Source organism: Gopherus evgoodei, chromosome 1, assembly GCF_007399415.2.
Source record: "Gopherus evgoodei ecotype Sinaloan lineage chromosome 1, rGopEvg1_v1.p, whole genome shotgun sequence".
NCBI lineage: Eukaryota > Metazoa > Chordata > Testudines > Testudinidae > Gopherus > Gopherus evgoodei.
Genome location: NC_044322.1, coordinates 189,859,471 through 189,920,418, shown reverse-complemented (window position 1 = coordinate 189,920,418; position 60,948 = coordinate 189,859,471). Strand labels below are relative to the sequence as shown.

The window sequence follows — 60,948 nt, the reverse complement described above, 5'->3', positions numbered from 1 at the left end:
ATTGCTATTTACACCACTGAAATCCTAACTGGCAGCCCAATAATTCCCTAGTTTAGAAGCAGACGCCCTTTGGCTCCAAAACCAAACAAACCAGCACTTTTTCATTTTTGACCGTTGTCTCCAAATTTTCACTTGAGTGAGTTCTCGTACATTAGGGATATGAAAAATATTATTTTCTGCTGTGAAATGGCTTGTGTTGTGCACACTTCTAAGCAGCTGCAATCCTGTGGACAATATGCAAGTTTATTAGCGTGCATGTATGTAACAGGTTTGGAATCTGTCTGATAGAATGATGAAAGCCACAAGGTATCTATTTCAGTAGATCCACCGTCCCTATGTGAGAGCTTTATTGTGAGTCATTGAGGAAATGATCAGAGAGACTCTAAGCATTGTTTCTGAATGTTCACTATCTTCAAGAGACATCAAACAGGAGTCTGGAAAGCTATTGGGATGTAGAGGGTTCCTGATAAAAAGTCCATAAACTTATGTGTATATATAATATCTGAGCAAAAATCAATTCTGACATGTCATCTAGTTTTGCCTTCCAGTTTACGCTGTGTGCACTTATTATTCTCCAAGGTAAGAGTTATTTACTTGTAGACTTCTTTTTTTTTTTTTAATTTCTCAGTAAATCACTAGCACTGCAATGTGTTTCTATTAAACTCAGAGGAAACATCTGATCCTGCTCCAGCTGAAATTAGCAGGAGTTTTGTCATGGAATTCAAAGTGTGCAGGATCAGCCCATATTGATACATAGTTTAGAATGAAGTAAAATGAAATTGTATTTCTGGCTATACTAACTTTTGGCTTATGGTGATCTTGTTTTTGAAAAAGATAGACAACCTCATTACAAAATGGTTTTAATGTGTTTTTAAGCGTGTCAGAGACTATGCTGACTTGAAATACAATAACAATAAAATGCATGATTTATTTATTACAGTAAATAGATAGCATTGCTTTCATGCTGAAAAGAGGGCTGCACTGAATAGTGTTCAGATAATGGTAAGAAATTGTAGATACTTCAAGAATCAATAGAGGATTTGTATTTTTTTGCATGTTTGCAAAAAGTAACTTGATTAGAATTAGCTACTGAAACTTCCCCACCTTCTGTCTGAGGATATATTGGTTAGTGACATCCTACACCAATGGTTTCCAACCTTTTTTTCATTTGTGAACCCCTAAAATTTCAAATGAAGGTGCAGACCCTTTTGGAAATCTTAGATATAGTCTGCAGATTCCCAGGGGTCCACAAAACACAGGTTGAAAACCACTGTCCTATACTTTAAATGTCATCCTTCATCTGGGGATTTCAAAAAAATTAGAAAAATTACTACTTTGAGCCTCATAAATATGAAGAGGTAGATATTGACAATATTAGCCGATTTACAAATGGGGAAACTGATGAAGAGAGAAATTAAATAATTTGCCCAAGTTAGTAGCAGAGCTGAAATAGGACTCAGGAATCCTACCTTCTAGTCTCCTGATCTAGCCATTAGGATACTTGGTGCACATTTCTTAATTTTAACACATCTGTCTGTTTGAATAGCATGCCCAGGAATATACTGTGCTGTTTTGTAACTAAAATTATTTTGCATGTGTTGTATTTCCAGTGCACAGTGATGTGACAACTGTAAATGAGATCCTGGGTGGTTTTGTTACATTTCACCTCGATTATCCTGACTTCGAATACCCTGCTCACATCACCTGGAAGAAGGGGAATACATTGTTACATAACAGGACATATCATAGGTTAACTATCTCTTCTAATGGAACCTTGGCACTTAAGAATATAGAGAAAAAGGATGAAGGACAATACACAGCGAGTGTATATAACATAACTGGAAATCTTGTCTACCAAAGAATTTTTCAACTATACATACGTGGTAGGTGTAAAAGTATAATCTCAGTGTCTCGCTTTGTAGGTGTGTGTGGAACAGACCTCCCTCCCCCAAAGTTTTTAATAGCAGGTTATGGTTTCTCTACTTATTATCATATGCTCCTCATTTTATTTTCTGATAGTTTAGAGTTTGTTTGGTTCCTTATTGAGTGATCTAAAATTCTAAGATGCACTTTATTATTGTATTATTTGTCAATCATAGCACCTACCCTTGGGCAAAGATTTCCAAATATAAGAACGTGAAATTAGGCTCCTAAAACCTTATTTAGGCTCTGAAGTAAGCAATCTCAGGAGGACAGGTGGGGTCCCAGAAGACTGGAAGGGGCAAACATAGTACCTATATTTAAAATAGGAAACAAAAAGAACGTAGGGAATTACAGACCCATCAGCTTAACTTCAATACCTGGAAAGATACTAGAAAAATTTATTAAACAAAACATTTGTAAGCATCTAGAAGATAATAGGGTAATAAGTAATAGCCAACATGGACAATAGGGTAATAAGTAATAGCTGACAAATCATGCCAAACCAACTAAATTTCCTTCTTAGGGTTACTGGCCTGGTGGATAGGGGGAAGTTGTAGATGCGATATATCTTGATGTTAGTAACCTTTGAGATGACCAGGAGAACTGCATGGTAAATTGCCTGCCAGGTGTGAAGGTAGCAGATCTCATGAGACATCTAGATGGTCTAATAGATAGCGCTGACGAGGAGCTGGTGGTCATGGCAATGTAGGTACCAGTGACATAGGGAAAGGTAGGAGAGAAGTCCCGAAGGCCAAATTTAGGCTGCTAGATAAGAGATTGAAGTCCAGGACCTCCATGGTAGCATTCTATGAAGTGCTTCCAGTTCCACATGCAGGGTCAGAAAGACAGGCAGAACAGCAGGGTGTCAATGTTTGGATCAAGGATAGTGTAAGGAGGAGGGATTTAGGTTTATTAAGGACTCAGGAATCTTTAGTGGAAGGAGTGGTCTCTACAGGAGGGCTACGATCCATCTAAAACAAAATGAAACTGGACTGCTAGTACATAAAATCAAAAAGGTTATAGTGGATTTTTTAAATTGGAGGGGGGGAGCCAAGGGGGCAGAGGATTGCGCAGTTCAGGCAGATACCTCCCTTAGCAATGAATTTATTAAAGGGGGAACTCTGTATCCTAGTAAAGAGGATAAGGAAGAAGTTGGCAAAGGACAGGTAGGAGCCAGTGAGAAACACTCAAAAGTAAAAGAATCCCACTTAAAAATAACACATAAAGGGAAGCAACTGGATATTGACAAAAGATACCACTGTTTATATACAAATGCTAGAAGTCTAAATAGTAAGATGGGTGGACTAGAGTACCTGGCATTAAATGAGAACATAAGTACAATATGCATCACAGAAACTTGGTGGAATGAGGATAATCAATGGGACATGGTAATACTAGGATACAAAATGTATAGGAATGACAGAGCAGGTCAGCCTGATGGGGGAAAGGCATATGTGAAAGAAAGCATAGAGTCAAAGTAAAAATCTTAAATGAACCAAACCATACCATAGAATCTCTATGGCTAGAAATTCCATGCTTGAATAAGAAGAATACAGCAGTAGGAATATATTACCGACCACCTGACCAGGCTGGTGACAGTGATTGTGAAATGCTAAGGGAGGTTAGAGAGACTACAAAAGCAGAAAGCACAGTAATAATGGATGATTTCAGATGTCACTTCAGGGCGTGATGCAGAGATAAAATTTCTAGACACCGTAGAAGACTGCTTTTTGGAGCCACTAGTCCTGGAACCCACAAGGAGAGAAGCAATTCTTGATTTAGTCCTAAGTGAGCATAGGATCTGGTCCGAGAAGTAACTGTAGCTGAACCACTCAGTAATAGTGAGCATAATGTCATTAAATTTAATATCCTTGTAGGGTGGTTAAGACCAGAAAAACCTACTGTGGTAACATTTAAAAAGGGGAACTACACAAAAATGGGAACACTTGTTAGACAGACGTTAAAAGGAGCTGTCACAAGGGTTAAATGCCTGCAAGCAGCATGAGGACTGTTTAAAAACACCATAATAGAGGCTCAGATGCAAATGGAAAGACACAATAAGAGGACCAAGAGAATGCCACCCTGGCTAAACAGCAGAGTAAAGGAGGCAGTCAGAAGCAAAAAACTTCCTGCAAAATTTGGAAGTTAAATCCTAGTGAGGATAATAGTTAAGTGCAAAAGTACAGTAAGGCATGCCAGGAAAGAATCTGAGAAGCAACTTGCTTAAGATGCAAAAACTAACAGTAAGAATGTTTTTAAGTACAGCAGAAGCAGGATGCCTGCCAAAGAGGCAATGGGGCCACTAGATGATACAAGTGTTACTCAGAGAAGACAAAGCCATTGCAGGGAAGCTAAATTAATTTTCTGCATCGGTCTTTACAGTAGAGGATGTGGAGGAGATACCCACATGAAAGCTATTCTTTTGAATGACAGATCTGAAGTACTGTACCACACTGTGTCAATAGAAGAGGCTTCAGAACAATTTAATAAATTAAACAGAAATAAGTCACCAGGACTAGATGGTATTCACCCAAGAGTTCTGAAGGAATTCAAATATTAAATTGAAGAACTACTAACTGTAGTATGTAACCTATTGCTGAAACAAAACTCGGTACGAGATGACTGGAAGGTAGCTATCATAACGCTGATTTTTAAAAAGGGTTCCAGAGGTGATCCTGGAAATTTCAGTACTGGGCAGATTAGTAGAAACTATAGTAAAAAAACAGAATTATCAGACACATAGATGAACACAGTTTGTTGGGAAAGAGTCAACAAGGCTTTTATAAAGGGAAGTCATGTCTCACCAATGTATTAGAATTTTTTGAGTGTACTAACAAGTATGTGGACAAGGGTGATTCAGTGGATATAGTGTAATGGGGTTTCCAGAAAGCCTTTGACAAGGTCCTTCACCAAAGGCTCTTAAGGAAACTAAGTAAACATGGGATAAAAGGGAAGATCCTCTTCTGAATCAGTAACTGGTTAAAAAATAGGAAATGAAAAGTAGAAATAAATGGTCAGTTTTCACAATGGAGAGAGGTAAACAGTGGGGTCCCCCAGGTTTCTATACTGGCAGCTGTGCTGGTCAACATATTCATTAATGACATGGAAAAGGGGGTGAACAGTTAAACAGCAGAGTTTCCAGATTATACAAAGTTATTCAAGATAGTTAAGTCCAAAGTTGAGAGCAAAGAATTACAGGGGGATCTCACAAAACTGGGTGACTGGGCAAGAAAATAGCAGATGAAATTCAACATTGATAAGTGCAAAGTAACGCACACTGGAGAAAATAATCCCAACTACATATACATAATGATGGGTTCTAAATTAGCTGTTAACTCCAAGAGCTCTTTCTAGAGCGTTAGCATGGAAAGTTCTCTGAAAACTTCATCTCAATGCACAGCCTCGGTCAAAAAGGCTAACAGAATGTTAAGAACTATTAAGAAAGGGATAGAAAGTAAGACAAAATATCATAACACCACTGTGTAAATCCATGGTTTGCCCACACCTTGAATACTCTGTCCGGTTTTGTTTGCCCCCATATGAAAAATGATATAGTGGAATTGTAAAAAGTTCAGAGAAAAGTAACAAAAATGACCAAGGGTATGCAACACCTTCCATACAAGGAGAGACTAAAAAAATTAGGGCTTTTCATCTTAGAAAAGAGATGATTAAGGGGGGATATGTTAGAGGTCTATAAAATCATGAATGGTGTGGGAAAAGTGAATAGAGAAGTGTTATTTACCCTGTCCTACAAAATAAACCCCTGGGGTCACCTGCTGAAATTAATAGGCAGCAGGTTTAATACAAACAAGAGGAAATACTTTTTCACACAAAGCACAATTAACCTGTGCAGCTCCTTGTTATGGGATGTTGTGATGGTCTAAAGTATAACTGGGTTCAAAAAAGAATTAGATAAGTTTATGGAGCATACGTCCACCAAAGGCTACTAGCCAAGATGGACAGGGATATAACCCCATGCTCAGGGTAACCCAAAACTCTGACTGCGAGAAGCTGGGATGGGAGTATGGGGTGGATCACTCCAGAATTTCCCTGTTCTATACACTCCCCCTGAAGCTCAAGCCATTGCCAGAGATAGGATACTGGGATAGATGGACCATTGGTCTAACCCTAACCCAGTGTGGCAGTTCTTATGTTCTTATGACATGATATTCTCATAAGTAAACTAGGAATATACACCTCTACCCTGATATAACGCTGCCCTCGGGAGCCAAAAAATCTTACCGTGTTATAGGTGAAACTGCACTATATTGAACTTGCTTTGATCTGCTGGAGTGCACAGCTCCATCCCACCCCAGAGCAGTGCTTTACCATGTTGTATCTGGATTTGTGTTATATCAGGTCGTGTTATATCAGGGTAGAGGTGTATATGGTCTAGCAGAAATTACTATAAAGTGGGGGCATAACTGCTTGAAAAACCATGTCCAAAGAGTAGCTGACAATGGTTCATTGTCAAACTGGGAGGACATATCTAGTGGGGTTCCACAGGCATCCACCCTGGGTCCAGTACTATTCAATATTTTCATTAATGATGTGGATATGAAGTGAAGAATATGCTTATAAAATTGTGGGTGACACCAAGCTGGGTTGCAAGCACTTCAGAGAGTAGGATTGGAGTTCAAAGTGACCTTAACAAATTGGAGAATTTGTCTGAATTCAATAAGATAAAATGCAATGAAGATAAGTGCAAAGTACTATACAGAGGAAGGAAAAATCAAATGCACAGCTATAAAATAGGAAATAAGTGGCTAGGCAGTAATGTTGCTGGAAAGGATTACAGTGGGTCACAAATTGAATCCGAGCCAACAATGTGATGCTGTTGCAAAAAAGCAAATCTCATTCTGGGGTGTATTAACAGGTCTGTCATATATGACACCAGAGGTAATTGTCCTGTACTACTTGACACTGTTGAGGCCTGAGCTGGAGTATTGTGTTCGTTTGGGGCACTATACTTGAAGAAAGATGTGGACAAATAGCAAAGAGTCCAGAGGAGAGCAACAAAAATGATGATAGGCTTAGAAAATTTAACTATGAGGAAAGGTGACACAAATGGGCATATTTAGTCTTAAACGAAGACTGAGGGGGGACCTTCAGACTGAGGACTGTCTTCAGATATGATAAGGGCTGTTGTAAAGTGGATGATGATCAATTGTTCTTCAAGTCCACTGAAGGCAGGACAAGAATTAATGGGATTAATCTGCAGCAAAAGAAATTTAGGTTACATATTAGGAAAAACTTTCTAACTACACCTCTACCTCGATATAACATTGTCCTTGGGAGACAAAAAATCTTACCTCATTATAGGTGAAACCGTGTTATATTGAACTTGCTTTGCTCCACCGGAGTGCACAGCCTCCCCTTCCCAGAGCACTGCTTTATCGCGTTATATCCGAATTTGTGTTATATCAAGTGGCGTTATATTGAGGTAGCGGTGTACAAGGATAGTTAAGCACTGCAATAGGCTTCAAAAAGAGGTTGTGGAATCCCCATCATGGAGGTTTTTAAGAACAGGTTAAACCAAGGATCAGCAACCTTTGGCATACCTTTCCCACCAGGGAAAGCCCCCTGGTGGGCTGGGACGGTTGGTTACTTGCCGCGTCTGCAGGTTTGGCCGATCATGGCTCCCACTGGCCACGGTTCGCCACTCCAGGCTAATGGGGGCTGCGGGAAGCCACGGCCAGCATATCCCTCAGCCTGCGCTGCTTTCTGCAGCCCCCATTGGCCTGGAATGGCGAACTGCAGCCAGGGCCCGCCAGGGTGCTTACCCTGGTGGGCTGTATGTCAAAGATTGCCAGTCCCTGGGTTAAACAAACACCTGGTCTAGGTATACTTGGTCCTGCCTCAGCCAGGGGGCTGGCATAGATGACTTCTTGAGATCCCTTCCAACTGTACAAAGCTTTGATTCTATGATTTGCAAACCAAGTCATGTAAGAGTTCTAGAAATATATATTGGAATTGCAAAAGGCTTGATTCCTCACTCAGACGACATAGACTCATAGACTCATAGGTCAGAAGGGACCAATATGACATCTAGTCTGACCTCCTGCACAAGGCAGGCCACAGAACCCCACCCATCCAATTTTATGACAACCCCTAACCCAGGACCGAGTTATTGAAATCCTCAAAATTGGTTTGAAGACCTCAAACTGCAGAGAATCCACCAGCAAGTGACCCGTGCCCCACGCTGCAGGGGAAGGCGAAAAACCTCCAGGGCCCCTGCCAATCCGCCCTGGAGGAAAATTCCTTCCCGACCCCAAATATGGCGATCAGCTAAACCCTGAGCATGTGGGCAAGACTCACCAGCCAGCACCCAAGAAGGAATTCTCTGCAGTAACTCAGTTCCCATCCCATCCAACATCTCCCCGCAGACCATTGAGCAGACCTATCTGGTGGTAATCCAAAATCAATTGCCCAAATTAACGATCCTATCATAACCTTCCCTCCATATACTTATCAAGCTTTGTCTTAAAGCCAGAAAAGTCTTTTGCCCCTACTACTTCCCTTGGAAGGCTGTTCCAGAACTTCACTCCCCTAATGGTTAGAAACCTTCGTCTAATTTCAAGTCTAAACTTCCTAATATCCAGTTTATACCCATTCGTCCTCGTGCCTACATTAGTACTAAACTTAAATAATTCCTCTCCCTCCCTAACATTAACCCCCCTGATATATTTATATAGAGCAAGCATATCCCCCCGCAGCCTTCTTTTGGCCAGGCTAAACAAGCCAAGCTCTTTGAGTCTCCTTTCATAAAGCAGTTTTTCCATTCCTCGGATCATCCTAGTAGCCCGTCTCTGAACCTGTTCCAGTTTGAATTCATCCTTCTTGAACATGGGACACCAGAACTGCACACAGTATTCCAGATGGAGTCTCACCAACGCCTTATATAACGGTACTAACACCTCCTTATCCTTGCTGGAAATACCCCGCCTGATGCATCCCAAAGTCGCATTTGCTTTTTTAACAGCCATATCACATTGGCGACTCATAGTCATCCTGCTATCAACCAATACCCCAAGGTCCTTCTCCTCCTCCGTCGCTTCCAACTGATGCGCCCCCAACATATATCTAAAATTCTTATTATTAATTCCTAAGTGCATGACCTTGCACTTTTCACTATTGTATTTCATCCTATTTCTATTACTCTAGTTTACAAGGTGGTTCAGATCTTCCTGAATAGTATCCCTGTCCTTCTCCGTGTTAGCAATACCCCCCAGCTTTGTGTCATCCGCAAACTTTATTAGCACATTCCCGCTCTTTGTGCCAAGGTCAGTAATAAAAAGGTTAAATAAGATCGGTCCCAAAACCGATCCTTGAGGGACTCCGCTAGTGACCTCCTTCCAGCCTGACAGTTCACCTTTCAATACGACCCACTGGAGTCTCCCCTTTAACCAGTTCCTTATCCACCTTACAATTTTCATATTCATCCCCATCTTTTCCAATTTAACTAGCAGTTCCCCATGCGGAACCGTGTCAAACGCCTTACTGAAATCTAGGTAAATTATATCTACCGCATTTCCTTTATCTAAGTAATCCGTCACCTTCTCAAAGAAGGAGATCAGATTGGTTTGACACGATCTACCTTTAGTAAATCCGTGTTGCAATTCGTCCCAATTACCATTGACCTCTATGTCCTTAACTACTTTCTCCATTAAAATTTTTTCCAAGACCTTACATACTACAGACGTCAAGCTAACAGGCCTATAATTACCCGGATCACTTTTATTCCCTTTCTTAAAAATAGGAACCACATTAGCAATCCTCCAGTCATACGGCACAACCCCCGAGTTTATCGATTGCTTAAAAATTCTCGCTAAGGGCTCGCAATTTCACGCGCCAGTTCCTTTAATATCCTCGGATGGAGATTGTCCGGGCCCTCCGACTTCAACCCATTGAGCTGTTCAAGTACGGCCTCTACCTCAGTTGCGGTAATATCCACTTCCATATCCACATTCCCGTTTATCATCCCTCCATCATCGCTAGACTCCTCACTAGTCTTATTAAAAACTGAGGCAAAGTACTTGTTTAGATGTTGGGCCATGCCTAGGTTATCCTTAACCTCTATTCCATCCTCAGTGTATAGCGGCCCCACTTCTTCTTTCTTTGTTTTCTTCTTATTTATGTGGCTGTAGAACCTTTTACTATTGGTTTTGATTCCCTTTGCAAGGTCCAGTTCAATGCGGCTTTTAGCCTTCCTCACTTTATCCCTACATGTTCTGACCTCACCAAGGTAGATTTCCTTACTGATCCTGCCTTTCTTCCACTCCCTGTAAGCTTTCTGCTTTTGTCTAATCCCCTCTCTGAGTTGCTTGCTCATCTAGTTTGGCCTACAACTCCTGCCCATGTTTTTTTTCCCCTTTCTTGGGATGCAGGCTTCCGACAGTCTCCGCAGTTGCGACTTAAAGTAATTCCAGGCCTCCCCCGCATTTAAATCCACTAGTTCTTCCGTCCAATCCACTTCCCTAACTAATTTCCTTAACTCTTTAAAATTAGCCCTTGAGAAGTCGAAAACCCTAATCCCAGATCTACATTTGTTTATCCTTCCATCTAGTTTGAACTGAATCAGCTCATGATCACTCGAACCAAGGTTGTCCCCTACCACCATTTCCTCACCATGGAAGGAGAGGAACTGTAAAGTGCCAGTTCATGGAATTGCCACGTTTCATCCTGATCCCATCCCACGTTCTGTGGCTTTTGATGTTTTTTCTTAAAGCCCAAGTTGTCAGAGCCAGGTGGATATATGAGAATCTCAGTCTTCATATAAAAGAAAAAGAAATTTCTAGTGCTTCTGATTGTGGAGAAAATCTTTCCAACATGAACCATAAAGGCACAAAAAACAACCAAAAACAAACGATCCATCCAACGCCCCCCCCTCCAAAATGATTATTTTACAGATATGATTTAGGGGCCTTATGCATGATTTTTAAGTGGTTGGGTTTGGCACTACACTGGTAATGGCTCCCTGATTCGGAGTTGCCATGTCACAGTGTAAGTTAAGTGTGCTCAGGAACCTTATGCCAGTGGAGGATTGGGCATTGGTTTGCTTTGTCTGGCTCCCCATTCTGCCACAACATGCCCCTGAGGTGCCCCCTTCCAAACCTTCTTACAGGAGTGGTGGGGCTGCTGGTTCAGGAGGCAGCTTTACCTCTTCCTCTAGACCATCCCTGCACTGGGGAAATGCTCCACTGTCCATCCAGCCCAACCATAGAACTGTTGTTATGCCTCCTCCATGTCTGTGTTTCTCTCTCCTCTGTCCTCCTCTGTCTTAGTCCACCTCTGTCACATGGCTCATCAGCAATGGTGGTGTAACACGTGTAGCTGGGCATAGCAGGCAGGCAGGTGTTCATGGAGCCACCCATGCAGATCTTTCATCTTTTGGGGTCACAATGGGGAAATCACTCACAGATGTTTTACAGAATGTGAGAGAGAGAAAAAAGAGAACAACGCATCCCCTGGGCATAAAGGCAGTTTCCTGTTGGGCCCTGATCAGTCTTATCAGCATCTAAGTTAGAGGTGCAATGGGAAACTCCCCATAGATGGCTTTATAACATAGAAGGGCTCTGTAACAATTCAGTGGGCTTCAATCTGAAACAGTGAGGGGTCTTGAGCACCACCTGTTCGTGATCCTGTGAATTTCTAGGTTCCTGTCCATCTGTATCTCAGAGTGTGTGCACGTGACTATAGTTCCTGTTCTATCCGTAAGCTGTTTGGGGCTGGGACTGTCTTTTTGTTTTTGTGTTTGTACAGCACCTAGCACAATGGGAGTCCTTGTTCATGACTTGGCCTCCTACATGCTACAGTAATATAAATAATAACAACCCTCTATATTGTATCTGAAGGGTGTTGTGTCTGGATTCCTATGTCTGCATTTTATCTGCATTTTATCCAAGGGAGCATGTTCAGGTTCCTGCCTCTGGCAAGGCTCCAATCACACCTCTTAACTTCCTAGACACCACAAAGTGTAGCCAAGATCTCCAAATTGCATAGCAAACTGGCCAAAATGCATAGCAGGTATTTTATTGACTTCTTCACATGCAGCTCTGTGGCTATAACCCAGAAAAGTGTATATGTTTGTGATTCCCTATCTCCAGGAAATGTTCAGAACCTGAGTATGTGCCTTTACCTCATTATTTTAAAAATAAAATAAAAAACATATCTTCATTCTCTTCCCCCACCCCCACTTCACCCTACAGTCGGTTGCTCTCTGTTGTAATCCTGAATATGCCTTCTTTCCTCTTCAGTCTCTCATTTTCTTTCTTTCTTTCTTTCTTTCTTTCTTTCTTTCTTTCTTTCTTTCTTTCTTTCACCACCACCCTCTGCACCACCCGCTGCTGCTTTTGTACCTTGGAGAGAAGGAGTCTGACACTACACTGGAACAGGCTGCATTGACCACAGCAGGAACAAATGTAGAGCAGAAGCTTGGGGGAAGGAGAAGGAACACTTACAATTTTCCTGCCAGGGTGCAAAGAACTCCATAAAATAGAATCATAGTGATGTGGGGCTGGAAGGGACTTCAAGAGGTCATCTAGCCCAGCCCAGTCATCTTGTCTAGTCCCAAGGCAGGACTAAGTATACCTAGGGCACGTCTATATTGTGCCGCAGTTCAGGCAACAGGGGTGTGGATAACAGTGTACACCAAAGTGCCACACTGTAACTTCCCTGCGTTGACGATGTGAATGCAAACGTAAAGGTTCCTCGTTCACACTGAAGTAGTCCTACCTTTAAGTTTGCATTGACAGCATCCACACAGGGGGGTTACAGCGCAGCACTTTGCTAGTCACACCTCCATTGTCTGAACTGTGGGGCAGTTTAGACAAGCCCTTAGACCATCCTGACAGAGGTTTGTCTAACCTATTCTTAAAAACGTCCAGTGACAGAGATTCCACACCCGAACAGCTAACCTGGTCCAGTGCTTAACTATCCTCATAGTTAGTTGTTCCTAATATCTAACCTAAATCTCCCTTACTGCAAACTAAGCCAATCAGTTCTGTCCTTGGTAGATATGGAAAACAATTGCTCACCATCCTCTTTATAACAATCTTTTACATATTTGAAGACTGTTACCTTGTTTCCACTCTGGCGTCTCTTCTCAAGACTAAATATACTCATTTTTTTAACCTCTTTTTTTGTTATTGTTGCTCATCTCTGGACTCTCTCCAGGGATCAGTAAGGTGTCTGTACATGGACACAAGTGTCCATGGTAAATATTTTGAGGTCTGTGGTAATTTTTAAAAAAGTTGAATGAATGATATAACCACACCCCTGCCCCCCAATGTCTGTCACTTAGTATGGTAATTTTGTCAAGTGTCCTTGCACAACATGGTGGTGCTGACCCCTCACTGTCTCCAATATACATCTTTATTAAAGTGTAGAGCCCAAAATTGGCACTGGTACTCCAGCACCAGTGCCAACTGGAGTGGAACAATTGCATACAACACTTCCATTAACACATCCCACAATGACATTTCTTTTTCAAAGCAGCATCATATATTCAGTTTGTGATCCACTATAATCCCCACACCCTTTTCTGCAATACTACCGCCTAGCCTGCTATTCTCCATTTTATATTTGTGCACTTCATTTTTCCCGCAAGTGTGTGGTACTTTGCACATCCTGATTGAATTTTGTCTTGTTGATTTCAGACCAATTCTCCAGTTTATCATTTTCAGTCCTAATCTTGTTCTCCAAAGTGCATGCAACCCCTTCCAGCCTGGTGTCTTCTGCAAGTTTTATAAGTATATTCTCCTGTCATCCAAGTTGTTAACAAATTTATTGAATAGTGTCAGACCCAGGACCGACCCTGCAGCACCCCACTCAGTATGTCTTCCCAGTTTGACAGTGAACCATTGATAACTACTTTCTTAATACAACCAGCTGCTAATGAAGAGCTCTTGAGATGCCTGGTCCTGATTCCCATCGCTCAAAGGGGTATAATATCCCCGTCTAGCAGGGAGGCGGTAGAGGCCTGCAGTCCCATGTCTCTCTGTACTATCTCCAAAGGCAGTCTCTCCTTTTGATTCACTATCCCCACACTCAGCTTCCCTTGGTGCAATCTCTTCTGTTCCACGTATGAACTGGTTGTGCTGTCCCGATGCAGAGAGATCTGCTTCTCTTGCAGACCCACCTGCCCTCTGGTTTCATGATTAACTTTAATAGGAGTGGGTTCTGGAGAACGAATGCTTTAAAAATATATCCCCAATTAATGGTGATCTGAAATATATTAATAATAATAATCAAAATCAAATCTCAACTCATTAAAGAGAATAGATGTGCAGAGTTAGCATTCTCAAATAAGTACATTTATATATCAAAATATCTGAGCCTTATTTCCTCCTTTTCTTACCTGCTTAGATCTGAATTTAGGCCTATATCTCTCCCTTTCCCCATCCACTCCTAATGTAGTGAAAGGAACCAAGCTCCTTTCTCTGCTATAATGGTTAGTGATGCTCGCAGCTGTGGGAGGAGAAAATGGAATGTTGAACTTAGGTCTTGGCAGGTAACTGTTTCAGTTCACCTTCAAAATGTATATGTTTTTCATTTTTACATCTAGGCATGGTTTCTGTTAATGATCTGAAACCCTCAATAGGGTTTTTTTAAATACCTATATAAAGCCTTCAGTGCCTCTGAACAAAAAGGGGAGGTGCTTTCTCTGAGAGGTTCTAACTTCTGAGGATTTGTGAGTTACTATCTGAAGATGCAAAGACCGAGATAATTGCTCATTATGATCATTGTATTGAGAAGAATCTTTCAGGTACTGTTTTCACCACCTTCTGAAATATTTAAAGCATGACAATGTACAGGTCTTTGGAAACAAAATCAAGCCATTTAATCCAAAAGGAAGTTGTTGGGGGGGCGGAGGGGGAGACTGGGAGCTGAGGGGCTTGGAGATGGTTTATACAACACATCAAGCTGCAGCTTGTCCTGCCCTGTGTACAGTCAACAGAATCATTACCTCCATTCTAGCTGCAGCAAGAGGCAGCAAGAGCCCACATGTTGGGTGATGTATGGGACACGGGCAGTTAGAAATATTACTGTTTGGATTCATAAATGAAACAAATGTGATCTGGAATCAGCGAGACAGGATACTGCAATGTCACAGTCACAGAGTCACTTTTCTAACAGTCTAGCTGCAATCACAAGGCCACATTTTTCTCTGTAAATCTCTACATGATCTCAGTAGGGTTGCCCTGATGTAACTGAGAGCATAATGTGGCCCTAAATCTGCATGATCCTTTTCCTGACTCCCCAGCATGAGAAGATTTTTGCCTGGGAGTTTTTTTTCCTAACATTCTGATCTTTTCAGTATTCCATTTTTAATCCTCCTCCACCCTCCCTCTCTCTCTTGCCTCTAGAATAGCAAAAAAGAAGCAACCAGGCAGGCAGCCCCAAAACATAAGGGCAAAAATATACCCTGGGGATCGAAAGTGAGTATTTGAGGATGATATGTAGCCCTAAGTCTGCAAGTGACATTTTCCTCAATCAATTTTAGCAGCACAGCAGGAAATGAAAGGGTAGTGCTTACTGTAAATGCCTTTCTCCCCTCTCCCCACCACTGCGGGTGTCTGAAGATGCACATCACTGCTCTTCTCAGAGAGGTCTATTTCTGTCATGTCATAGATCAGTTCGGGTCTGTTCTATGCACCTATGATAGTGACAGGATGAAGCTGCTGTGGTCTTGAGCCATTTTGCAGATTTTGGATACAGATAACAGAGTATTGACTTTAACTGACATTGCTAAGAGGGAAACAAAACAAGAGACTGGGATGCTGAGCAGTCAAACTGCGATAGTCTAATATGGTAAGAGTTTAAACAATAATGGGTGTGATTTTAAATGTTTCACTGAAACACGCACACAAAATATCCACAAATCCACACCTCAGCACTGCCTTCAGATTACCCTGACCGAGCCGAATGAGATGCATGAGCTCTGTATGAAGTTGAGCAACGCTGAAGAGTGCTGTATTCCAGTTGTACTCTGAAGTCATGTCCTAATCTCATTGCAACCCAAGTGCACCTTAAAAATTTGAGTTTGAATATTTTGCCATGAGATCCTCCTTCCCCCAAGTGCCTGAGATTGGGCTGATCTTAAATGTTATTAGGGGGCTGTATTTTCAAATGGAGTAAATAAGTGTAGCTCTATTTATAGTAATGACATCAGCTGAGGATCTGGCCCACTGACACCTGGATTAGGGCTGGGACCAGGGAAGCAGGTCTAAACCCTTTGCTGTGGCATGTAGACAGCTGGTTTATATTACCACTCTTTAGGTAATGCATCATGTTCCTACAATTCCAGCCTGCATACTACAGAATCCGGAAAGACTCCTACGTGAGACAGCATTGGACGCAAGACGTTGTTACACACTGATTCTCTCTCTGTCTCCTCTCTGCTAGTCATATCAAATCAAACACTGCATGACCAAGCATCAGCCTGGTGGGTCTCCTTATCAACTCACCTCAACTTCCTGTAGCCATCAGTCCCCACTGGGGGTTGTGCATGTTCCATTCAGGCATGACATATTTCTCCCATGGCACGGACAAGAGTCTGTCCCTGAGAGAACACCATGAAATTCAGGCTCACAGTGCTGGCCTGATCTTCAAAGATGGCCTCTCCTGTATCTCCCACTGATTGCAATGGCAGTTGTTGGTGCTCAATACCTCTGAAAAACAGGGTGTGGTTGTACAGACTGCTTTCTTTGACCATAGCCATTCTTTTCTGAGCTGCACTTTAAACCAATCAACCAAAGACTGAAAAAGTACAAGGGAGTGTAGGAAACAGGTGTTTCCTCCTTTGCTCATGATAGGTTTTGCATTGGCTTCTTCCTAAATCTGATCAGATGGCTGGAAGAGTCCTTTCTCCTCTCTTTCTGAATCCCATTCTGTCACACACCCAGCTCCTGGATGCAGGGCCTTGCAAGCAGATCGTGGCTCATGTCATTGCAGCATGAGTTCAGCCACCTGGAACCTTAAAGATCTATTCTGATACGTTATTCAGTATGGGTGTGTTGATTTTTTTTTTTTTGTTCTTGCTTCTGACATCATTTCCTGAGCAGCAGATTCGTTTAGCCGTGTAGCCAGATCCTGTTCTTAACAGACGATGCAAAAAGCTCCTTAAAATGGATTTCAAATCTCCTTTTACCCTGCAGTGCGTGCTGGTGATAATAATCATGATTGATGGTAAGTGTGGGTTTTTCTTTATGAAACTGGCACGGATTCGCCTAGGTGAGCGGAAACCTTCATTTTGCTCGGATACCTTTGTAAGGTCACCACCGGGCGCTGGGAAGTATCAAGTGTTGTAACCGCTAAAGCACGAAAAGGGGCCATCAGACCAAAGTAAGACAGATTTTTTTTATAAACTAGTAGTAACTAACAATGCATTATTGCCTTGATGTACTGTAGCCTTGAACGCAACTGAAAATGATAGCCTCAGAGGCTTTGTATGTGGCATGCTGGTTAAAGCAGGATATGGGAATGTGGGACTCTGAGGTTCTAATCCCAATTCTCCATATGACCTTGGGCAAATTATTTAGCAATAGCCACTATGTCCCTCCATTGACAGTGGTAGTGACCTATGCAAACGGACAGTATGAGTCTTAATTGATTCATGTTTGCAAAAGCCTTTGAGATCCTCAGATGAATGGTGCTATACTGGTATAAGTTATTTTTACTGCCATACGTACTATGGCTCATGTAATTCATGAACTGGTCCCAGTTAGCCTTCTGAGTGTTGGACTCTCTATACACTGTCTCAGCCTCTAAGTTCTGAGGAGGTGGAGCTGTTGGAGGCAGGAACTTAAGAGGAAAAGAAGAAGGTATGCTCATGTCTTTGTCTCTGTAGTTCTGGCTCGATGGTGTGTCCCTTGCCTTGATCTTTGCAGGATATCAGAGTTAGCCTTCACTTCAGCTTTAACCCCCTCTCTTCCCCTCTCCCACCTTCCCACTGTGATCCAATTGACCATTTCTATGTCTTATCTGGAGTTTTGCCTTTTGTGAGTCAGCCAGATCACAGCCAAGGGATGGACACACAATAAATTCAGTGACTGTGTTTTATTATTGCTGCTGCGGGCCTCATCAAATCAGTGAGGAAGCAGACACTGTCAATGGAATCATTGGTGGCTCAGTCAACTTTCCTTTGGGAATTCAAAGCCTAAAAAATCTCGCTAGGATAACCTGGGGAGATGACCCATGTGTGAAGCCCATGCCTTATGATACTTCGTCTACAGGCTGTGACACTTATTGTAAAAAGGTTATATGCTTGCAGAGCAGATCTCTGCAACTGAAGAGTGTGTCAAAGGATGAAGGAAAGTCTGAATTTGCTCTTACAGTCACAAATGAAAAACCTTTCTTACTAAAAGTATCCACTAAGTGACCCTTGTTTGGAATCAATCATTCTTGAATCTGAGAGGTTAAATGAAGGATCAGTTCTTTCCAAGATGTCAGTTTGGCTCTCAGTAGCTGTAGGGGTCTCTGGATTAGCAGACACAGTTTGTAGGTCTTCAGCTCTGCAGAATGCCACAGTGTTGCATGCAAACAAAAGGATATTTTTTGCACCCACATTGCCAACTTCCCATATCCTTTGAGAGCATAAACGTGCTGGGAGAAGATGCCTTCATGTTTCCCCCCTCTCCCCTCCCAACTTCAGAGACAGCAGTGTGGGTTGTGTGTTTCTGGAGAGCAGATTTTAGGCATAGAGTTGTGGATTTTAGTCCATTTCTGTAGTGGGATAGGTGGCAGCTGTCACAAAAACCATCACCACTATTGGCACTAATTGACCCCTTGCTGGCAATCTCACCTGGTAGGCTAAGGACTGACTGGATGATGGTGGCTGAACTCTCTCCTCTCCCGTAAGAGCTGGTCTCTCTGGGTCAGGTTTGAAATATACCTGGGCTTGTTTCTCAGTTGCTCAAGTGCAATGGAGAAAGGGTCTGACAAGGATGCTGTTGCCACTCTCTGATTCTCAACTGTTGACCCCCAGTGTGCAGGTTTAACTTGTGCTGATGACATCAGGTCCCTCAAGGGTATTATACCACTTAGAAGCTGGTCATAGTGGCTCCTTGCTCTACCATGCCCTCAGTCCCCAACCTTCCCGCTCCCTTTGTTCACTGGATGGCAAAGCTCTGGCATAGGAGACAGCAGAGCAGGTATGGGAAGTGGCAAAGCCACTTCTGACAGCTTTACGTCAGTGGTGCTTCTCCTCACACAGGGAATCTCCCAGCCGGTGCAAGCTCACTTAGCCTATAGGTGACTCCAGCCCATCAGTGAGGTAGTGTGGGGAGGCTTGCACTGCCATTGCCCACTTTATACCAGTGCCATAGATAAACTGAGGCCTTCAGTCTCCAGGACTGTCATTCTGGTACCTTGCACTGCCCCCTCCAGGATTCAGATAGGCTGGTACTTTGCACCACATTCTCTCGGGTCCTGTTCTACGCTGCATTCACTTTACAATGTCCCAGGTTTTTAAAGAGGAAATGGAGTTTATGGGATTATAATGAAAATGTCAAAGTGGACTGATCTCAGTGAAGACAAATGAAACTTAATGCCAGCCAAGTGCAGACAAGCAGAACTGCAGCTGAGAGCTGGTCAAAGACAGGGCTCCTTGGCCCAAACAGCTTAGATGAGAATTGGGCAAACCATTCGGAAAATGTTCAGATCTACTTTTTCTTATAATTAAATCCATTTGCTTTTGTGTGTTTACAACCCTTATGTGTTAACTTGCCAAACATCTTCTAGAGAAAGAATTTACTGACAGGAATGCTCATAGGTGCAATGTCATAGGTGAATATTGGATATTATTCAAGGAAAGTGAATTTTGAGCTTGTGAACATGAATATTCACACCAGACACCTATGTGTGAGATACTTACATAGTCAGGGAACAGAAATGTACCACGTGACCTGTATATCTAGCCCATACTTCACTACTTGCCATGGCTCAACTATAGAAAATAATCTATTGTCATGGGCGAAACCGATGGAGACACAAATTTATTAACTTGGGAAATTTAAAATGATCTGGGATTCATTTATTTAGTGCAAAGAACTCTTTTGATAACCTCAGTTTCATGATTCTTTATTTCCGAAATAAATAATTTTCAACAAGAAAGCCAAAGAGACCCCAAATTTGTCTGAAATGTAGGTAAATTAAGATGAATGAAATTTATCAGAATGAGGGAGATTTGAGAAAGGTCTGATTAACATAACCAATACAGCTCAAATTTCAAATACTTTCAACAAACTGCAAGCTACAGGCCAGAAATTATTCAGAGTTAATGCTACAAATAATTTTGAATGCAGAATCTGGAACATTCAAGAGAATGAACATCAGTTTGCAGGCAATATGTAAACAGAAGAAGAGGCGAGGAATAAATTACTGCCTATTGTTTGTCCAGCTCTAGCTTGAGTCAATTCTCTTTTAAGAGTACAATAAATATCTATATTTACGATGCTGTGAAATTAAAGGTTTGAGATGACCAAAGAAGTAATTCCATAAGAGGTCTCCAAGAGCAAGGGCTGGTGGTATGATGGAATTGCAATTCTTTTGGAAGGAGTGCCAATCAATATCTCATGACGATTCAGGTAAATAGTTAATTGAATTAATCAGCAACAGAAAAATGTGGGCACATCTGGAAATTAACCAAACCGAACCAGGAGTTTCAATTACATTCATGTGACAGATTTTCTTCTCAGAGGGCAATCAGACTCTGGAATTAATTGCTCCAGTGCCACTGGAGAAACTCAGATTAATGGTATTCAAGAGAATAATAGCCAATAACTTGGGCATCAGAAGTATTTCAGGGTGTAAATCACATTAGATACTCATATACTGTACAGTGATGTTTGATCGCATGCACAGGGTTGAATTGATCACCGGATATGGGCTGGGGAAAGGATATTCTCCTGTTGCATATTGACCAGGACCTTGGAAGTTTCTGTCCTCTCTTGGAGCATTGTGCAGGATTTGACCATTAGGATCAGGTGGGAGTATCCCATACATGATCTCTTGCAGTTGCTGGGGAGCTGATGGGCACTGCTGAGACTGAAGGAGGAGGAACTGGCATTGGTGAGGCTACAAGAGGAGGAAAAGGAGTGGTTCTCAACCTATTTACCACATATGCAGCTCTCTATGTGTGATGTGGGCCACATCTGCACAATATATATACTCTCTATATGGCTCTGAGGATGTCACATAGGCTGCATGTGTGCTGATTGGGCCAAGGGTTGAGAACCACTGCACTATTGGATGGATTGCCTTGGGATGGGCAGACTTCGGTAGAATTGAAGGCTGGGAGAGATAACTGTGAGATTGCAGAAGAAGAACATGGAAATTCGAGGGACTGCAGGATTGCGACAGGCTATCGTGGGATTTCAGAGGGATGGCCAGGTGTTGGAGGGATTGCTGGCAATGATGAACCTTGTTCTTTCCTATCTTTTATTTCTGTGCAAACTAACTCGGCAAATGCAGTTGTGGTCTTTGTCCGAATGGCAGAAATACCTACTTTTGTACATGTTCATTGCCATGTCTGGTTAACTTGTCTCTCTGTTCTCTCTCCTGTTTTCATAACTACCATCTTGTGTGACAAGAGCCAACCCAAATCCCAGCTGTTCATGTCTCTGGCCACAGTGATGAGACAGATTTACTTTGTGAGAGGGCTAACCGTTCCGGTCTCCGCTTTCATTGGACGCTGAATGGACACTCAGTGGACCTGACTGAGACTGAGGATGATGGCAAGAGGATTATTTTGGCGAAAGAGGTGGCCGGAAAGCTTGACTGTCAGATTCACCATAAAAACAGCACCAATGAGTGTTCTATCATAGAACTGAAGTGTAAGGAAAGTAAGTGATGTTAGCCACAGTTTATCTTCGTTTTTCCCCTCTCAGGATGAGGGTGAGAGGAGTTGTCATTGTCCGTATCTGCATGCAGAGACAAGTGTGTCTTGACTTTCTCGCCTCCCTCTCTCTCCCCCCAAGCTCTGTTTCCATGTTCTATAACAGCAGTTCTTAATCAGGGGTCTGCAAGCCCATTTGAGCAGGCGGGCGCAGAGCCCCATGGCTGAAACCCGTTTCCCCCAAGTCCCAATGCTGAAGCCAGGAGCAGTGGAGGTCTGAACCCGGGAACCCCAGCGGCTCCCTGCACGAAGCTGGGAGCCTCACTGGGAGTCCTCTGTCCACACACAGCCCTACCTATCTCCTCCCTGAACTCTGAACTACCTCCTCCCTGCACACAGCCCCTAGTTACCACCTCCTTGCACCCTGAGCTACCCGCTCCCTGCACACAGCCCCTAGCTATCCTCTTCCTGCATACAGCCCATAGCTACCCTATTCCTGCACCCTGAGCTACCTCACTGCCTGCACACAGCCCCTAGTGTCACCATCCCTGCACCTTGAGCTCCCCCTCCCTGCACACAGCCCCTAGCTACGCCCCTCTCTGCACCCTCAGCTACTCCCCTCCCAGCACACAGCCCCAGCTACCCCCTCTCTGCACCCTGAGTTACCCCCTGGATGCACACAGCCCCTAGCTACCCCCTCCCTGCACACAGCACCTAGCTATGCCCCTCTCTGCACCCTGAGCTACCCCCCTCCCTGCACACAGCCCCAGCTACCCCCTCTCTGCACCCTGAGTTACCCCCTGGATGCACACAGACCTTAGCTACCCCCTCCCTGCACCATGAGCTACCCGCTCCCTGTGCACAGCCTCTAGCTACCTCCTCCCTGTACCCTGAGCTACCCCGTGCCTGCACACAGCCCCTAGTTACTCCCTCCTTGCACCCTGAACTATCCCCTCCCTGCACCCAGCCCCTAGCTACGCCCTCCCTGCATTCTGAACTACCCCATTCCTGCATATAGCCCATAGCTACCGCCTCTCTGCACCCTGAGCTACGTCGCTGCCTGCACACAGCCCCTAGTGTCGCCATCCCTGCACCTTGAGCTCCCCCTGCCTGAACACAGCCCCTAGCTACCCCCTCTCTGCACCCTGAGCTACCCCCTGCCCCCAGACAGCCCCTAGTTACCCCATCCTTGCATCCTGAGAGGTTTTCAAACTTTTTGAACTGAGTCCTCCCTTTGAGTTATATTTTTGGGTGCTGACCCCCCCAACCCAGACAGGCTGGGTGGCCTCCTGAGTGAGCCAGGGGATGGAGATGGCACTCCCTCCCTGGACCCTGCTCTGCAGAGTTGGATCAAGCCCCACTAGCCCCCAAATAGAAGTAAAACTATGCTTATGCCCAAGGGTGTCCCCCCCGGAGCTCCCTGCTCCCCGCCCTTTTGCCCACCAGGCCCTGGTGTTTTTATACATGTTGAGGGGGGAGCCTCAGCAAGAAAAAGGTTGAGAACCCCTGTCTTACAATGTATTTCCCAAATTGATATGCACCTCCCCCACTGGCTAGTCAGAGATATCCTATCTTACCCCACAATCAAAAGAACATGGGTTTCTTCCTAGCCTGACATACCTTCTTCACTCAGCCTTCCAGCACTTCCACAAATAAACCAGCACTCCCTACCTTCTTCGCAGGGCCGCCCAGAGGGGGGGCAAGAGGGGCAATTTTCCCCAGGCCCCGGGATCCGCACGGGCCCCCACGATTTTTTCGGGGCCCCTGGAGCGGGGTCCTTCACTTGCTCCAGGGGGCCCTGAAAACTCTTGCGGGGCCGGGCCCTGGAGCTTCTTCCGCTCCCGGTCTTTGCCGGCGGGGGGGGGGTCCTTCCGCTCCAGGGTGGAAGGACCCCCCACCAGTGAATTACCGCTGAAGCAGGACCTGCCGCTGAAGTGCAACCCGGTCTTCGGCGGTAATTCGGCGGCGGGGGGGCCCTTCTATTCTGGGACCCACTGCCGAAGTGCCCCGAAGACCCATGGCGGGAACCTCCTGCCGCCAAACAGGGCCAGCTCTAGACATTTCTCCGTGCATGGGGCGCCCTGCTGCTTGCCAGTCCCGCGGCTCCGGTAGACCTCCCGCAGGCACGCCTGCGGAAACTCCACCGGAGCCACGGGACCAGCGGATCCTCCGCAGGCACGCCTGCGGGAGGTCCACCGGAGCCGCCTGCCGCCGACGGCTCCCCGGAATCCTCTGGGCGGCCCTGCTTCTTTGGCTCCTGGGCTCAGCTGCTGTATTGTGCTATGTTTTATTACCCTCAGCCTAGGTCAGCTGTACGAAATTGTCAAGAAAATTAACCAGCTCATAAGTATCGCCTCAGCCTTCCTCACAGTTAGTGTTGGGCAAACAATTCACCACCAATTATTTATTTAATTATTTTTTATCTATTTAAGCTTTTCCCCTGTTTGCAAATTGTCTGCGGACTCTGATTTCATTCATTTGTTTACTGTACACAATTGACGTCCCTTTTGTGTGAACAAATTTCACCCAATGGACAGATCACAAACCGTTCGGTCAGGGCTCAGTCAAGAGCCTATTCATATCCTTGGAAACACCCTCATTGACATTAATGGGCTATGGATCAGGCCCTGTGATCATTCATCAGGGATATGGTAATCACCCTACAGTATATGCACTGTAGGGCCACCTCAGTGACAAAGTGTCACTGTTGCTTCTCGGCTCTATGAGCTAAGAGCAAGTGTAAGTAGTCTCTTGGCCTATCCAAGGCCTATCCAAGGCCGTGATCAAGTGTCTTGATGTTTTTGGTCTTTTGGCCTCGAGCTGAAAACCTTGTCTATGTCTCTGGGACCCGAAAGTAAAAATAGTATCTAAGTTATATCTGTTCCCTATTTCCAGTTCACAAACTTACCAAGGAACGTCATGAAAGCCCTGCTGGGGTGAAAAGTTGTATGAACACATATTGGCAGGAGTATTAGCCCAGTTTTGGGAACTGGTGACACTTTTTTGCTTTCTGTGAACAAATATTTACTTTGTTCTAATGTTCATGGACAGTGAGTAAAAGGGGTTTTGAATACCAATGTAGAGAATTCATGGGTTTTCATTTTTTTTAATGACCGATTATTTTTGCTGTACTCTCCCCCCCTCTAATTACCATTATGATGATGATATTTAGAAAAAGACTGATGATTTTCTACTCACTATTCAGAAAAATATTACTTGCTCCAGACAAATGGACAAATGCAGTTTTTGTAAGGTTGATAATGAATCTAAATACACTGGTCATTAGACAACTTGATGGCAGATGAAATTTATCCTGGATAATTGTTACCATAAAACATATTAACCAAAATATTGCATCCGATGAAGTGGGTATTCACCCACAAAAGCTCATGCTCCAATACGTCTGTTAGTCTATAAGGTGCCACAGGACTCTTTGCCGCTTTTACAGAACCAGGCTAACACGGCTACCCCTCTGATACAAAATAATTTAAACTTCTCAGGAACACTGAAGGGCTATAAGCATGTGGGATCTAAAGAAAATGACTTGAGAGTTCTAAGTAGCTTGATAAAGATGTCTATCCAGCATGAAGAAGTAGTTTAAATAAGTAAGAAGATGCACAGGACATTTAAAAGGGTATTAATTATTATTAGAGCTGTCAAGCGATTAAAAAAAATCAATCGTGATTAATCGTGCGATTAATTGCACTGTTAAACAATAATAGAATACCATTTATTTACATATTTTGGATGTTTTCTACATTTTCAAATATATTAATTTCAGTTACAACACAGAACACAGTGTACAGTGCTCACTTGATATTTAATCATAAATCTGTGCACTGTAAAAAACAAAAGAAATAGTATATTTCAATTCACCTAATACAAGTACTGTAGTGCAATCTCTTTATCATGAAAGTTGAAATTACAAATGTAGAATTATTTACAAAAAATAACTGCATTCAAAAATAAACAATGTAAAACGTTAGAGCCTACAGTGATTAACTTTTTTAATTGCAGCAGTTAATTTTTTTGAGTTAATTGCATGAGTTAACTTCAATTAATAGACAGCCCTAATTATTATTAATTCAAGTATTTAGAATAGTGTATTCAGTTTTGTCCCTTTGGAGAGAGACATTGTAGATAGATAAATTGACTAGTTAGCTAAACAACCTACTGCAGTTAGCTAGACAAGGTGACTAACTAAACAGACTGACAGATATACTTAGTTCAAGGTGTGGCAATAGTAGATGAAAAAGGAAGTAAGTGATAATAAAATCAATGGTTCAAATCTAACCCCGGTGCAATTCCCTTGACTTCAGTGAATTTTTACTGGGTTAAATTTGGCTCCATATATTTATCATATTTGGAAGAAGAGTGTTTTTCTTCTGAATGTCCTATGTCTGAACAAACTATCCTTAAACAGGAGGTGTGCTTTGGAGGATCTCTGTCTGTTTGTAAGTCTGTTGCGCCATCTGCCTGTCTTTCTGTCCATTTTCTCTCTACCTCTCTGAAGTAAATTCAGTTCCTATATGAGGCCTGGTCTACATTGGGTGGGTGGGGGAAGGGATTGATCTAAATTACACAACTTCAGCTACGTGAATAACGTAGCTGAAGTCGACGTACTTAGATCAACTTACTGTCGTGTCTTCACCACGGTGAGTTAACTGCTGCCACTCCCCCATCGACTCCGCCTGCGCCTCTTATGGCGGTGGAGTACAGAAGTTGACAGGAGAGTGCTAGGGGGTTGATTTATCACCTCTAAACTAGACGCAATAAATCGACACCCCCCCCGATCGATCACTGCCCTCTGTCTGGCAGGTAGTATAGACATACCCTAAATCTGTGTAGTTGACAAATCTCCAGTCAATGAGCGAGGTTCTGGATAATATTTACCAACCTGTGTGTGACCTTCTGACAGGCCATCTGCAGTCCGTGCCTCATGTTGGTAAGCTTCACATTAGCTCTGGCTGGGAAGGGGGATAAAGAGAAAATTTGTAACACAGTTAGGAACCACATAGTCCATCCTTTCTTCCTAATTCCCCCAGCCCACCCACCTCTTCAGTATTCTTCACTGACTTGAATTCAGTTGCAGGTCTTCTTCAGCTCAGGAGGATAAGCTTCATTTCCTTTGACAGAGGGCTGGTCTACACTGGGGTGGCGGTGTCGATCTAAGATACGCAACTTCAGCTACGTGAATAGCGTAGCTGAAGTCGAAGTATCTTAGCTCGATTTACCTCTCGTTCTCACGGCGTGGGATCGATGTCTGCGGCTCCCCCTGTCGACTCCACTACTGCCACTCGCTCCGGTGGAGTTTCGGAGTCGACGGGAGCGCATTTGGGGATCAATATATCGCGTCTAGATAAGACGCGATATATTGATCCCTGAAAAATCGATCGCTACCTGCCAATATGGTGGGTAGTCTGGACGTACCCTAACATGTTGTGTTCTTCGTGCAGGGGACCTGCTGCAGCAACCTTTGTTCCTTTACACCCTGGCAGCATGTGGAGGAGGTGCAATTGTCCTGGCTGTTATAGCATCACTGATAACATGCTGCTGTCTGAAAAGCAAACAGCAGTTCATTCTGGTGCCTTCTGGTGAGCGAGGATTTCTCTGCTTCTTAATGGGTTGAGAAGAGCCTGTCCTAGGACAGTCTAAACACAGCTCCATTTTCCAATTTGCTGGGTGCAGCTTCTCCATAGGTACTGATTAGACTTTGTGGCTAGTCTTGTCTTCCTTCCATTACTGCCCTTGTCCCAGTAAAACTGAGCTTTGTAAAAACCTGCTCGTTGCTGGGGAAATGTCTCCTACTGGTGAGTTCCTGAAGGAATATTTTTGTTTTCACCTCAAATTTGCTGGCAGGAGTTATTTGTGCGGAAAACATCAGCCCTATTGCTCTGTCTAGGCTTGATCCTGAAAGGAGCTGAGCACCTGTTCCTACCACTGAATCTCCTGTCGGGATCAGGCCCTCTGTGCTCTGAGTTCAGACATAGCCAGGCCACCTCAGGCAGCAATCCTGTCAGTTCTCCAAATTTGGAAAGTTTATAGTGTTAATACCCTGTATCAGTCTGCTCTGGGAATGGCCCCTTGTGAGATGGAGACAAAGATTAGTGTGAAAAGCAGGCTTCACACTGAATATTTCCAGAGTTTTTGGAGGGTGGGACCTGGTTCCTTGCAATCTTTCATCTGCTTTTCTACAGAGGAGGAAAAGGAAGAGGGAATGACGATGTCAGTCATCTCCAATGAAGGAACAAAGAGCCCTCCAAATGGAGACCACCATGAGGCACCATCTGCCCCAGATGACAGCCCTCCAAACCCTGGTTAGTACATGGATTTGGTTTGTAGCTGCCTGCAAAATAACTCATTTAGGAAATTGGAGGAGGATAAAATTGATGTATGTTAGTGAGGGTGGAAAGAGTTGGCTGGGCAGTCTGGAGACTGAACGTGGCTACTGGCAGTGCAAGCTTCCCAGCACTATCCTGTCAATACCTCATTAAGCCACATCAGTATGTGCATTTGCCAGCTCTTGGTGCATTGTGGCCTCGTGCCTTTAATATCCAATAAGAGGACCAATACCCCACTAATGCACCTCCTGCCATGGGGCAGAGGATGGGCTAATCCATTTTACCTTCTGGTTATTAAAAATATCTTTTTAAAAACAGCTTCACAATTTTACCGTAATGTTAGCTTCCCACTCTGCATATCCAGTATATTTATAAGCTCGAGTCACTAACATTGCCCCCAGTCCTAGAAATCATTCTTATTCAGCACAGTGCTTAAAAATGTGATAAGCCAGAAGCACATGCTTAAATCCCATTGAAGTCAGAGGTACTTGAGCACATGCTGCGTTGCTTTCTTGAATCGGGGCCACAATTGGTAATATATTCACATTTAAATCAAAGAAATTGGGAATGGAAAACATGGTATATGTGTAATGCGGCCAGGTTAATGTGGGGATAGAAACTATGTGAGTGCTTGATGCATTAAACTCATTTTTTTGCCTTTACTTTCCCTGATTTTTCAAATGAACATTAACAGCAGCATATCTGCTACTAACCCATATTAACTGAAGCTGCCTTGACTGGGAGACTTTTCAGTGAGACTTCCTTATCTCTGGCATCTTTAATTGTAGCCTCAATTTAACTGTCCTTTACTGAGATGTCCTTAACTGAGTTATCCCATAATCCACCATTGATTCAATCATCCTTAGGCAAAACTGCATGCCCTTGGTTTTCAGCGGTTGTTGACAAGGGTGCCACAAAAATAAATCAAGTATGCTTGACGAAGAAAGCACTGGATTAGGACTCAGGAAATATGAGCTCTGTTCCTAGCTCTGCCCTTGACATGCTGGGTGACTTTGAAATTGACCTCCTTGGTAAGGTGCTTTGCACTCTGCTGATGCAAAGCATTATATCAGAGGGCTCTATCATTGCTAATGCATGTGTGCAATCATTCCAGCTTTAATGAGCCAACCTTTTAAAACATTGAACTGATTTTCTTCCCATTGAAAATTCCCCCTCTTCATTATGGAGGTCTATAAAACAAGGTATGTTTAAATTTTCTGGCAGCGTACCAAGAGAAACTGAGGTATGCATGTGCTGCATTTCAATAGAAGCCTGTGGAAGAAGGATGTTTTTAACTAGCGTCTCTGATTCAAAAATGTCTGAAACTTGTTTTGCTCTAACTTCATAAATAAATTGCGTGTGGGTTTTTTTGACATCGAAAATCCCAGCACCAAAGATTGTCTTTGAGAAAGTCATGATGAGCAAGTAAAAAACGAGGGATTGGAAAGGAAACTGAAACTCAACCTTAACTCTAGCTGCTTCTACCACAGGAGCCGTAATAAAATAGACTTTTATCTTGTATTGCATCTTACAAATATATTGTATCCCTTAAAATGCTTGGCAGACTTGAAAAATACAGTTACAGAGCAAGATAGTACAATAATAGAGGAGGAGGAGTTAAATATAGAGATATAGGCAGGGGAGAATTGATATGGTTTGGATCAAAGATTTGAAACTATACGGAAAGTTAATAAGGCAGAGGGAGATGGCAAGGGCTTGTCTCAAAGCAATAGTTGCCAGATTGTATTGAAGGACAGAGAGGAAACCAGTTCTGGGTGAGAAGAAATTAAACAGATAAGGAACTAGAGAAAGATGGGGTCTGTGCTGTTATCCGTGGTAAATCCGTAGAGGGGTTTAAAAACAAGGGAGGTGATCTTGAACCGGATCCTGAATTGAATGTGGAGTCAGTGGAGCAGTTTTCAGTATGGGCTGGAGCAGTTGTGCTTCATTTTGCCTGTCAGAAGGAAGCAGCGGCTGAGTGCGCTGGAGACCAGAGAGCTGGGGCTGGAGCAGGCCATAGAGAAGGGAGTTGCAACTGTCAAGGCAAAAGGAGATGAAAGTCTGGGTGAGGATTTCAGCAGAGGTGGAGTTAAGACAGTAGCAAATGTTTATAACCATTTCTCACTTGTTTTCCAGAAAGCACAGAGACCTGTCAAGACCTTGAGGCAGAGCCCAAGATGGAGGCAGCGTCTGAGGTGACACCAGATCCAGAGGTGGTTGTTGACATCAACAATGAGGAATTTCTGTGCGACTCTTTCCCTGATCCTATTGATCCCTGACCAGACACGCTCACTGTACCATCCTGGAGCCTGGGGGGGCATCCCCTCTGTATTCCATAGTCTCATTCCATGTAAGAACTTGTCTGCAAAATAACTGAATTAGAGGGGGGAAGTCCACATGCGCACAGATTACAGGCCTGCCAATCTTCTTAAAAACCATGCTTGGGTACTATCATTAGCAATGAGCAAACAGGTTCAAATATTAATAAGACTCCCCCAACTCCATGAACATTTGCCTATTTATAAGACTGTGCCTGAGCTATGAAGCTGTGTGGCATGCCCTGAAAGGAGCTGGGTAACCCTCGCCCCGCCCATTATTTTTCATGTCTTTGCCCCTCTGAGATTCCTGGCTAGGTACCAGGATGGACACAACATTTAATTTGAGACCAAAACCAGGATGTGTCAGAAATTTCCTGGGAAAGCCTATTCTCATGAGATTTCCAGCCATATTTTGCAGACTTGAGGTCAAGGAAAGGCTGAGATAAGCATTCATTGTGCTGGGTGCTTATCTGAACCTGATCCTTTGCATTTCACCCATAACTAGTTATTATGCGATGCTGAGAGATGTGAACCAGCTGTGATGGCTGGACATATTGCAAGAGGATGACTTTGGGTCTCCCAGTATATTTGTTGCTCAGTAATGACCAACAGGTGGTTATATGTTTTCCTTCCACTGATGCTGATTGCATAGTGAGATGAGTGATTTGCAGCTGGTATGTCAGTGGGCTGCTTGCCTTTATCGTAAGTGTTTTCATGGCATCCACCTATGATTCTGAAAAGGTGGCTAGTGTAAAGCTGAGAGTGTTGAATGGTGTAGTCCTTAAGGCATTACTGCCTGAAATATAATGGTCTGGCTACTGCAGGCTGATTAAGCTGGTCTTCTGTGTGTGCTTGGGCTTTTTCTCCTCTGTTATCTGCACAGACAGCTGTAGCTTAGAGAATTCCTTAAGCGGGCTCATCCTGGAGCCTGCTCAGTATTATGCCCATTGACTTTGCTTAGAAGAGACTTAGGAGTGGAGTAGTGGGGTTTTGATGTAAACTTGTTAGCAGAGATATAGAAAGGGGAAACAAGGTAGCAGGGGACCCTACAGGCCAGGAGCAAGGAACACTAGAAAACTGCAGGTGAGTCTATCCTGGGGAACTGCTGGTTTGGGCTGAGCTATGTTTGCAGTGTGTGGGGTGGGGGATGAGTGCTGGGGTGGGTTCAAGAAATCAAGTTTCCCTTGCTTTGAGAGAGCTGGGGAGGTGAGGGTCAGTTTAAAGTCAAAGCAGGTGATGCAGTTCAGGGCTGAGCTGCATTGGCAAAGCTGTGGTGACTGAGAACATTGCATTGCATTTTCTCTAGTGAATGCTGTTATAACCTCCATTTGGTCACCATTCACTGATATTTGCCACCCCCACCCCACAAAAAAAAAATCCCATGGAAACAGAACTGAGTAGTGGTTTGTACACACTCTCTGATGCGGGCTGCAGGCACCTCAGTAAGGAAACATTCCCTGTCCCCTGGCCTGGGAGCTGGAGAGAATGGCACACAATAGCTGAAGAATCACTTCAAGCATTTTGATGGCAAAGGTCTGTATTGGTGATGTCACTGGGTAGTTTGTTCCTGTTCTGTTTCCTCTGATTTTAGGACTCCATTTATAAGCTCCTGCAGGTCTAGTAGCAGGGAGGCAAAGGTTCTTAGATGTCATGTGCCACAGGTGACTGTTCAACTTTCCAGCTGTTAGGAAACACCTTATCTGTTAGGCTCAGACTTTCTATGATGGGAAAGGAGTTGGCCCTTTGGATTTTCTCAGGGTGTGAGGCCATCTCCTCTTAGTTGGAATGTTTCTCAGAGCCCTTTACATGAATGTGGCTCTGTGTGTGTGGGTGTTATATCACATGCTTTCTGGGAACATCCCGGTAGAAATGTGGGGATACCCATTGATAGTGTGCTGTGGGGGATCTGGAGAGGAGTGGGGGGAGTTCAGTAGTGCCAAAGAAGTGCTGGGCCCAGTCAGCTCTGGGGTTTCTGACCTGTCTGCTGCCTGTTGTAGCTGATACAGCTATAGGCAAACAGGGGGACAACAATCTTAGGCTGGTTCTTAAACCCAGGGCTCAGTGATCCTCCTCTTCACAGGCACAATTCTGAGACATTTCTGCTACTGTCAATGTAGGTCTTAGTTGAACTTAAGCTGGATTGAGCTTCCCGGTACCCAGGAAATATAGTGGAATGAGTCTCCAGTTCTGTGAGAACTGGTAACCTAGGGTGCAGGATCTCCATGGGAGTCCTCTTCCCACCCCCCTGGCTCCTTCCCTGCAGGCAGACCCCTACCACCAGACTCTACCATGGAACAGTCTGGTGAGCATGTGCATGAGTAGGGTTCTCCCCTTGAACTGGGTGCTGGTCATGAGTGCTGTCAGTTATGGTGTCCTGTCCTGGCTATTGTGTTGGGAGGTGGGAGAAGGTCCAGGGAAAGCTAAGCTGCCTGCCTTCAGAGCATCCAAAGCTGGCTAGCATAACACCCCATTTCTCTTTGCTCCTTCCCTGCAGCTGCACAGCAATTGTTAAAGATTATTACTGCGATATAAGGCCAGGAGGAGAAATCTCACAGCTTTTGCTTTTCTTTTTGGTTTTTAATTGTACATGCTTACGTTCAGTTGCAAGTGTTGTTTTTTGTTTTTTTTTTTGGCTGATTCTGTTCCTAATAAAGAGATTATAAAATAAAGTTCTTTTCTTTTGCAAATGTCCATGTGTACTTGTCACTGGGGTTGCCAGCTGGCAGGTTTTTGACCAGCTTTGCTGATGCTTGTACTGCCTTGCTGGTTAAAAGATTGAATGTACAGTTTGTTTTTTCACTGAGGCCAACATTCCCTGTAAGCTGTGCATATGCATGGCAGCATGGTGATCTGGTAACTATAGTGCATGTCATGAGTCTGGGAGCATGGCCAGCATCTGGGTCTGGCTCTGTCAGGCCAGGTTCTGCAATTGCTGAAACCACAATGGCACCTGTTGGTGCCAAGGACCAGGAAGCAGGACAGACCCAAGGCTTGCCTGCTGGGGTGGGGCATATGATCCTGAGGGACAGGGGGCAGTAAGGGGGTCCATCATGGGCTCAGGTGTGGGAAATGTCCAGTGCAGGGGGTGGGCAAACATTTTGGCCTGAGGGCCACATTGGGGAATAAAAATTGTAAGGTGGGCCATGAATGCTCACAAAATTGGGGCTGGGTTGTGGGCTCTAGGGTGGGGATGAGAGGTTTGGGGTGAAGGAGGGCCCTCTGGGCTGGGACCAAAGGGTTTGAAGAGTAGAGAGGGATCAGGGGTGGGGCATGGGGAGAGGTTCTGGGGGTGCAGGCTCTGAGTGGTGCTTACCTCAAGCAGCGGCATGTCCCTTCTCTGGCTCCTATGTGGAGGCACGGCCAGGCGGGTCTGCGCTCTACCTCATCCACAGGCACCTCCCCTGCAGCTCCCATTGGAGCACATAGGAGCTGAAATGGGGCCGTGCTATGGTTTCCGGGAGCTGTATGGTGCAGCCTCTGACCCAGCACCTCAGTCAGAGTGGAGCCAACCACATGGTACGGCTCACAGGCTGGCTTAAAACAGCTTGTGGGCTGGATGCTGCCTGTGTGTCATAGTTTTCCCATCCCTGGTCCAGTGGCTGTTTCTTCTGCATCTCAGAGGTGGTGACTCCACTTGTCACTGGAGGAACTGTCATTTCAAGAGAGACCATCCTTTGCTGGAGGTGAGGCAAGGAGATTCCAAGTTTAAGTCGCTTTGGAACTGTCTGACCATGTTCAAGAAAGGTGATGCTAGTGTCATCTTTAAACAACCGAACATCAAGTTAAAGGGAAGAGGAGAAAGGGGTGAATTTATGGTGACTGACTGGAAGGGCAAGGAAGTCATGGGGATTGAAGAATTACCAGTAATAATCCTAATTCTGAATAATATCACCTGTAATGCCAATCTATGTAAGATTGTATAATAATGTACCCACATCAACACACACAATATGAGTGCTCATTTACAGACATGCAGTTTTGCAAAATGACCACTAGGGAGCAGCAAATCAACACAAAACGCCAAAGTGCCGCATGGTTCTAGATAGACGTAGGTGAGGGAAAAGTTGGTTCTTTGCTAGCACGCCAGAAGGTGGGTTGAAAAGAAGGATGATCTAATATTAGATGGGTATATTTAGGCTGGGGCCTGGCTGTGGGTGTTTCAGGGAGAGGCGCCTGGGCAATTGTAAGATCCCAAAGGGGCCCACACCTGGAGCTGGGGTGTGGGAAGGACAAGCAGTAAAGCAAGTCTCCCGCTGAGGTCAGCCACTGGTCTGTGATGAGCGGGGGCATGTGCAGTGAGATCAGGCATGGGGGGGCAAACAGGAGGTGTGTGGTGCAAGATTTTTGAAGGGCTTTTCAGCTAAAATGGTGACTTGTGCATTCTTTGCCATGACAAAGCCCTCATTTTGGCCATGCCAGCCCACCAATGCATAAGCCAGGTTTAAACAGTACCTTAGTGCCATCCATGCTAAAGCATAGCTAAGAGAGAAAACTCTGCTGACCCTATGAGCTCTGGGCTGTAGAACAGCTGGGAAGCACTGCAGTCTGAGAATGGCAGCACGGCCCTGTCTGCAGAGGCTTTGATGGGCAGCCTGTAATGAAGCCTCAGCATGGGTGCCCACAGTGGATCCTCTAGGCAGGGTGGAATCTGGTGTGTTAACAACTGATGCATCAGTTTCTTGCTCACAGCTACATACCAGCAGGGTCAGGAGCCTGCTAGGCCGGCGTGATACAACACCCTGAAACACTTCCATACTTTCCCAGAAAATCCTTCAGCCCTGTGAGGTTTTGGAAAGCAAACTGTGTCAGAAATGCAATGACACTGCACACCAACCAAGGCTTCTAATATCGCCAGCTCAAAGGAGCAGTGAGGATAAAATGTTCTAAAAGATGGGTGACTTTGCTCCTGTATGTTCCACTCCTATGAAAGGCCAGCCAACTTCAGCTGTGCTTGTAACCTGGCCTTGAGACTGCCTCTGCTAAGCAGGGTCAGCTTTGATGACTATTTGGAGGGGAGGCTTCTAAGAAAAGCTTATCACAAGTTCAGGCTGTGGTGTGCAGGTGGCACTTCATTCTGTGTCGAACTGATGCAGTGCTCCAACATGGGGCTGGAGCCATTGTGCGGCTGGAGGCTCTGACTTACATAAAAACAAGTTCTTGACTATTCATGACCCGCTCCCCCCTCGTAGGACCCTCAGCCAGCTCCCTAGGGTGTTAGCCACAGAATCCTGGGCACGTTCTGACATAGATAATTCTATCCTGGTTCCCTAATTGCCCCTGTAGTACTGACTCCATAACCTGCTGTGTCCTGTTGCTTTGTGGTGCATTCCACTTGCTGTTTTCTACTCTCAGGTGATTGTATTTCAGTGGTGGCCAAGGTGACTCCTATAGGGAGACCAGAGTTTGTCAGGTGCTGTGGGCTTCTTCAATATAAAAGTTGCTAGTGAAGTGTAAATTAATCCTATCTATTTGTCTGAGCTGAGACCCAGAATAATTTGACATTTTCTCCAGAATTTGCCTCCCTTTATAAGAGCTGCCTGCACCTTTCCGTCATGCCCAGCTGTTGACAGGAAAGCAGTGTGCTCCTCTGGTGATTGGATGAATGAGCCATGTTCTCCTCACATCCTTATTGGACATAATGAGAAATAGGAAAGGCTTGACAGCTCAAGTATGGACCCAGAATGGTTTCACTGAGCCCTGCATCTTGCCTTCTAGCTCCCATCCATCTGCTGCTGTATCCCTGAGGCTAGCTCGCTGCAGGGGAGATGTGCCAATTAAAAGTGCTGCTCCATGTCAGCAGGGGGGAAAAGATAATCACCCTGCATGTCGCCATGCTAGTGATGCAGTTCTGTCCTAGTGTCTCACGCTCTGGGCTTGCAAGGTCATGAAGGCTAGCTCTAACAATTATTGCTCTATGCTGCCAGGTACAAGATTCCAGTTCCATTTTCTGCCCCAATCGCTCACATCAGCTAGAAGGAGCACTGGGGCTAACAGGCTGTATTTACAAGCTTGGGGACAGCTCCTGTAGGTTTAGAACTGACAGATGGAAGCAGAAGTCAGGGAGAACTGGATGTGCGCAGGCCAAACTGACTTGTAAAGCTAGGGCCAATTTATAGCAGCAAATAGGGCTCTTAAACCACCAAGCCATTGATCAGTTCCTATTATTACCCCTCGCCTCTAATAGTAGATGGAGGAGAGAGTCTCCACATGAGCACTAGCGACAGCATGGTGCAGTAGCTGCTCCTTCCAGCTACTGTCAATCAATCAGCTATGGGAAATGCTCTGGGACTTGCTCTAGTAATCACTGGGGGGAAGTGCCATGGTCTATGTTAGAGAGGAGGGCAGACGAGATGATCACAATGGTCCCTTATGGCCTGGGAATCTGTGAAAAGGTGCTGGGTCTGCAATGAACCTCTGTGATGTGCCTGGCAGAAGTGGGGAGCATTCAGGCCCCCATACAGTCCTGCCCCTTTCCAGGACCCCTGATCAGTCCAGGTGTGGCACAATGTGCCTGGCTGTTCCTTGTGTGACAGCAGGGCTGCAAAGGCTGGGCTGCTGGTTAATGATCTGTACCGCTGTGTGGGATGCCTGCTTCCGTTCCCAATTCTGTTACGTGTGCAACTCCCTCCCATTCTGTCTCTCCATTGTCTCTGATTCACTTGAAAGAGCAACAGCTCTGTATACTGAATGTGCTGGCCTGACTGCTCTCAAAACCACAGCTCTCACCTCCTACCCACCAACCCACCCTTGAACCCACCCTCCTCTGCTGCTGCCCCCGGCCCCTTATGTTCAGCTTATCCTCCTTATCTAGAGAAAGTCAACTCCTCTCATCTCTCCAACTGCCTCGAGCCCTCCTCAGGCTGCTGAATGCTCTTCTTCACTCAGCTGGCCATGTCTCCCTTCACCCTGCTTGTCAGCCTTGCTCTCGGTGTTGTGTTTGCCATGATTGCGCACCGCATCCTTCCTGAATGCTTTGCTGGTGTCGCTTGCTCCACCCCCGTTTGGCTTCACACCTTTCCTTCTCAAGCCGTTGGGTCTTTCTCCAGGGTGGTGGCTATGTGCCGCACATTAGACCATTCCTCTAGGGGGTGCCCCATTGCTCTGTTCTTGGCCCCCGGCCTTTCTAGATCTATTCCCCGCTCCCCTCTTTTGATCAGTTTCACAATATGACCTCGGCGCTCGCTTTTATAGCGATGGCAGCTGGCTCTGTCTACTCCGTCATTGACCATTCCCTCTGCCTGCCTCACACACCTCAAACGCTTACCTTTCTTTTAGTCAATACTCTGTTTATTGCCTGAAGTAGAGGATAAGGTTTTCAAAAGAACCTGAGGCAGTGAAGTACCCAGCTCCCACTGAAAGTCAATGGCAATTAAACACCTAGCTCACATTGATGTTATTGAAAATGTCCCATCCCCCCTCAATCTCTTCTGGTCAGGGACTGTGTGTGTGTGGGTGTGTGTGCCCCCCTCAATCTCTTCTGGTCAGGGACTCTGTGTGTGTGTGTGTGTGTGTGTGTGTGTGTGTGTGTGTGCGCGCGCGCGCGCAGGGCTTAGCACAATGGGACCCTCAAACATAACAGGGGCCTCTGGACACTATTGTACCACAATACCAAAATAATAATAATCCTTCCTCACAGCAACTGTTGCATCTATCAGAGCAAGTGCACAGGCTGTTATCAGAAAGTGTCGGGTTCCTGTAATGTAGTAACCCTGGGCCCAGCAATAGCACCTGGTGCAGGTTTGAGTTACTGAGGTGCTACTAGGGCCAGCAGTGATGGTACAGCTGCACCGAATGCTGTCCTGAGAAGGAAGCCGCCAATGGGAGAGTAGCTCAAACTGGGGGATGGGGCTCAGATCCTGTGGGAAGGGGCAGCAGGTTGGTGGGGGGTGGGGAGAAAGCTTGTCAGGGAAAGAGGGAGGAGAAGGATCTGGATGCTGAGGTAGAGGATGAACCAGAGCCAGGGTAGGAGGAGAGATGATTAAAATAAAAGAAGACCAGGAGAAGTAAAGTAGGGGGCTGGGCAGTGAGAAGAAGGACAATAGGAAAAGTTTCAGGTCAGAAAAAGCAGTGAGAACTGGTGGGAAAAGGGAAGTGACCAAAAAGCTGCATGACATGGTTACAGTGTCCCCTGAGATCCTAAGAATGGGGTGGGGGGGTAACAAAAGTGGATCCAAGGGCCCAGCTCTTTGTGGCTTCTGATAAGAGCTGCAGAGAGACAACAGCTTTGTCAGTTCTCTGAATGCTACTTTATACACGCCTCTGGCTGACTGTGTCTGAAGCCTGAGATTTCCAGCTGTGAAGTGGACTCATGAGAGGTCAGAGAAACCATCTATAGCCACCTTCCCCAGGGAGTCTCAATAAAGATGCAGGCAGCAGCAGCAGCACTGTGGCTGCCTGGAGACAGCACATTTTCTAGCCTTGTGCTGGTTTCCTGTCTGAGTTGCTGCTGGCACATGAGTTGTTTATTGTATTTGTGAGGAGGTTCCTCTGTAACAGCAAGGTGAGGGATAGAGGTGCTGACAGGAAGCAGGGGACAGAACCAGTTTGGAAAGAATAAGAACTGCCCTGAACCATAGCCCAGAGTTCAAACAGAATCCTGATCCTCTTCCCAGGGTTGGCTAAGTAACCCTGCAGCCCTCCTCATGCCTGTCCTTCCCCCTTTCTGGGCCAGGTCCTCAGCTGGTGTAAATCAGTGTAGTGCCACTTAAGTCAGTAGTGCTAGTCTGATTTAAACCAGCTGAGTATTTGGCCCTTTGACTCCAGATCCCTCTTCCAGTCTCTCCTCTAGGTTAGAACAGTGCTTTTCAGTGCTGGTGGGGGCTGAGAGAGACTCTGCTCCTTGGAAACCTTTGAAGGGAACTGTGGGAAATGAAACATTTTACATATAAATTTTAAAGGAATCAGAGGGCATCAGGAGGATAAACAAACATAATTTGTGAGGGTGTATCACGGCCTCCAGATACATTCTGCTTTAGTAACCAAATCCCTCCCATCTTCTAATGGAAACCCACTTTCCAATAACACCTAGTATAACTCCCCTCAGATAACTCCCAGACTCTCCCTCCTATAACACCCAGAACTTCTCCCAGCAAGAGACCAAACTCTCACTCCAATGCAGAGGTGACGTGTAGAGGGTGCACACAGGGTCATGCTCCTCCCCCCACATTAGATTCCTGCCATTTCTTTAGCAACAGCAGACTGTGCCCCACAGGGCAGTGGGTGGTGGGCAAGGCCTCAAGCTGCCTTTTGCCAGGATGCCCAGCAGCGAGGAGGCAAAGTTTCCCTTTGGTGATGGCACTCACTATGTGTCTGTGGAGCGTCAGGGTGGGGAAGGGTGGGGGGGAGGAAGCAGCAGGGTGGCTGGCTGTGGGCTGAGCCCTCTCCCCACCCCAATCCCACTCCATGGGGCTGTTTCTCCTTCCTTGCTGCTGGAGTCCCAGTGCTTGCCGCGGTCACCCCTGTCTGTTCCCAGGGCAGAGGTTGCTCTCCCCCTTCAATAGCAGGGGCCCTGCCAGGGAGAAACTGCTCCCCTTGCGCTGCAGCAGGGCTGGCCCTGCCTTTCATTTAGTAAAAGCTTCTACATTTAGAGGTTTTCAAACTATGGGGTGTGCCCCCCTCGGGGGTGTGAGGAGGAACATTTGGGGGGGTGAGTGGCAATGTCACAGGGCTTGGGAAGGGAGTGCCACCTCCACCCCCTGACTCACCCCAGTGGGCCACTCAGCTTGTCTGATGGGCAGGGGTGCAGCCAAACTGAAAAGGTGCTCTTTTGAGTTAGTTTTGGTTGTGTGTCCTCCCCCAACCCAGACAGCCTGGGTGGTCCGCTGAGGTGTCAGAGGGTGGAGGTGCCTCCCTCACCAAGCCCCACCGTATAGGGCTGGCCTGAGCCATCTGGCATCACTGGCCCAGGCCACTTGGTGTCACCACTCAACCCTCCCAAATGCTACTCTGTGCCCCCTCGACAGGTGCACCCCACAGTTTGAAACCCTCTGTGAGGCAATGCATGGATCGGTCATGTGTCCCCCAGAACTTTTCAATTGTGCTCCCCCATCAACAGTTACCCATCATCTCTGCTCCAATAACATCTGACCCTTCCAACCTGGTAACTTCTAGAGCCCTCCCCCTCAGTAACTTCCAATCCCCCTTCCTGTAACACCTGGCACTGAGCCCCATCTTTGCAAGCTGTCTCAAGGTTTCTAAATACTGATCACTGCTCTTATATTAAACATACTGCAGTAATAAGCCCAAACGCAGTAGCCTCACTATAGTCAGGTGCTGTATTTGGGGCCATTCCTGCAGCATGCGATGGTATTGTTTTCAAAGGGAAGTACTGCAAGGCCCTTCCCCGCACTTACCCTCTGCCAGGAAGCTGAGAGTTAGAAGCCCACATGGCTTTCTTTCCATTGTGTCAGGGAAGGCTTGTTTTTGCAAGTGCCTGTTCCAATGACATATGCAGTTTCCAGTTCCTGTCAGTAACAGAACTTCTAGTTAACCAGTGCCGCAATCCTGTCCTATCTCATGGGGCACGTGGGTGTGCTGAATAAGGCACTACAGTACCTTGCAGGATGGTCTGAGTGTTTAGCTGCAGAGCCGGCACATGGCTTACCATCCTTATAGAAGCAGCTTCCGTCACCTCCCCAGATATCTAGTCCTTTTATCTTTGCTTCTTGATAAGTGGTGCCTATTTGGAAGGGTGACTTAACTTGCTTCAGGTCTTCCATTGGCAGAGGGCACTCATGCTCCTCTCCTTGCGTCAGTAGGGGATATGGAACAATAGATAACTGAGGTACTTTGTTGACTTTGATGTTCTTGTTTAGTAAGCTGAGGGTCCACCCTGCTAGTCTGGAGTTGGATACCCTCCCTTCATTTATGTGGCCTGTCAGATATATTTTACTGGTGTGAGAGTCATCTTGAGACCCACAGGAGACATGCCTACCAGGTACCCCAATAGTTCAAAGCCCAGGTCAGGGCTAAGACTTCCTTTTCACAGGAGAACTGTTTCTCAATGTCACTTGGCACTTTTGAACCACAGGCAATGGGTTTAGGCATATGTCTGGTGTCTTGGATCAGAACTGCACCCAAGCCTCTTTAGGTGGTTGCCAGTTGTAATAGAAACAGGGTGTCTGGTTTTGGGTAGGTAAGAGTAGAGCTTTGGTGAGCACTTGCTTCAGTTTGTTGTAGGCTCTCTTTTGCTCTTTGCCCCACACCCATTCTTGTCCCTTTTTTAAAAGCTGGTATAAAGGATGAGCAATCTCTGCGTTGCTTTCCACAAATTCTCTTGAAAAGCCAGAAAGTCCCAAAAACAATCTAAGAGCAGAAATGTCTTGGGGTGCTGGGAGCTTACATGTTAGCTCGACCCTCTGCATGTCCTGTGGTCTTCCATGTACTCCTAATTCAGTGCCTAGATACGTGATTTCCTGTAGTGCCACCTGCGCCTTTGTCGGATTTTTATAAAAATCCCGTATCTTTTTTATTTTGCCAAAAATTATATCCAGTGTTTTCAAGTTGTTTTCCTTGGATGTTGTGGCTATTAGGATGTCATCTACGTAACTCTCAACTTTGTCTTTTTCACACACTGTCCCCCACATTTTTGTCATGCCTCTTAGTGTATGTTATGGAAGCCTTATGGAACTCTAACAACTGGCAGCACACCTTCAGCAGAGAACAACGCAAATTTTATGCCATGCTGATCTGTGGAGGGGAATAGAGAAAAACACACTGGACAGGTCGAGAACAGAGACCCATTTTGCACCTGTGGCTTTGGTGGTTGCGATCTTGTTAAATTTTGCCACCACTGGTGCTAAACAAGGGGTGACTTTACTTAGCTTGTGGTAATCAACTGCTACCCGTCACATATTCAAGACTCCTCAGATGGGAGAATTGGATGTGCATGAGGTCTTGACAAGCATATCCTGGTTTACCAGTGCCTCAATGGTCTCTTCTAATCCCTCTTCTGCAGTGGAAGGGTATCTGTACTGACATTGTGACTTAGGGTCTGGGCCATCAGTCATTATCTCTGTGTCAGTTTTGCCACACTGCAGCTTGTTGGTCATGAATACAATAGGGTGTTTCATGGCAATTTCTTACTTCTGGGCTCCACTCTGGCATTATCAGCTTTTCAGATGCCTTTGAAGCAGCCACCCTGTGCAATGCTGGAATTACTTGGTATTCTGCACCCTCTATATTTTGGACTAGTCTTCTATTTCGCAAATCCAGTACAAGCTTCAATTGGGATACGATATAAACTCCCAATATTTCATTTCCATCCAGTAGGCCAAATGTTGCTTTTGTGGCAATCTTGTCAATAGCACAAGTAATTGGTTCTAAAAATGGTACAAGCCTCTCTGTTCCATTGAATCCTTCAAGGATTTTCATTTATGTTATGGTCAATTGTTTTACCTTGGACTAGGCTTTAGAGTAAATAGATATGGTGTCACCCAAATCAATTAGCATCTTCTGCTGAAATTGACTAAACTTTCTTTCCCCCTGATCATAGCTTTTACTACTGGTCTTACCCACTGTTCACTGGATATTGGTGCCACTGTTGGGGAAGGAAGAGGAGCTTGGCTCTGTCACATTAAGTTAGGACCATTGTCCACTCGCTGCTCCATACAGGTGTTTGCTCTTTCCTTGCCATCCTCATATTTAGCTAACCTTTTAAGAAGCTCCTTGGTCAGTAGGCCGTCTCTTTTGCCCTTTGGCTCGTGCCTAACCAATCATCTCCAGAGCATGACTCTAAAAGACTTAGCCTCGGTTGCATGCTGATGATTTATTCCTCTTTCTGGCTTGCTGGAGTGAGAGCCATCTGTCCTTTCTGATTTCTGCTGATTGCTGCTGCTGAACGTCTTTCCTTTTCTGTACTTTCTGTTACTCTCTTTGACTCCAGCTATCATTTTTGCTTTTGCCAGTGTGATGGGAAGTCTTCACATTGGATCTCAGAAGCTTCCCACAGCTTAACTTCTAGGTCTTTCAGTGCAATGGTGTTAGGATCCACTGCTCCAATGGTTACCTTTAAGGTAAGCAGCAACCCTTGTAATAAAGTCTCTTTCAGTTCAGGGGTATTACAGGACATAGCTCCTGCAAGCCAGTAGAGGAGTTTTTCTCTATTTAAATATTTTTCTGGATGCTCACCCATCCTTTGTCTCTCTGAGTAGAAATTCCCAATGATATTACCATGGGAATAATAATAATGTGTATTCTCTTTCACACATCTTCATGACATTTTCTGTATTAGCCATTTGGATGTCCCAGGGTAAGGCATTATATTCATCCCTGCTTACGCACTCCCTTAAGAGTGCAGCTGAATCTCCTTTTCTGATTCCAGGTAAAGTACTGACTCTGGAGAGCCAGTCAAGGGAGGTTTCATGATTTAATGGCCCCAGAGCCTTTCCTGGGGCTTTAGCTTGTTCTGGCGCATACAACTTAATTTCGTATCTGGTCTCTGCTGGACAAGATGATCCACAATTTACAACTGTGGTTGTGATCGGCACCATAAGAAGTCCTCTCCTCTACTTGATTTCTTCAGCTTCTGCTATTAAGAAAGCTGAAGGCTGGCACCTTACTGCTGCTTCCTTTGTGGACCCTTGATCACTTGCTGCTGCTGCTTCTGTATCTTCCGAGTCTGTCCCAGACTCCGAACCTCTCAATGGGTCCAAACTCACTGCTGCTAGCATCCCTTGAGTTTGTTTTAGTTTCTCCTGCAGTCTATTAATCTTGCTATTATAGGCAGTGTGACTGCCTTGTCTGCTCTTTAACTCCTTCACCAGTTCTTGGAATGCTTCTTGCAATTCTTTGTTCTTTGGTGCTAATACATAGTTCTCTCTCTCTTTTGTTTGGGAGGCACTTCGCTCTTGAAGTTGCAGTTCCAGTTTACTGATTGAGTCACATAGCTCAGATTCTGAGCTGTTAACCCATCCGTGTTACTACCCTGTGTGATGGGGCAAGGCCAGATGGCTACAGTAAAGTACTGAGGAACAGGTATGTTAGCCCCAGGCTAAACAAATCCCTGGTAACCAAATGGCAGTTGCTCCAGGTTAATCAAGGGACCTGGGGCCAATTAAGATCTTTCTAGAAGGCAGTGGAGATAGCTATTTTAATTAGAAACCTGCAGCCAATCAAGACAAGCTAACCAGGGCACCTGGGTTTAAAAAGGAGCTCACTCCAGTCAGGAGGGAGGAGCCAGAGGAGAAGGAATGTGTGTGAGGAGCTGGGAGTGTACTGCTGGAGGACTGAGGAGGACAAGCATTATCAGACACCAGGAGGAAGATCCTGTGGTGAGGATAAAGAAGGTGTTTGGAGGAGGCCATGGGGAAGTAGCCCAGGGAGATGTAGCTGTCATGCAGCTGTTAGAGGAGGCACTATAGACAGCTGTGATCCACAGGGCCCTGGGCTGGAACCTGGAGTAGAGGGCGGGCCTGGGTTCCTCCCTAAATCTCCCAACTCCTGATCAGACACAGGAGGAGTTGATCCAAACTGTGGGTTCCACCAGAGGGGAAGATCACTGAGATGAGCAAATCCACCAATAAGCACAGGACCCCCCAAGGTAGAGGAGGAACTTTGTCACACCTGCTTTTCCATTTCCAGATCTCTTCCTGCTAACAGATCTTTTAACTGGGAGTTCTCCTGCCCTTGCTCCCTACAGTGCCTGCTTAATTCATTGCCTGCTATTGCTAAACCATAAATTAACCCTCTCTTCCACTCTTGCAGCTCAGGCTAGGCATAGCTACTACACAGACTTCTCATTTTTTACATCGAGTGTCATACACATCTACCCCGGTAAATAAACCCTTTGACCATGGGTTTTTACATTTCCTGAAATGATTTACACAATATCCAAAAGCATTTTTATTTAACTCTTGTGTCCAACCAGCTGCTCTATGTTTTCTATCTCATTTTGAACTAGTCTGCACTACCGCAGCCTGCCCAAGTGCCTTAGTGGGAGACCCACTCGCTACTGACTGTCAGAGTCAGCAATCAGCAGCATCCAATTGTCTGAACTGGAGCGTGCTCGGAACTTCCCAGCTCTCGCAGGACCACCACAACATCTTGGGCTGGTGCCTGTTTTCCTTAAGTCATCCACCAAAATATCAGAGCTGGCGCCTACTTAATCACAGCTCACCGGATCATCCAGAATGAACTTCCCAAGAAATATTGTCTTTTCCAATACCAAAAGACACACCAGGTTGTCCGGTCTAAGCCTGCAGGACTCGCTGTCCTCCAACAATTCATAACTGAATGGGTCAGCAGGGCTGAGCCAGCTGCTCAAGCCTGCACAGGACTCACTGTCCTGTCTACCAGATCCTCTGGCTAAGCATGGTAGACTGCACTCACGCTTCCTGATGATCAGAGTCAGCACTCCCCTGGATTCTCACCAGTGCTAGAGCTAGCAGCACTCAAGCTGCTTCAGTTCTGGGTTCCAAGAAGCTACTGTCCCGGCATCCAGCACTCCCACCCTCATGGTCAATGGGACGTAGTTAACAATACTGAGTAGATGTTGCAAATAAAACAAAACATACTAATGTAGTAAGATGTAGTAATGTAGGTAAGGAATAAACCTTTAGTTAGTTTATTACAGGATTGGCTACAGGCATTGTCTTTTGGTGTGAGATCTGAGATACAAATTGATCTGAGGTATATGACTGCTTCTTGGAGCTGGAAGTAACCTGAATATGGTGTGATCTTTGGTGTAGGTGACCATTTAACACTAAGTCCAGCTTGCCTGGGTGGCAAGATAGACTGGAGAGCCTAAGAGGACTGTCTGTGACTCCATTGTAAGACTGTTTATAGTGATCCAGGAGTTCACATGTTACTGGGCTGGTAACATCTAATTATAGAACACACCATCAGTTGTTTGTTTCACAGTCTGCTCTGGGGTAGATGCTCACAGTCGTGAGCCACTCCAGACAGTGTGACAGGTTTGTCTTTCTGTGCTACAATTAAACCTCCAATTGCAGCATAAACATACTCTAAGGGCTGGTCTATACTAGGGGAGGGGATCTATCTAAGATACTTCGACTTCAGCTATGTTATTCACGTAGCTGAAGTTGTGTATCTTAGATCGAGTTACCTACCATCCTCCCCCTGTCGACTCTGCTACCACCGCTCGCCCTGGTGGAGTTCGGAGTCGACAGGAGTGCGTTCGGAGATGGATATATTGTGTCTAGATGAGATGCGATATATCGATTTCCCCACTAAACCGATCGCTACCCGCCAATCCGGCTGGTAGTGTAGACATACCCTAAGTGTCCGCCTGACAGCCAAGGGAGTGGCTGTGAGCTCTGAGCTCTTCAGACTGGGACTTAGGAAGAGCATGAGAGAGGCCAACAATACAGCAAGAAAAAAAGGCTTCTGTCAGCTACTATGGCAGCATAATTGCCTTGTATTGTCAGTGACAGGTTTAGCTTGGGGAGGGACAGTGCTGCTGGTATCTGCATAAGATGCTAGTCCCACCACTTCAATTGTGCTAGAGGTTTGACTCAGGTGATGGTTGTGCAGCTGGTATCTGCAACCAGCACAAATACATGGCCTAAATCAGAGGTCCCCAAAGTGTGGGGTGTGCCCCCCTAGGGGGGGCATGGAGGACCATTCAGGGGGCACGGAAGGGCCTGGCCAGCCTCCATGGGGCAGGGAGGGAGTGCCATCCAGCCCTCCCCACCCCCAGCTCTGCTCCAGTCGAGCTCACTGCCACATCAGCGACTCTCAGTCATGCACACACCTGGCTACAGCTCTGTTCTCAGTCCAGGGCTGAGGCTGGGGGCAAGGCCAGGAGTGGAGTCACACCTGGCCATGGGGCCAGCTGCTAGCCCCCACGGCAGCCCAGCTGTGGCTCTGCCCCCACCGCCAGTTGAGACACATGGCTGCAGCATTAACCCCAGACCCACTTGAAGCTGCGGCCCCAGCTTTGGCCCCATTACCCTGTCCACATTCCCCTCCCGCCCCCTGAGCCACATCCCCCACTCCTGGCCTCAGCTCAGGGGGGCCAGGGTTGTGTGGACAGGGGAAGGCGGGGTGTGCGATCCTCCAGAGTTTAGGGACTGCTGGCCTAAACTATGTAGGTGCTGCTTGGTTTAGGCCAGGGCAGTGTTTCTGCAGTGTTTGGTGTTTTTGTTTTGTTTTTTTCCTCCCTCTAGCCTGTTTGCTAGAGCAGCAGGTGGTTTCTCTAGTGGATGGTATGTCCAGAAGACAAGATGCTCTGAGATGCAGCAGGGCCCTGTTATGCAGAGGCCTGTACTCTAAGTTGTTCAAGGTAACACAAGTTTAGCTCGGCCTGTTACGTAAAATTGTTTATGAAAGTTAGCAAAAGTTGAAGGGAAATAGTTGGCCCAGACTGGATTGTTTAGGATAAAGGAGCTGTCCTAAGGGGTCTCCAAGGCTCCTGGTAAAGTCCTAGGTAGGCATGACAATAAGCTAAAGGAGCCTAATAATGGCAGGAAATATTTATAATTGTTTTGATTGGTAACGTTAATGCTGTGCAGTTGCCCTCCCTTCTTGGATGTTGGCTGTTTGGGGGAAGAAGAGGGACAGGTGAACTGGAAGGAATGAGTTTCACCATCATATCTGCCAGCCACATTGTCACCTGGGACCCTGTTGGGTCTTTGTCTATTGTGACACTGTTGGGTCTTTCTCTCCCTGCTCTGGTCAGACTAGGCCAGAAAGCAGGAACCACATGACATCGCCACCTCCACTGTTCCCTGCACATTCTAGGGTACCCACCTTTACCCTTCCGTGGGCTCAAGGTGTAATTTTACATTCTGCAGGTTTGCGGTGTCTCTTACCAGTGAAAGAGCCTTACACAGTAATATCCCTAACCTATTTATTAACAATCACCAAAACAGAATACACACACTAAGCATACAGTGCTCACCACTCTCAATAAGTCAGACAAACTTTTCCTGCTGGCCAGTCAGGATCAGGTCATCTGTGGAATCCAGCTTCTCACGATGTAGTTGGCAGGTTGCTAAGGTCTGGCAATTCTGATCTTGGGCTGTGTCCTGGAGTTGGTTCCAAAGAACTTCCTTTGGGACCCTAGTTTAGACAGTGAAACTGGAGTCCTGCTTAGCTGTACCTTAACCAATCATTTTACTAAAGTATTACAAAATAATTCTTTGACCAATCCTAACATATTGCAAAACAATTCTTTACCCAAACATACCCCACCATCTTAGTTGATTTACACCTTGCAAAATTGGTTATGTAACAAACAGAAACAATCGAAGAATCAGATAGAAACCATACAGATAAACAATAGAGAAGCAGGGACTATAAAGGCAAAACAATAAAGAAGTAGAGATTTCACAGCTATAACTGCTAAGTGATTCCTTGCCACAGAGAATGCTGTCAAACGTTTTCTTTAAACATCTTAAGATCTGTTTCTTTATCTGATGATGGTGGGTGCTGTTAGGACAGGATGGCTTTCTTAACAGCCCAAAGTTGCATTGTTTTACTGTAATTTAGATGGAATGTGAGGATGTGACTTTCTGCTTCTTGGCTCATGGCTGCTGCTCTCCTAATATGGCTGCAGAAAAATGCCTCAGGCCTTAGACTATGACTTCATCTAGATCCCAAACACTACCCGGAATATGAGACTTTGGTTTTTGCTGTCATACTCCCTCCCACACATGTCCTTTTTCCTTCTCCCCCCACTCCCCCCCCACTCTTTCCTCTCTCTCTTTTGCCTCTGTCTAATAACATTGCCTATCTTAATCAGCCAAGACAGCTCCACCCTTCGCAATACAGCTGTGAGCCTGTGATCATACAGGTAGCTAAAGGCAAAGCTTTAAACTGCCTGATACTGGTAAAAGTCTGCCAGATCCTGAGTAGTTCATGAGACACTGTGCTGTGCCATTTTTCTCCAGTAGCCATGCATTAAGGGAAAGTCAACACCTGAGACAGAAGCTGCGTTTTCTGTTCTTTTCTCTCCCCTTTTGTTTGTGTTAGTCTGGTTTTGTTCTGAAGGAAGCAGGATCAGATTCCATCAACAGCAGCTCTAGCCTATTTCAACTAACTTTTCCCCCTTTCCCCAAAAGGACACTGTTACCATCGTTAACACCATCTAAAAGACTGTCAGACAGGGGTTTTCCTCCTAAAAACTAGGTACAGCTAATGGGAAAGGGAATAAGGGATACTGTTAAAACAAGTATCAGAGGGGTAGCCATGTTAGTCTGGATCTGTAAAAGCAGCAAAGAGTCCTGTGGCACCTTTTAGACTAACAGATGTATCGGAACATGAGCTTTCGTGGGTGAATACCCACTTCGTCGGATGCATGTGTTAAAACAAAAGCCTCCCATAAGGCCAGATCTATCCTACGGCATTACTTTGGTATAAATACATTGCTCAGGGTTATGAAAAATCCCCACTCCTGAGCAAGGAAGTTTTGCTGACGTAAGTGCTGGTGCAGACAGAGCTGTGTCAGCAGCAGGGTTTCTCTCCCTCAACATAGCTACCGCCTCTCGCAGAGGTGGATTAACTATGCCGAGGGACGAGCTCTCCTGCATCGGCGTAGAGCGTATTCACTCAAGTAGCACAGTCGCATCAGTGCAGCTGCGCCGAAGCAATGTTTCAAGTGTAGACCTGCCCTCATACTTTACATTTGAAATGCTTTAATGGGTTTTTCCTTCTATTTCTGTGCCTCTTACAAAAATTTGTAATGGTGGCTGTTGCAAAGGGAATAAGCCAATAACAACTTGACACTAAACCCCCCACCACACTTAACTGTTTAATGCTGTAACAGGGAACAGGAGCTTTCTTAACATCTTATCCCTTGTTGGCCCCAGACACCCTCTTTTCAACATGGCAACCCCCGAGACCAAATCCTGGCAGAGGATGAGGCACTGCATTCTTCCCATGCTCCATAGGGCTCCTTGTGTCTTTCACAGCAGACTCCTTCCTAAATGCTCAAGAGGGTTTTGAAACATCTGTGTGTTTGCACAGTATTGCTAATTACGGGTGAATCTCACTAAGCCTGGAGTTCAGTTTCAGTTCAAAAGCCCTTAAAGCACAAATGTTTGTGTGAAACTAATCAAAAGCTTTTCAAAGGAGGTGTTTATGCTATCTACATAACACACCTCCTCTCAGCAGACCTCAGCTACTTCTTAAACCTGCCAGCCAGCCCCTGAAGACCCTGGAGGGTGATAGCTGGTTGCTGGGTCTTTTCTTTCTTTCTCACCCAAGAAGACCTCCCAAGGCAGGTTAAATGTGGCAGCAGGAGAATAGTAAGACTTCTCCACATCCCTTCTTCTGGGACATGGATGTAGAGGTCAAGGTCCTTAGCTGAACATCAAAGAAACATGTGGTTCAGGTTCTGTTCTCAAGTTGGGACAAAATTGGGGGGAAATTCTGATATCTGAGGCTTGCACTTTCCTAAATCCCTTCTAGTTGTTCCTCGACCCTGGTTAAAACAATGGCCCGAGAACCAGTTCCACTCTGCTCGTGTGTGTGACCGAAATGCAAATGTTACGGTGAGCAAGAGGAGGAGGAGACAAGAGGTGCCAGGGCTGTGCTGACATACCAAAAGGCTGCTGATCATAAGTAGAACTTCATCTCACTGGCCAGGAGCTTTCTTCGCGCAGGGACAGTTTGGAGATATGAAATTGAAAATGAACTTCAGGGGGATTTTTCTAGCCAAGTGTCTGGTTTTATTCTCCTGTGTAAAAGGTGAGTTTGCACCAGCTTTTTGCTCTTTCAGGCTGGCTTTCCTTAAAATTGCACTTAAAGCATTTAAAACGGTGGTAGATTAACACCCAGTTCTTGTACCCAGAGAAGGGTGATGGATATCTTAACAGGGTGCTGAATTAGGCCCATCTACGCCACAATTATAATGGACTCTGGGATCCAGTTCCAATACGGCTATAATTTTCAAGGTGGATGGAACCTATAACTGCGCTGTCCCAGGGTTTCACCCAGTTATGAGAATTTGAGGTGGTCTTGTCCACACGGCACATTTTAAGCCTCTCCCCTGACTCAGTTATAGTTGAGGAGCAAGTTATTACCAGTATGTTTTAGATTATTCCTTTGATAGTGCTTTTAATATAGAAATGTATAAGCAAAATTAAACGTGACTGATCCCATCTCTGCCACATAGCATCTACTCAAAGCTAAATAGCGAAGCTTGGGGCAAGATGGATGATCTGATAAAAATCCTTGGATCTTATCTAAATATCATGGGCCACATTCTTCCCTGGTTTAACTCTACTTAAAATCCAAGATGAATTTGGCTCCTTGTCTCTAGAAGAATTATCGCTATTGCCAGAGCAAGTGCAGTGCAAATAAATAATTTAAAAAGTATTACACAACCCTCTGAATGGTAGCTAGCCCTTATGAAGCTGCAAAGATCAGATACTTGGGGAACTGGCAATGGGACCTTTAGGGTAAAATCCTGGCCCCGATCCTTGGCCATTGACTTTAATAGAGCCAGGATTTCACCCTAAAACTCTTAGGGCTTGATCCTGCAAAGTTGTCAGCATTCTGTCCCCAGTCCAGGCAAAGCTCTTAAATATATGCTTCACTTTCAGCATACGAGTAGTCCCACTGACTTCAAAAGAACTATTCACGTGCTTGGATTGAAGCCTGTACTCAAATGCTTTGCTGTTGGAGGCAGAGTGCTCATGTCCTTGTAGGATCGAGCCTTCATTGTTAAGCACATGGCCTCACTTTTACCATTGGTAAAATGAAGATAATGATATCTACCTTACTTTGCAAAGTGCTATAAGATCTCTTAGCTAAATAAAATAACAATAGCCTTCAGTCTGGGGGAACCCACAACCTGAGCTTGTTATTATAATATGTATAATAAACTTTGTAAATGGTTTTAGCTTCAGTCTAACAATCCTTTATCTGACACATATTAATATAGGTAAGTGTCAGCATGGAGTTTTTCCTACCGCCCTCAATGAAGCTGTTGCATTTTTTTTGTAACCCTATTCAAGAGCGACTTCACTGTGTGGACCCATTGCTCTTTTCTAGTAACAAACATTTTATTAAAGGGAAACAGAACTGTTGACAGTGCCAAGTATTTTTTGCAAAGGAATATTAACAGAAAGGGTGATAAATACAAATGATCATACGATAGGGTGGGGTCGGTCTAGCTTGTAAGTTACCAATATGTATGTACCTAATGTGTTATTTCAAGTTATAGCAATTCTTTTTTTAAAACTTTTTAATCTAAAAATTTAGTTGCAATTTTGGCTTATAGATTAGAACAAGTAGTAGTGGATTCCTTACACAAGAACCATTCATGAATAACCGGAATAAATCCAACAGTCGATGCTTTATGATGGTTGTTTAATGTTTCCTATGTGCAAGGACTAGATAAATAAGGAATATATCCTTGCTATGGACTTAAAACAGACTCTTGATTTCCTTGAATGGCTCTATTTGTTTAATATGTTTGAAACTTTAAAAGTGAATCCTACTTTACCCTCTGAGAAAAGAATTATCAGTGCAGCTCCTTTTAGATCACTGCAGGTGAATCATCCCATCCTCTTTGTGACTGCAACTGACCAGTCTGTCGCTAAATTCTGATTGCTCTGTCATTTGCAGAGTATTTCAGTTGGCACTATCAACAAATATTGTTTCATTGTCTATCCAGAGGACTTAATGTTGTTTGTTTGGGATGCTCAGACTTCTGCTCCAATGATTCGGGAGATCAAGCAAACTTTTAAAGACCTATCAGGACTGTCTGTCAATTGGAATACTATTGAGCTTTCCTTCCTCAGGATTTTGATCAACTTTTCCTTCATCTACACATGCAAAATATAAATGATAGTATATGCACTACAAATAATAATGAGTAGTAATAACTCTAAATATCTGGGAGTAATTCTGAGGAGTAGCAAGTATCTGAATTACATTTTTTTTTCTTTGTCAAAAATGCTGCAGGTTTTACAAAGGGCTTTGGTGCTCCTGTTAACACTTATTGGGAGAACGAATATTATTAAAATAGTTACACTTCTAAGAGTGAGTGATTTCAGAATGTGCCATTAGAAATGCTGAATGCTTTTTAAGAAACTTGATAACTCAATAATAGCTTCCCTTTGGGCTGGCGGATGCAGTGCATGAAACTCTTCATCCTCTCACAGGCTCTAATGGGCCATCTCTCTCAGATGTCTCAAATAATTATTTTGCTGAACAAGCATGATAGTCTAATTTTTTTTGACTCCAATATTACTGTTTCACAAAGCAGCAATTAGTTTTCAGTTTTCCTCGCTGTGATGTATTTTATCATACTCTAGATCTAATGAAAACTTTATAATAAAGGATTATAATAATAGATTTATAAACCTAGTTTCTCTCTATGGGGAAAAGAACTTACAATGTGTAAAATTAATTCAGCGTAGCTCACCATGCCTACCAGTATAGCTTTATCCCATAGATTAGAGGGGAATTAATTTAGCAAATGGAAGATTGAAAGTTTTTTGCTGTTAGTTAATTTATTGTATTTGAAACTTACAAGCATGTATTTAACCTGTCTGTTTCAATATTATTTATCAACTTGCTTATGTGGTATAGACTAAGAATCCACACAAATGTTTGTGTGGAGTCAGCTTCTCTTTTGAAGTCACCTTCAGCTCTAAAACCCAATCTGCTATTACTATTCAGTATTCAGAGGCTGTGATTTTTAGATTTAGATTCAGTTTGAGATAAATGGACATGAGATTTTGTGACAGAACATACCATGGGAAGATAAATGGTTCTTGATATGTAACAACATAGGTAAAGGCTGTCTAGCCTTATTCTTATTAATAATACCAATATTTAGCCCTTATGTGACCGCTAACATCTTCAAGCACTGAACAACCACTTGCAGTAGCACCCCTGTGAACTGGGTATTATCTGTTTTGCAAAGGGAACCAAAGTCAAAGGTGACCTGAAAAGAGGGGAAAAGCCTGCCTTTGGGCCTGTGTTTATCAGGGGATGGTACCCATGAAAGAGAGCTCTTGGAGGGAGGGAGTGTATCCTTCTGGTCACAGCCATGCAGGAGGGAGGACCTCTTCACTCCCACCTCTGTCACTCACTCACTCACTCACTGTGTGACCTCAGGCAAGTTGCTTAGGCCAAGATTTTGAAAAGTGACTAATGATTTTCAGTGTTCAACTCAAGACACATTAAAGGAGGCTGATTTTTCAGAAATAGCTGAACAGCTGGTCTTTAACCTGTCTCAAGTTTAAATTGAGACACTCAGGATCACTGGTCACTGGAAAATTTTGGCCACAGGTCTGAATTGTCAGAAGCATTTTGAGTAATTTTGGCTGCCTCAGTTGTGGGTGCTCATCTTGAGGCACATACAACACAACCTGATTTGCAGAGGAAATGCGTGCTCACAAGCCTTATTGACTTGGAGCTGCAGGTGCTCGGTGCCTTTGAAAACCAGCCCGAGGGGTCTTAAAATGACCACCTCTGAAACCAAGGTACCTCTAAGGGCACTTCTGAAAATTTGGCCCAGAACTTCTGTGTTCAGAATTAAAATGGGCTGTTTGGGAAGCTTAACTAACTAATGTTCAGGAGTTGCTCTGAGGGCCTGAGATGCAAGCAGCTTCATAAATGCCCACCCTTATTAATGAGGAGTGGTTTGGGAAATAAGGGAAAAGTGGGGCGTTTAACTTTGTGACCAAGTTATTTAATGCTGCAGTGTCTACTGTTAACACTCATCCATAGATGCTTTGGACAGACACTAATCAGGCTGTATTGTTCTTCCCCTGTTTGAAGGGTCTGCAAACGAAGCACGTAACGAGTATGGCATGCGGGGTGGTTCTGTTTTTTTGAACATTCATAACTTCAAAGTGGAACAGCAACAGGAAGTAATATGGCTCAAAAATTCATTCCGTCTCACGAAAGGCAACAGTTCTGGTGTGAAATATTACAAGGATAAGAACAAGTATGAAATGTTCCCCAATGGAACCCTGAAAATAGACCACCTGGTGGAAGAGGACAGTGGAAATTACAAAGTCACTGTGTACGATGGCATGGGAAATCTGCAAGTGGAGAAGAACTTAATTCTGAGTGTTCAGGGTGAGTCACCTTCCATGTCCCTTCCATCATAGCTGGGTGAGCCTCCTTGTTCCCATTCTCGTCTTCTGCTGAATGGGTCTCCATCCTGTTTTCTTGTGGTCTCTAACTTTGTCACGTGGGCTCCTTTTCACTGAAGGGTTGGTTAGCTCTGCTGCATCTATTCCCTTTCTCTGTTCCTGGGTGGGTTCCTCCTTTTCCTCTCTTGCCAAATAAGTCTCCTTGTTCCCTTCTTTCCCTCTGTTCCTGCTGCTCAGTTGCTCTGCTGTCTGATTTCTTCTTTCTCACATCAGCCACAAACTCTTCCAGGCAAACAGACCTGCACTGGTATCGAACAATGGAAGACCTTATCTCAGGTCACACTGAGCCTTTCTTTTGCCACTCAAAATATCCGGAAACCCTGGTGTTTATATCTACATTTGGGAGAGATCAGAGGCTGGGGTCTAACTTGGGGGGAAAAAATGGTGGTAGGACCCTTCGAAGCTCCTTCCATAAATTAATAACCCACTTGAGGCATCAAAATGAGATGCTACTCACTACGTATTGTAGAGATGTTTGAACTGTTTGCATGCTCTGCTGGGCTCGGCTCCCCTAACTGGGGTTCAAATATACCCCTGGGCTCCGCTAAGCTCCTTGAGCTTGTGTTCTCCTCCATAAGACTCACATTTTGGAGCCCAAAAAGACAGCTCATGAGAGTGCTGGTACACGTGCTGCTCCCTAGTTCAAGCCCTGATTTCACAACAGATAGGGAAAACTTTCTTAAGCAGCCATTCAAGGGACTGATATCTCTAGGTTGTTTAACCAGTGAGATGTGGAGCAGAACTGTGCTCTGTACATTCAGAACACTTAGGCAGACTCCTAAAACAGGAGACTGTTGAAAAAAGCCTGATATCTTGCACAAGTTTCTGTAACATGAAGATTTTCCTTCTACAGTACTTTGTTCTCATGACTTGCTTTTGAGCTTACCAGCTTGCTTGCGTGTTTACATCCTGTATGAATGCACTGCTGCATTTGAAGCCTGACAATTAGTAAATGATTCAGTAACTGGCTCCCTATTTATTTGTAATTAACTGGGTCTACTGTTTACTGTTCACCTGTTCCATCCCTTATAAGCAGCGCTGGTTTGAAATTTTTTTGTATTTAGAAAAACTGACAAAATTTTGAATTTTTTAAAAAAGGGGGAGCTGCTTTGGAATTTTTTTCTTGTTTATTGACCAATTATTACAGCTGATTGGAATTTTCTGAATGTTAAGATTTTGATGACACATCTTAAAAATTTTTAAAGAAAAGAAACATGAGCAGAATTTAAAAAAAATTACTATGACACTCATTCCTGATTTTCTACTAACTTGATTTATAAGCTGAAGGAAAAAAATTCAGATATCTTTAATGTTTTAAAAGTTTTTCTTGATCAGGATAATTGCTATTTAGATGGAGGTGACCAGTGTCAACTCAGACATCTTTGACAGCATGAATGACAAACTCTCCTGCTAGACGTTCTTGTGTATGAATACGTGTTAAGATTGCAAAAAGAGGCAACGATCCTGTAAGCACTTAAGCACATGCACCACATTGCTCTTTGGAGTAGCCCCAAAGTGTTCTGTGGCTAAAGTCAAAAGCTAATTAAGGAAGTCTGGCACCCTAGGCCCTCCCACAAGTGTGGCCCCCTGTGGCCACTTTCCTGACTTTGCCTCGCCACACAGAGACAACTGGCTACCCAAGAGCCATCTGCTGGGCTGGTGGGGAGGTCTACCCTTTCAAATTGTGTGGACACCTGCTGCGACTGCCCTAGCAAAGCCCCGGAGGGGTGACCACTCTCAAATCAACACTTCTCTGAGCTATTGTTACAGGCTGCCTGCTGACTCAGAGAGGCATCATTATATCTGTTATACTGATGAAGTGGGTTCTAGCCCACAAAAGCTTATGCCCAAATCAATTTGTTAGTCTCTAAGGTGCCACAAGGATTCCTCATTGTTTTTGCTGATACAGGCTAATACAGCTACCACTCTGAAACCTGTTATACTTGAGTCACGTTTTTCAAAGTTTACAGGTTAGGCATTGGATTGGGGTAGAATTTCTAGCGCAGCCACTGGCTTCCTGTGTGACTTTGATCAAGTGACTTAATCTACCCTGTGCCTCAGTTTCCCAACTGTGAAATGGGGATGTACCTCTTAGGAGTGTTGGGAGAATAAAATCCATTAGTGATGTGAGGTGCAGTGATATGATGGCTATTAGAGTCAGATAGATAGCATAATTATTTTTTAAAGTAAAAGCTTAGTTTCTGGCATCATCATGTGAATCTAGAAATCTGGACCCTAGGCATCTGTCCATAGTGTCTAGAATGTTTCAAGGCTGGATGTCTTTCTGAAATAAGTGCCCGCTCAAACAGAATTTATCAGCATGATGCAGAAATTACTGGGTGAAATTCTATGGCCTGTGTTATACAGGAGGTCAGACTAGATGATCACTATGGTCCCTTTTGGCCCTAAAATCTATTAATAGTGTTTATCCAGCCCTGAGCAATTGCGTAAGTGTTAGCAGGACCGGGGTCATACATTGCACATACACTGTATTCAATGGATGGATTATAACGCTTGCTCAGTAGTTAGTTATAGTTGAAGTGCAGTACTCTGAGAAATGACTGAGTGTAAACTAGCATTGAGGGTTTCCAGGCTTTTTGCAATGACTGATAGAATTTGCTCAGCGTAAAAGTAAAAAGTTGCTTCTCTCCCTCCCCCTGCCACTGCAACTGATGTGCCTGCAACGTCAACCTGGACTCAGAGTCCAGGTGGGCTCTTTCTGGCTCATGTACCATTGCCAGTAATAGAGATTCCGCAAGGGGAGCTCCATTACCAATTCACTGTGCATAATAGGAAACTGAAACCAGCTTATTCATAGCTTCATTGCCTCCATAGTGCTAAGACGATTTCCAGTCTAATCTACATTCTTATACTGCAGTCATCACTGTCGTATCTGAACGCGTTCCAGCAGTGCGTTAAGCAATGTGACAAAGACCTGGGCTATACACTTAATACATCCCTGTCTGCCATACCTATGATGGTATATTATTATTTTTATTTTTACTGACCTAGTTTTTCCAGTCTTTCCGGTGTCCAGCTCTGAATGAAAAGTTGCAGATGCAGTCGTGCCAGAGCTGCATAGAAGGAGACTATTGTCTCTTTGCTCTATGATATAAAGCCTTCGTGTAAGTCCTCCCCCTCCGTCCCATCCCTCCTGTGCCAACTCCTCCCTGCATAGCCTAGCTTCTCTCCTATAGTAACTGCAATGTGTGTTTGCTTACACTGGACTGCTGGCCTCCTGTATGGAAGAGAGGAAATACTGTGGTCTCCCTATGTGCCAACCAGCCACCTTGCTGTCTGAGAGCCTGCTAGTATATGAGGTATTGGTGGGTGGAGATAGAGCAGCAGTTGATGTTTTGCTCTCCTTGGCTCTTCCCCCTGCTCTGAGCTCAGTTTTCCACGCACAGATCTAGGTGGGAGGTGTTACATCTTTGAGCAGGGTAATAGAGATACAGCTCTGGGTCCGCTCCCTGGTTGCTAATGAGCAGCCACCTCAGCTAGTGCCAACTCTGCTCTGTAAACAACAGAGGGAGGTGGTCAGTGAAGCCTGCAAGTTGACTCCAGGCTCTATATGGATGGAATAGAGTTCCTGTATCCATAGACTCGTGAGAACTGATGTATTGGGAGGGTTTGCAGTCTCCCAAGCTGCAGGATCCCCTAACTCCTCCTACCAGATGGGATGATGCAGCAAAAATTTTGCTGCGGGAAACTGGTAGTTTGCTCCTCCCTTCGGCCATGCCTGAGGGGATTCTCCATGAACTAGAACTATGATAACTCAGACCTCAGTGGTTCAGGAGCCAAATTAGCAATCACCATTACCATACTGTACCATACCATACCATTACAGTAGTGTGAATTCCTTGTTTCTTTACTATAGCAGTGTTCATATTCAAACAGTATGATGGGAAATACACTGTGCGTGTGTGTGTGCGTACTGTATTATTCTCACAGCAAAAACTTAATTGGTTAATAACACAGTAAAAACATTGTGATTGGTTAATAATTAAACCACACAGTGCTTTAATATCCTGTGCTGCAAAGAGCCTCAGGAGACACATTAAAGAGCCATTTGTGGTTCCTGAGCCGCGGTCTGCGGAGGCTCTGTCTATACTGGCACTTCATTAATGTCGTTAAAACTTTTGTGGCTCAAAGGTGTGAACCCCTGCGCCGCCCCCGAATAGCAAACTTTTTAACAACAAAAAGCACTGGAGCTGCTCTCCCAGCGCTGAAGCTACCACCCCTCATTGCGGGTGGTTTTATTCTCTCGCCAGGAGAGCTCTCTCCCACCTATAAAGAGCGGCTACACAGTGCACCTTTCAACAGCATGACTGCAGCGGCCACCATTGTATGGTGCACAGTGTAAACAGCCTGAGCTCAGAGCTAGAGTCATCTGGCCCATTGTGTTTCAAAACAGAATAGGACAAAGGGACTGGGATTCTCTCTCTAAATAAACCACGAAACGTTATCTCAAGAAAAAACACTCTACAGATCTGTAGGGAGGGAACTGAATATCTGTGTTTCAGATTAATTTGCCCCATATCCTTTCACAGGATCATTTTGTTATGTTCTGCCCATGCCTCTAAAATCCTTCCATGTTCCTTTGTATTATTCTGTGGATCTTGCCTGTCCTAACAATGAACTTTTTAAAATTAGAAATCTTCACAGACTGATTGCCTCTTTTATTCTCTTTCAGAAATGGTCTCTAAACCAGAAATCAAATGGACATGTTCACAAAAACTCATAAATGTGACATGTGAGGTGAAACAGAAGAATAAATTTGCTTTTCGCTTGCTTCAAAATAACCGGCTGCTCTCTGTCGGGCCAATCGATGCAAATGGCACATGGAAGATTGAATATCGACCCAAGACCAAAATCCTTACTGCAAAGTTCCTATGCGAAGTTAAAAATGACGTTAGCCAAAAAACTACTGATCAGGAAATCAAATGTTCAGGTACAAAGTCTATATTGTGAAAAGGTCTCCAAATCACAGCCCACAAAGAGTTACAAACATACAGCTGTCGCCAGGGTGCTGATTCTAAAATAGTGTCAGCCCAATAAAATAACTAAGGGAATTGACATGCAGTAGGTTTTATGCAGTGCTACACAGCAGGAAGCAAAAAAACACCCCCACCGCCCCAGCTATTCTTCTTTATTATTTCTACAGCACCAATAGTATCAATTGCACTGCACAGACCATTACAACTTCTAGAATGTTTCAAGGCTGGATGTCTTTCTGAAATAAGTGCCTGCTCAAACAGAATTTATCAGCATGATGCAGAAATTACTGGGTGAAATTCTATGGCCTGTGTTATACAAGAGGTCAGACTAGATGATCACTAGGGTCCCTTTTGGCCCTAAAATCTATTAATAGTGTTTATCCAGCCCTGAGCAATTGCGTAATTTTAGTTGGGTAGAATAAAATTACCCAAGTTGAAAATTAGTCAGGATGT

The 60,948-nt window shown here is 44.7% G+C and overlaps 2 protein-coding genes across 3 annotated transcripts in view; both read left to right on the top strand.

Annotated features, from left to right (window-relative positions):
* Positions 1 to 508: 508 nt before the first annotated feature.
* Positions 509 to 33,082, top strand: LOC115659985. 2 transcript variants are annotated; one of them, XM_030580847.1, is made up of 6 exons: positions 509 to 579; positions 1,611 to 1,883; positions 21,516 to 21,767; positions 27,217 to 27,354; positions 27,958 to 28,077; positions 30,238 to 33,082. In XM_030580847.1, exons 1-6 carry the CDS (start codon positions 525 to 527, stop codon positions 30,378 to 30,380), a joined length of 981 nt encoding a protein of 326 aa, XP_030436707.1. In that variant the 5' UTR covers positions 509 to 524; the 3' UTR covers positions 30,381 to 33,082. The 2 variants fall into 2 exon arrangements, with proteins under 2 accessions (XP_030436707.1, XP_030436715.1); XM_030580855.1 differs by lacking the exons at positions 509 to 579; positions 1,611 to 1,883 and adding an exon at positions 16,804 to 17,112.
* A 17,868-nt stretch (positions 33,083 to 50,950) lies between these two features.
* Positions 50,951 to 60,948, top strand: part of CD2 (CD2 molecule) — a 20,653-nt gene continuing 10,655 nt past the window's right edge. Inside the window, exons 1-3 of the mRNA XM_030580835.1 lie at positions 50,951 to 51,068; positions 55,119 to 55,421; positions 60,192 to 60,449. Coding sequence (XP_030436695.1) covers positions 50,999 to 51,068; positions 55,119 to 55,421; positions 60,192 to 60,449 — 631 coding nt within the window. The 5' untranslated portion in view covers positions 50,951 to 50,998. The remainder of the gene's footprint in view (positions 51,069 to 55,118; positions 55,422 to 60,191; positions 60,450 to 60,948) is intronic.

What these genes read in the sequence shown, in the direction of transcription:
- LOC115659985 (XM_030580847.1), top strand. Translation starts at nt 525, where the DNA reads ATGTCATCTAGTTTTGCCTTCCAGTTTACGCTGTGTGCACTTATTATT. An exon ending in TTTTCAACTATACATACGTG is followed by an intron (nt 1,884 to 21,515) that starts GTAGGTGTAAAA and finishes TTGTGTGACAAG; the next exon opens with AGCCAACCCAAATCCCAGCT. An exon ending in TGACAGCCCTCCAAACCCTG is followed by an intron (nt 28,078 to 30,237) that starts GTTAGTACATGG and finishes CTTGTTTTCCAG; the next exon opens with AAAGCACAGAGACCTGTCAA.